Genomic DNA, 67048 nt, shown 5'->3' with positions numbered 1-67048 from the left:
GGGTCGGCCGCGTGCAAGGCAAACGCCCTACCCGCTGTGCTATCTCTCCAGCCCCAGCAAATTTAATTTTTATATTTATAATTTTTTTCAAATGGAGGTAATGTTAGTTTCATCATCATCAGCATCATCATCATCCTGTTGATCATCGATTTTCTCAAGCGGTCTCAGTAACGTCTCCATTTGCCCTAGCCCTGAGATTTTAGAAGCCTCTCTTTACTCATCCTTCCATCCATCAGTGCCGCATTGGAGACTCTTTCAGGGTCAGGATCAGGGTCAGGGTCAGGGCCAGGGTCAGGAGAATAGGAACAAAGGCCTCATCCAGTGTGCACAGGGCTTCCTCCTGGATCTGTGCTCAGGGATCATTCCTGGAGGCTTGGACCTTGTGGGGTACCAGGGGTTGAACCCAGATTGGCTGCATGCAGGCCCTCACCCTCTTTACTCTCTCTTCAGCCCAGGGATTTAGTTTCCCATATACTGGAATCAGGGGGGAGCCTGGCAAGCTCCCCATGGCATATTCATATGCCCAAACCAGTAACAATGATGGGTCTCATTTCCCTGACCCTGAATGTTAGTTTATGGGACTTTTTTTCTCTCTTGACAAATACTGTATTTTGTGTGTGTGTGTGTGTGTGTGTGTGTGTGTGTGTGTGTGTGTGTGTGTCAGTGTGTCAGGGGCAGGGGGGGTGGATATCTGTTGGGGACAGGCCTGGACACCCCCCCCCCGCCTCTATCCCTGTAAATGGGGGCTGGATTTGGGGGAGGCTTAGGCACCCCCTACCTTAGTTCCTGTAAATGGGAATGAATATGGAGAAACTTGGCCTGAGGGTGAGTCATCCCCTGACAGCCGACCTTGACAGATGGCCAAAGGGCCACCATGCTCTGGCGGCCAGCCTGGAAAGGGGGTCGAAGGGCCACCATGCTCTGGCGACCTGCCTCGTGAGAAAAGTTGAAGGGCCACCATGCTCTGACAGCTGGACTCGAGAGGAGGCTGAAGGGAGGATTGGCTCGTGTCTGCCATGGCCATGCTCAAGGCCACATCTGCTTTCCCATGTTTCTCAAGGCTGAGAGAAGGAACCGAAAAACAAGTAATATTGGCAAAAACAAAGTTGCCTGCACTGCTTGACTAATAATGTTTATGCCACTTATGTAACCTGCTGATCATTGCTAAAATAAGACTATATAAATCCGCTTGGATTTCAATAAACTTGCTGTATGCCGCATATTGCATGCAGTCCTCCCTAGCCCACTCAACTCTCATTTCCTCTCTCCAGCTGAGGTTCAAATTGGCCGTGCGGGCTGCGGCAGATATCAGGCATCAAACCTCAGACCTCAAACCTGGAAGGCATGGATGCTATTGTGTTTGACCACACCATACACTCACCCCTCACGCCCTGTCCTTCTCCCTCTCTATTCTGCTTAGCTCAGTTCTGCGTTCCAGAGTCCAAGGGTTTGTTTTCGAGCAACATAATGTTACAGGTCTTGTTTTTGTTTTTCATTGCAGTGCTGATGGTCAAACCCAAGGTCCCACGTAGGCTAGGCTAGCACTTGACTCCTGAGCTATAGCCCCCACACCTCAAGCAAACAAGTTTCTTGTTGCTGTTTTTGGGCCACATCCGGCTGTGCTCAGGGATCATGTGCAGTGCTGGGAATTGAACCTGGTCGGCCACATGAAAAGCAAACATCTGTACTATCTCTCCAGTCCCACTACTATCTCTCTGGCCCCGAGCAAAAATAGATTTTCTTTGTTTTGTTTTGGAGACACACCCTGTGGTGCTCAGGGCTTACTCCTGACTTACTCCTTACTTCTGGTGGAGTTGGGGGACCAAATGTGATGCCAGGGATCGAACCCAGGTCAGCTGTGTGCAAGGCAAGCATCCTACTCATTGTACTATCTCTTTAGGCTTCTCAAGCAAACTGATTTTAAGGGGACATCTGATCTCTCTCCTAAACTGCAACTAGGAAATAAACGTCCTGGCCAGAGAGAGTACAGAGGTTAAGACACTTGCCTTGCATGTGAACGACCCCAATTCACCTCCCATCATCATATGGTTCCCCAAGCACCAATGGGAAAATCCTCAGTTGTGGCCCCAAAACCACACACCCCCCAAAAAAAGAGAAAAATAAGTATCACATTTCTGTCAGGGACTCTAAAAATGGAGTGACTGGGGCCAGAGTGATGGTGCTCCTTGAGTGCATTCCCTATACAAAAAAGAAACAGTGAGGGGGCTGAAGCGACAGCACAGCGGGGAGGGCATTTGCCTTGCACGCGGCGGACCCAGGTTCGAATCTGAGCATTCCATATGGTACTCCGAGCACTGCCAGGAGTAATTCCTGATGTAGATCCAGGAGTAAACCCTGTGCATCGCTGGGTGTGGCCCAAAAAGAAAAAAAAATAGTGACTATAAAACAATTCAATGTATTTATTTTTGTTTGGGGGCTGCCCCCAGTGGTGCTCAGGGCTAACTTCTGGCTCTGCAGCAAGGACTTTTCCTGGAGAAGCTCGGAGAACCATATGGGATGCTGGGAATCAAACCTGGGTTGGCTGCCTGCAAGGCAAGCGCCCTCCCCACTGTACTCTCGCTCTGGCCCCCCAAAATACTACTTATTTTGGTTGGATTCTATCTGTGCTGAAAAGGGCAGCTGTTGGGGCTGGCTCAATGGCACAAGGGCGTTTGCCTTGTACGCGGCCCACCCAGGTTCGATTCCCAGCATCCCATATGGTCCCCCGAGCACCGCCAAGGGTAATTCCTGAGTGCAGAGCCAGGAGTAACTCCTGTGCATCACCGGGTGTGACCCAAAAAGCAAAAAAAAAAAAAAAAAAAGAAGAAAAGGGCAGCTGTTATTGTTGAGGTGTTCTGACTGGACTTTCACCCCACACACTCTTGAAAGCAAAAGTAGTGGTTCACCCGGCAGCAGAAAGTTCATCATTAATACTGTGTTCACACACCCCCTTGGGGTTCCAGCTCCAGCATGGGGGGAGGGGAAATTGAGGCTCCAAGAGGCAGATGGAGTTTCTCACAAGGAGCTGGCCTAGAACCCAGCCGTTTCCAATCCCGGCCCTCTCCACTTCCTGTGGCCCCTAATTGGCCCCTGTATACAGTCTGCTTAACGGAAAACACATCCTAACAAAAGGCAGGCCGCTGGCCCTCTGTGGTTTCCGTATCAGCAAGTCAATCAGCAATTAACCTTCACCCACAAGACCACAAAGCCTGCAGTAATGAGTCCACACAGCCAAATAAAGCATGTTAAGCCAGATTAATGGGACGCAAATGTGCCCCTCCCATCTATCCCCAGGCCTCTCCGTTAATTGGCTTCACCTGGAGGTAGCTGGTGGCTTATTATTATTTGGGTGGGGGGGGGGGATGTGTGTGTGTGGGGGAAGGCCACATCCCACTTACTCAAGGCTCACTCCTGGGGAGGTTCGGGGGGACCCATCCATGTGCCTGGGGGCCCAGGCCCAGGCCAGCGCCCTCCACGCTGCAGTCTCCAGCCTCGCCTCCAGTCTGGGTTTTTAAATTGAACTTTCCAGGGCTGGAGCAACAGCACCGTGGGGACGGCGTTTGCCTTGCGTACGGCCAACCTGGGTTCGATCCCCAGCATCTCATGTGGTCCCCCAAACGCTATCAGCAGTCATTCCTGAATGCAGAGCCAGGAGCAACCCCTGAACATCGCCGGTGTGACCCAGAAGTAAAATGAACTCTCCGTGAGACCCCCAAGAGCAGGACAGAACATTAAAAGCAAACGTGTGTGTGTGTGTGTGTGTGTGTGTGTGTGTGTGCGTGTGTGTGCGTGTCTCCAGGCATTCCACATGAGTAAGTGCTCAGAGCCCACATATAACTTAGGTTCTATTATTATTCCCCTGCAAAAAATCCCCTTTTTAACACCCAGGGGAAGTGAGTCAGGATTTGAACACGGGAAGCCTGGGTTAGGCTCCTGTGCATCTAGGTGTGCCCTGTTCTCAAACCCCGGGCATCGGAGTCACCCAGGGCTGCTTGAAACGTCCATTCCTAGGTGCCCCCAGGTTAGGGTCGGGTGTCGACAATTTCCTCCTCCGAATCTGCACAAAGAGCTCAGCCATTAATGTAACACACAGCGGAGTGTCTTAGCCAGCTAGCTGGGGTCAAGCTTCTAGACACGCGGGCCCAAGCAAGACCTCGAACAAGGGAAAAGCCTAACCCGCACACGTATGAATTTTAACAAAAACGTAAGTGAAAATGCAAGTTTCATGATTCATTCATGATTCAGAAGAAAACATAATTCCAAGTAGTACCAACAAGCAGTTACAGAGAGGTGATCTAGACATGTTTTCTGAACATCCTGGCAGCTACCCACCCTGCTCGTGTCTGGGTGGCTTGTATAGATAGTGACGACGGTTATGAAACTATTTGCCAAGGCTGGGTTTCCAGCCCAAAAGACCTTCCCTCACAGATGGCCGGGGGGAGAAGTGGGGGTTTTAAGAAAAACAAAAAGGTTTAAGTCAAACAGGACATGAAGCAGGAACCGGGCATGATGGACTCGCTCCTGCCCCGCTCCGTGTCCCACACCCTCTCCTCTGTCCCCCAAACGTTTCCAGAAGGTTCTAGGTCTGGGATTGGGGATTTGCATCTATTTTCCAGGTGAGGCAGACCCTGGGCAGGGTAAACTGTGGGAACCACCGGCCTGCAGGACCATCTTCCCCACCCCCGTTGGGGATGATGGAATTCAGTGTATTCTCTTCCCTTCCTGTCCCCTCCCCGCCCCCCCCTTCCCAGTGAAATGGTCCCACTTCCACCTAAACTAGCAAATGGCCAACCCCACCTTCTTCCCTACTGTCCTGGTGGTGTTCAGCAACAACCCACACATGTATCAAATGAACCAGGCCCTCCCTCTCGGGTTCCCACGCAGGGGAGACCTCGGGTTCTGATGTGAGCGTGGAAGTGACGCTTGGTCCAGCTCAGACCTCCTTGTGGAGGCTGGAGCGACCGGCCTTGTGCGTGGCCGACCTGGGTTTGATCCCCGGCATTTCATGTTTCCCTGGGCCTGCCAGGAGTGATTCCTGAGTGCAAAGCCCGGAGGAATCCCTGGGCTCCACCAGGGGCTTCCCTCCCACCCCAACCAAAAAGGTAAACTTAGGCCCAGACAGGTTGGAGAGCTTGTGCACGTCACACAGCCGGAAAGTGGCAGAGCTGGGATTTGAACTTGTGCCTTTGGGCTCCAGAATCACACTGCTTCCCTCCTCGGGGTTCATCTTGCTTTGTCATCCACAGCCTTTACGGTTTACCCTGTGTGGTCGGCCTTAAGGAGAGAACAAAATGAGGGGCTGGAGCGGTAGCACAGCCTGTAGGGCGTTTGCCTTGCACACAGCCGACCAGGGTTCAATTCCCAGCATCCCATATGGTCCCCCGAACACCGCCAGGGGTAGTTCTTGAGTGCAGAGCCAGGAGTAACCCCTAAGCATTGCCGGGTGTGACCCAAAAAGAAAAAGAAAAAAACAAACATGAGCTGTTTCTGCCCTTCCAAACCCAGTATCTGAAGAGGGGGCTTTTCACTCTCCTTAAACCTGTGGATTTGGTGCTGGAGGGATAGTATAGCAGGTAGGGTGTTTGCCTTGCATGCTGCCGACCTGGGTTCAATCGCTGGCATTCATATGGTCCCCCAAGTGCTGCCAGGAGTAATTCCTGAGTGCAGAGCCAGGACACATTGCTGAGCATTGGTGGGTGTGACCCCCCCCCAAAAAAAAGCAAACCTGTGGATTGGGCAAAAATGGGAGAAATACATTGCAGACCGCTAGGACACAAATTAAGAACATTATTTATCATAGTATTTGCTGTATTCATCTTTAAACCTAGAGCAGCACAATTTGCGGGGGGGGGGACTCAGGGGGGCTGAGTGCTTGCTTTTATCTGCCGCGGGGTTCGAGTCTCAGCTCCGCATGGTCCCGTGCACAGTTAAGGGTGGCTCAACCATCCTTCGGTAAATACATCTCACGTTAGAAAATGGAAATTTGGCCCGGTTGAACCATATATGAACTGGCAGTAACTTTTTCATGGGCTAGCAGGAAAAGTTTGTGGACTGTTAGAAGCTGGGCTCTGGGAACGGAGATCCCGCTACGGAAGCAGAACTCAGGGTACCCAGAACTTGGACGCTTTGGGATGCTTTTCCTCCCGCCTCCTCCCCCCTCAGCCCTACCCTCTGTACTGCCTTTCTAGCCCCAGGTTACTGGTTTTTTCAAAGCAACGTAGAATCATCTGGATGAGCAGCTGACTCATCCCCAGCCAACCCTGGGCTGGGCTTGCTGGGTGGAGCTGCTCTCAGCTGGGGATACCTTTGGACTAGCCTTGGCTCCTGCCACAGACACGCAGCCTCTGCAGTCACTGGCATTTGGGTCTACATGTAAGGAAGGGGGCGGGGGAGGAAGCTCTTCTTGCAGATTGTGAAGCCGCCTGCCGTGCCAGTCTGTTTCCAGATGTGACTTGTTCAGGGCTGCAGGCCTCTCCCAGAATGAAACCTGGGTTCTGGGAACTGGAGGAATCTTCTGCCTTGGGCAACTGCTGTTGCACAAGATGCGCATCGCGGCCGGGCCTGTGGGTTTACCTGCTCCGGGCGCGGGGGAAGCAACGTGCCCGCAGCCAGTTTGGGGAGGAAGGATGAAGAGCAAATCCTTGGTGTGATCTGTGACAGGTGCGGTCTGGGATAATCTCTTTTCCACCTGTATGGCAGCAGGAGCCATTGTAACCTTTCCCGTCTCAGGTGCAGAAACTGAGGTCATTTATTCTGTCAGCAGGCACTGAGGCCACTCGTGGGGATGTGAACCCAGGTCTCTGAAATTCAGGGATGTTAGAGTTCACTGTGCCACATATCTAGGGCTAGAGCGATAGTACAGCAGTAGGGCGTTCACCTTGCACGCTGCTGACCTGGGTTCGATTCCTCTGTCCCTCTCTGCAAGTTACCGAGAGTATCTTGCCCGCACGGCAGAGCCTTGCAAGGTACCTGTGATGTATTCGATATGCCCAAAACAGTAACAAGTCTCAAAATGGAGATGTTATTGGCGCCCGCTCGAGCAAATCGATGAGCAATGGGATGACAGTGACAGTGACATATCTAGGGACTTTTTGTTTTGCTTGGGATCACACCAGGCATTGCTTGGGGATTACTCCCAGCTTTGCACCCCAAAATCACTCCTGGCGGTGCTCAGGAACCATATGGGATGTTGGAGATCAAACCCGGGTCAGCCACATGCAAGACAAGTGCACTCCCTGCCGCACCATCTCTTCAGCCCCTCAAATCCAGATACTTGAGGTCCTGGGCTTATCTTGCATGACTGCAACATGTTACTCCCCCTTGGCCACTCATGTCCGCAGGCAGCTGAACTGAATTCTCATTCCTGCTTAGTGTAGGGGTCAGATCTGGTACCTAGAGCCACAGAGAGCCTCTGACACATTTCCTCAGGCAAAACCCTTCCCTCCCCAACCCTAACCTTTGTTGCAGTGACGGGTGCCCTGCACGCTAATGGGGCGGGGGGGGGGGGGGTCGTGGCACCAGATCACAACCAGCAGTGCCGCAGGGCTCATGCTGAGCTATGAGCTGGGCATCCAACTGGTGGCCCGGTGCCCGCAAGGATCCATCACCGAAGCACCTGCCTGTGCCCCAGAGATGGTATCTTGTGTTTTGTATCAATATGGCATCATGATTTTTCCACCCACCCTCACTCAAGTCTTAAGAGTCTGTTATGGGGGCTGGAGCGAGAGCACAGCGGGGAGGGCGTTTGCCTTGCACGCGGCTGACCCGGGTTCGAATCCCAGAATCCCATATGGTCCTCCAAGCACAGCCAGGAGTAATTCCTGAAGCCAGGAGTAACCCCTGAGCATCGCTGGGTGTGACCCAAAAAGAAAAAAAAAAAAAAGAGTCTGTTACTTAAGTTTGATGCTCAAATTGTCTGGCTTGGGCCGGTCTGAGAATCCCCTAACCTAGTTTTTGCATTTATCCTGACTCCTGCTATCACCCTTTGGTACTCCCTTAAGACTCAGTAAGATCGTTCAGGGCCAGGCTGTACCTCCCTTGTCCCTGTTCTCACTGACAAATATATTGAGCGCCAGCTGTGAGTCAGTCATTTGAGATTAAGTTCCGTTGCTGTCCTGGGGTTTCTGGGCTAGTGCTGTGGTCCTCCAGCAACCCAGAGGCCCTGCCTTTGACTTCTGCAGGAAGTTGAATTTCAGCTTTCAGTCCTGGCCTTGATGAGCCTTCTCCTAGTGCAGCTGGAAAAAAGGCTAGGTGTTGTTTTATTTTCTTTTGGTTTGGGAGCCACACCTGGTAGTGCTCAGGACTTTCCCGTGGCTCGGTGCTCAGGGGTCCTTATGCTGGGGATGAAGCTGGGTTGTCCGTGTGCAAAGCAAACTTGTTCCTGTCACTCTCAGACTCCTAGACATCCTCGCCTGTTGATCTTTCCTCCTCCTGAGCAATGTTGGGGAATCGTCCCTGGTTTGTCCTATCCACTGCTCTTTTTTTGCTTTTTGGGTCACACCCGGCAATGCTCAGGGGGTCACTCCTGGCTCATGCACTCAAGAACCACTCCTGGCGGTGCTCAGGGGACCATATGGGATGCTGGGAATCAAACCTGGATCGGCTCATGCAAGGCAAACGCCCTCCGCGCTGTGCTATTGCTCCAGCCCCTCCACTGCTCTACTCTTGAAGTTCTAACGCCCTCCCATAACACTGCCTTGAAATCTGTACTGCTCCTATTTAATTCGTGCTTCCGCTTTTGTCAGGGGATGGGAGTCTTTGAGGGCAGGGCCGTCACAGCTGGCACACTGTAAGCAACAAACACTTCCACCAGAAACAGTTCGGGGAAATCCTCACTGGCTGGCCCCAGGAGAGGGAGAAGTGATGTAACCCGGGCAAACAGTCCGTCTTCATGGAGCTTAGTGACCTCTGGAGGAGAAAGACAGTAATAGAAGTCACATAATGTATGAGGATGGCTTGAAGAGATGCTCTGGAACTATTGTCTCCTGCCAACTCTCTCTCACGCATGCTTAGGCAATAGACAGCACTGGTTGATTTGTTTGGGGGGAAGGGCTATCCCCAGCAGTGCTGGTGGGTCCTGTGTTGCCGAAGATCAAAGCAGGGGCTCCCATACACCCAGTAAACATTGCAGTCATCTCCCCAGCTAATTCTTTTTTTCAGTTTCGACATTATTTAAAAAAACTTTTTAGTTTTCAGTTTCTGGTCCACACTCAGCAGTGCTTAGGTCTTACTCCTGATTCCGGTGGGGCTCAGGAGACCGTATGTAGTGCCCAAATTGAACCCAGGTCAGCTGTGTGCAAAGCAAGCTACCTTACCTACCGTACTATTGCTCCAGTTTCTGAAGGAAGTTCTCTGTTTTCCTGTTTTTATTTGGGGGTGGGGGGTGGGGGGTGGGGGGGGGGAGGGAACACACCCAGAGGAGCTCCTGGCTCTGTGCTCTGGAGTGGAGTGATCCCCGACATTGCTCAGGGACCATAAAAGGTGATGAGGATTGAACAGGACGGGAATCAGCCCTATTGAAGGGCTCTGCCTGATATGTCACTTTTGTGATTAAAACTCTAAAAAATACAAAGAAGTAGGTAGATTGTTCTTCCTGTTGGATGTTAGGAAGTACAGGCACCAAAACAGTCACAGGACTGTTACAATATCCGTAAATCATGATGTAATACAATTTGAAATGGATGCTCCTGGATTCCATCACCAAGCAGAGAAATATTTTACGTGGGTCAAAGATGAGAATGACACTCCCCTTGAAGCTTTTTTTTTTAACTGTCATTTCAAATCTTTAATCAAATTCCATCAAAGATTTTCCGCCATGTTACACATCATGATTAGCGTTCTATAAACAAGTTTGCTTTCAGTGTACAAATCAGTGACAATGAAATAAAAAATCAAACTGGAAAAGCACCTTATTAAGCTTTGTTTCAAACTTTATTCCCAGGCTTCTTCAGCTTAATTAGCTGCAAAGAACAAATACTGAGTAAGTTAAAAAAAAAAAAAGTGAAAAGGGTTGCAACTTAAAAATTTTATTTATTTATTTATTTTTTTTGGGGGGGGTCACATCTGGCTGTGCACTCAGGAATTACTCCTGGCGGTGCTCAGGGGACCATATGGCTGGGATTTGAACCCGGGTCGACCCCTTGCAAGGCAAACACCCTACCCGCTGTGCTATCACTCCAGCCCCCTACAACTTAAAAAATTTAGACGTAGATCCTATTAGATCCTTGAGCGAAACTTTAAAAAGCAGTCCAAATATACAAGAGCAGCTCCTAGGAACTTCTTCAAGTTCTATCTTCTTCAGAAGTTGACTCAGCTCCGTTTGCTTCGTTCTCGGAAGCCTCATCAGAATTCCCCACGAGACCTGGAACTGCATCATCCTCTCCAGCAGCGAGCAGTGCTTCTCCACCCAGCCAGGGACGGTGTGGGGCGAGCTCCAGTCCTGCCTTTTTGCCCCGAACTGGCTTGGGATGCGGGGACGCGCTTCTGCCAACTGCTTCGTCTCTGCGTGGCCTGCCAAGGGTCTGCTGCCGCGGATGCCTGGACTCCAGGGATGCCGAAGCGGGTCACAGTTCCTCGCTTTCCGAGTACTCCAGAGATAACTGTTTACCCCGAACTTCAAGGATAACTTAAGGTTCCCCCGCCCCCCCAACATTTGCTGTAGCCTTTTGTGTGTTTGTGTGTTATGAGCGGCCACTCAGCGGTGCTCAGGGGTCTCCCCGCGGAAAAACCGCCCGGGGTGCCGGGGACCGAACCTGGGCAGGCTGCGTGCAAGAAAAGCGCCCTCCCCGCTGTCCCACTGTTCCGGCCCGGGTTCTTTCCTCAGCTTCCCCAAAACGCTCAAGTCGGGCCCAGCACACGACACTCACTCAGCCTAGAGGTCAGCAGAGCTCGGGGCCAACGAGGGTCGCGCTAGCGGCCGGGCCGGGCGCGGCGCCTGTGGCGGGGACGCAGCACCCGGGCGCGCAGAGCCCGACTCCCGCCCCGCGCCGCGGCCCGCGGCTTTTATAGGCTGGCGCCGGGGCGGGCGCGTCCAAGCGCCGCGGCCGTTCACTCGCGTTCCTGATTGGCTGCGCCTGGAGCGGCGGCGGGCCGCGCCTCGTCGCCGTCCTCTGATTGGCCAGTCCCCCAGGGGCTCCTGACACCCCGGCGGGTACGCGCCAAGGGGCCCTACCTCACGAATTAACTTGACTTCTTCCCTCCGGTTTCACTTCTGGTCCCTGTTCCCCTCACTCGCTCCGGGCCGGCCTCCCGCGGTTCCCATGGCAACCCGGCGAGCCGCCAGCCGGCCACGGCGTGCGTCACTTCCGGCGCGCGCACTTCCGGCCCCCTGGTCCGTCGCGACGGCGGCCCTTCCGGCGGCGAAGCGGCTTTCCCCGGCCTTCCCCGCCGGCCACTCGGCCTCTGGCGTCCCCCTCCGCCGCCCCCGGCATTCCGGAATTCGGCCTCTCCGCCGCCCAACCAAGCTCGCCGCGGGGGCCCGGCCTCCCTTAGGCCCGCCCCCGGACGTCACTTCCGGACCGAGTGTTTCCGGGTCGCAGCTGACCCCCGGTTACTGGTCTGGGTCCCCCGCAGCCGGCCGGAGCGGCGAGAGCCCAGCCGGGCCCGGCTCCGGCGGCGGCCGCGGCTCGTGCTTGTGCGCTCTGCCGGGCGCGCTCGGCGGCCGCGCCGGGGTGAGTGCGGGCGGCCGCGGGCGGAAGCGGCCTCCGGGGCCCCCGGGGCGGAGGGCGGGGCGGGAGCGGGACCCCCGAGCGGGCCGCCGACACCCCGCGCGGTGCCCTGCGCCCCGCCCGCCGGCACCTGCGCCGCGGGCTCCTGGGCCCGGCCCGCCGTGGGCCCGGGCCCCTCCCCGGCCGGCCGAGGGTGCCCGCGACCCCGCGCCGGGGGTCCCCGGGCCGAGCGTGACCTTGGCCGGGTCGCTCCGGCCCCCGGGCCACCGTGGCCCGCCGTGTGCGGTGGGCGTTGCACCCGCCGGACCGACCGCCGCCGTCCCGCCCTTCCCCCTCCCGTCCCGTCCCTTCCCGGGGGCCGGGGTGGGTTTTTCACGACCGATGCGCCCGCCCCTCCTCCTTGCTCACGTTCTTTCCCGGGGTCCCGACGGCGCCCTGGATGCCTCCGCGGCCTGTTGGGGGCGTGGGGACCCGCAGGTGGGCCTGCAGCCTTGCACGGTGCTCGCGAGCCTGCACCTTGCAAGCGGGGGGTGGGGGGGGTCTGCAGCCCTGCACGGTGCTCGCGAGCCTGCACCTTGCCGGGAGCGGGGGCCGGGGCCCGGAGCGACCCGCCCCGCCCCGCCCCGCCCCCCTGCTCTCGGCGGAGCTGGGGCCCAGGTGAAGCTGGAACCTTCGGACCCGGGCAGTGCCGGGACCGAACTACCTAGCGCCGTCCTGTGCAGGGAGGGGGCCCTTCCCAGGCAGGCGTCGCGGGGCGCATTTTCTGCCTGAATGGGCCAGCTGAGCCCTAGCCGAGCTGCCGCTTCGCTTGCTACCTAGAACCATTTCATTTCCACTCGGGGATTTTAAATAGACCTTGCTTTCCTTTCTTTGCCGTGTTTAAAAATAATCAGTAAAAAGTCCCCGCCTGCCGGATATCTGGGGGACACTGAATTGCTTTACAACACCCCCCGCCCAGCCCCCCTGCTATTGTGGGTGAGGGAAGTGCCGACAAGGAGCCCTGGCACTGGGCGTTGACATGACTCTGGGGGATGTTCATTCACAGCGCCCTCCCCACCCCCCACTGGCACGTCTCCGAGTCCCCACCCTTGGTTTGCTTGGAGGCATGAGCGTGTCACCGCGCTGTCTGGGTCCCCTGCAGCCGCGCTGTTTCTGGTTTTTCCCTGCAAGCCCAGAGAGCCTGTTTGTGTTTGGTTGTTCTTGCGGAGCGCCGGGAATGCACCGTCGGCTCGGTTCGGAAGAGACCCCAGCTGCGACCAGCGACAAAGCTCCCAGTATCCCCAGAAAATGTATTCAGCATGGATGATGTCAGCTGCCCGCCACTGGCCAGCCTGGGCCGGGCTCTCCCCGGGCCCTGGGGCTGACATCATTCCCAGATCTGTGGGTGTGCGGGAGACGGGACTCTTGCCACCGTAGGAATTTGGGGGCCTCTATCGCCTGCCCGCCCTGGAGCCCGGACCGGCCGCGGCCGCGGGCTCACCTGGCTTCCGAGCAGCGTGGCTCGGAGCTAGGGTCGGGGTTTTTGCATAAGCTCTCGGTTCCAGTCAGCCCGACTTTTTCTTAGCCTTGTGATTTGAGGGCGGGGGACTGGGGCTTACTGAGCCTGGGTTTCGTGTCCGGCTTTATTTCCTGGGTTTGGAGGCCAGTGCTCAGTGGCTGGCAGACCATGTCCCCCTGGGGTGAACCCAGCTGCCCGGCAGGCAGCCCCGTGGCCTTCGCTTCCTCCCCGGGGCTCCGGGCGGGCGGCCCTCCCAGCACCCAGCCCTGCTGTCTCACTGCCCAGAGTGTTCTGGTTGTGGCGCTAAGGGGGGAGTCCGTGTGGAGAAGCGCCTGCCAGCTGGGCGTCAGGTGCCAGCTCTGACCCTGGCAAGCCTGGCCGGGCAGGTGGTGTCCTGGCCGGACCGTGATTTCTGGAGGCCGTGGGGGAGAGGAAGCAGGATGGTGGCCGTCTTGGGGAGGCCTGGCCCAGGAGCCCCGAGTGTTCGTCTCCTTCACTCCTGCCCCGTTTGGTCCGGGCTCCCTTGCAGGAACCCCCAACCCTGGCCTCGAGGCTCCGGAGCCTTCTGGGCTGTTGTCCCTGGTTCTGGTTGGTCCTGGTTGGTCGTGAGTCGCAGTCAGGAGTGGCCCGAGGGGCTGAGAGACCCCGCAGGGCGGGCGCTTACCTTGCACTTAGCTCATGGGTTTGATTTCTGGCGCCCACGTGGTCCCCTAGCGCTGACACCTGGTGCCCCATCTGGTCCCAGGTGCCCTGCCAGGAATGATCCCCAAGCACTGCCGGGTGTGGCCGCGGAACAGAACCCACACGGTGGGCTGCGGTGTGGTTGCAGAACTGTGGATGCGCGGAGCTGGAGGGGCCCACGGGAGGCACCAGGCCGTCTCCTCGGGAACAGTGCAGTTCTTCCTGGCTCGGGTCAGGAGCGACCCCGGGCGGTGCTGGGCCCTGGCCCCAGCTGTCTTTCACCTGTGCCCCCTCACCCCACGTGGGAGATGGGGTCAGGCTGCCTCCCTCTGGTCCTGTCACCACTGTCCCCAGCCCTGCCTCCCAGGTCCTGGGCACCGTGGTGCTGTGGCTCCGCCCCCATTCCCTGGCCTAAGCCCGCGAACTCTGACTTGCCCCCCGCCCCGTGGTTCGAGTGCCTCACTGCTGTGCTGGGTGCGTTAGGCGGGGCTGGGGCCGAGGCCCGGGGCTGTCAGTGGTCCTGTGGACCGTGTGATACCAGGGGTCAGCTGTGGGGCCTCCTGCGGCCGCGCATGTGCATTCTCCCCAGAACGGTCCCCGTAAGTGGCAGATACGGTCCCGTCACTCCCCGCGGGCTCCCGGCTCTCGTTGGCGGCTGTCTGGGAGCCCCTGTAGCTCCGCGCCGCTGGCCCCGTGTCAGGCTCCTTCCTGCCCCGGGAAAGCAGGAACCAGCTCAGCTCTGCCGCAAGGTCCTTGTCTTGTAACTTGGGTCCCTTTTGTAATGGCGTTGGTATATCCTGGGGCCCCTGTCCCCGACTGTAAGGGGAGGTGGGACCCCTGCCCACCTCTGCTCTGGGACCTTTGACTCCATGTTTGCCTGCAAATATAACTGCGGCTGCTGGGGTGGGGGTGGGCACGCTTTCCTTGTTTCTTAGACTTTTTCCCTGGGGGCCGCAGCAGGCAGTGATTGAACTGGGGTCCTCTCTTTTTTCCTTTTTGGGTCACACCCGGCGATGCTCAGGGGTTCCTCCTGGCTCTGAACTCAGGAATTACTCCTGGTGGTGCTTGGGGGACCCTATGGGATGCTGGGAATCGAACCTGGGTCAGCTGTGTGCAAGGCAAACGCCCTCCCCTCTGTGCTGTCGCTCCAGCCCCCTGGGGTCCTCTCTTGTACGAGACGCTCCCAGTGCTTGACTGCGGCCGGCCCTTCGGACTTTCTGGAATGGCCTGAATCCGACTCATTAGCTCAGTGCTCATTGGGTCTCTGTTTTTGGAGGGGGGGGAGTGTCACACCCAGTGGTGCTCAGGGGTCACTCCTGGCGGGGACTGAACCCGCTGTCCTCCTGTCTGTCCTTTTAAAGTCTGTCTGGCCCCTGCACTCTTGCACGACGGCCCGCAGTGAGTGATGGGCTGAGCCGGGAGGGCGCCGGCCCGTGGTGCCCGGGTCGCTTGGGCCAGGTCCAGTGTCTGCCTTGCCTCCGCAGGACTGAGGATGCCGGCGACGCGCGTCCCGCTCCCCCTCCAGGACCGCCCCGCCCTGCAGGCCGCCGGCATGGCCGCGCCGCTCCCCCTGTTCCCGCCCGGTGCCCGGCAGCCCTGGAGGAGATGAGGTAGCCGCCGCGCCGGCCACGGGGACGCCCAGTTCAATGGATGCGAAGCACCGGGATGACCTGTTCCGGAAGTACGTGCAGTTCCATGAGGGCCGCGTGGAGCCCAGCCCCGGCAGGCAGCGGCCGGGCAGCGAGGAGCAGCTGGGGGCCGCCGCCTCGGCCCTGCTCAGCCTGCCCAAGGGGGACCCGGCAGACCGGTTCCGGCTGCTGCCGTTCTACGAGGTGGTGGAGGGCTCCCTGCGCGCCCTCGGCACGTCCAGCCTGCGGGCGCTGCACCGCGCCTTCGGCCTGCTGGAGACGGTGGGCACCAACCTCTTCCTGCACCCCTGGAAGAAGGAGTTCCGCAGCATCAAGGTGAGCCCGGCGCGGGCAGTGGGGCCGGGGGGCCTTGGGGCCGGGGGGCGTGGCTGGGGCGGGGGCGTGGCTGGGGCGGGGGATGGGTGGGGCCGTGTCCTCATGGGGAGGCAGGAGCAGGTGTGCGGGAGAATTCCCGCTGAGTCAGGCTCCTGTGGCGTGCCTGGGCTGGGGCCCGGGGCCTCGTGTGGTCAGGCTGTCAGCTGCGTGGGGCTCTCGGGCCCTCGAAGCAGGGGCGGGCAGGCAGGGCCCGTTCCGGTTCTGGGGCTCAGGCCAGGGCAGCAGAGACAGCGAGTGTGTCCCGGCGGTGCCGCGGGGCCTGTTGCGGGTGCAGAGGGGGCAGGTCGGCAGGGTGGGCTGCAGCCGGGGGCATCCCCGGAGCTGCCTTTGGCACTGAGCGCTCGGCCGCCCCACGCCCCGCCAGCTTTGTTTTGTTTCTTTCTTTTTTTTTTTTTTTGTCTTTGGGTCCGGCCGGTGGGACTGGGGCCTCACTCTTGGCCCCACTAGCTCGAGCACCACTCACCCCTACTGGGCTGAGCACTGGGCACTGAGCACTGCCAGAGGCGGCCGTTGAGTGTGAAGAGGAGCTGGGTCTGCGTTCCTGGGGCACAGGGCCGGGGGCTGGCGGCTGGCCCCCTCCCCGCGTGCGCGGCTCAGGCTGGGGGAGCCGGCGGGGCCGAGGAAAGCCGCGCCTCTGCCTGCCCCTCCCTTCCAGACCTACACAGGCCCCTTCGTCTACGGCGTCCGCGCGGCGCTGCGGGAGGACGACGTCCGCGCCATCCTGGGCCGCCTGGGCTACGTGCCTGAGCCGGGCGCCGCCTACCGGCTGCAGGAGCCGGTGGGCGCGCTGCAGCTGAAGATGGTCTCCTTCGAGCTCTTCCTGGCCCGGGTGGAGTGCGAGCAGCTGCTGGAGATCCACGCGCAGGTCCAGGACAAGGGCTACTCGGAGCTGGACGTGGTCGGCGAGCGCCGGAGCAGCGCCGAGGACGTGCGCGGCTGCGCCGACGCGCTGAGGCGCCGGGCCGAGGGCCGGGAGCACCTCTCGGCGTCCACGGCCCGCGTGGCGCTGCAGAAGTCGGCCAGCGAGCGGGCGGCCAAGGACTACTACAAGCCGCGGGTGACCAAGGCCTCGCGCTCGGTGGACGCCTCCGACGGGCGCTGGGAGGGCCGGAAGCCGCCGCTGCGGGCCTCGCTGAGCTTGCGGAAGGAGCCGGGGGCCGCCGAGCCGGGGGACGCGCTCAGGGACGAGATCCTGCGGCCGCCCCCCTCGCTCCTGGCCATGCCCGGCTCCCTGCACCGCGGCCCCAGCGACCCCCGAGCCGCCGCCCCCGCCCCCGGCGGCCTGGGCCTGCTGCGCGCGTCCTACCTGGCGCAGGACGACGTGGACCTCTACACGGACGCGGAGCCGCGGGCCGCGGGCCGGCGCCAGGACAGCCTGCGGCCCGCCGTGTGGCTGGTGCGCAGCGAGGCCCACCCCCTGTGCCACAAGCGCGTGCCCCTCGCCGCCGAGCCGGCCCTGGCCAAGTGCCCGCACTGCGGCGTGCCCGCCTGCCCCTGCTGCGACGGCCCCGGGCCCTGCGCCCCGCCCAAGCCCGGCGCCTTCCCCGGCAAGGCCGCTGCCGCCGCGCAGGACGGCCCGGCCCCGGGCCCCGCCCCGCGGGACAAGTACGCGGGCGCCGAGCGGCTGCTGCCGGCCCACGCCAAGGCCAAGGCTGCTGCCGTGGCCGCCCGCTGCGGCTTCTGCAACCGGCCGGGCGCCACCCACACCTGCACGCAGTGCTCCAAGGTCTCCTGCGCCTCCTGCCTCAGCGCCTACCACTACGACCCCTGCTGCAAGAGCGGCCTGCACGCCTTCCTGCCCCACCACCAGCTCGACTACAAGGCCCCGGCCTGCGCCCACCTCGTGTACAGATAGACGCGCCGCCGCCTCCCGCGCCAAGGGCTACCACCCCCTCCCGCTCCCCGCCGCACTGGGGCGCCGCTGCACTGGGGAGGGGACTCCCCGTCCTTCCTGGTCTCTCCGCCCCCCTCGGGGCTTCTTGGTTCTGGCTTTGGGAGGGGCGCTCGGGGTGGGTGGGGGTGCTCCCTCACGTCACTCCCCCGGCCACACAGCCCCCGTGTCGCCTCCCGCCGTGCACCTGCAGTGGGAGCGGAGGCCTGCGGGCGTGTGAACTGAGCCCTCCTGCCCCCCAGCTCCCTCCAGCGCCCCCCAGGTTTGCAGGTGACCCCGCCGGTGTATGCTGCGTCCCGTCGCAGCTCGCCTGGCCGGGGCCCGCCGGGCCCAGCCGGCCCGGCCCTCTTGTTGTTTGCACACGCCCTCTTACTGTACTGTAAATAGATATTTTTGAGATTTATTTTTAAATAAATATTCAACTTGCCATGCGTGTCCAGGTGGTGGAAGGTGGTTCCGGAGCTGGCGCAGACCGCGCCTGCTGCTTCAGTCTTCCGGGGGCCTCCGGCCCCGCCCCTCCCCGCGGCGGGCGGAGGACAGAGACCCGGCTCCTCCTTCCCTACGGTCCATCTCGACACCTACCTCCAGCTGCACACGGGGGTCGGCGTGGGCCGAGGGTCGCGGGACCCTCTCCCCGCACCCCTACCCCCCAGAGGGGCCGAGGCTCCCGCTTCTCGGGGTCTCCCGGCCGGCGGGAAAGCACGTGGGCTCCCTGGCTGCCCTGGTAGCCCCCTCGCCCCCACCCCAGGACCCCGCTGCAGCCTCCGTGCTTTATTTGCACTAGCGCGGGCAGGAACCCAGCTGCAGCCTCCCCTGGGGTCCGCAGCCACGCCTGAGCCGCTTCGCGCCCCGCGGGAAAGACCGGCTCCTGGGTCACCCTCTGGAGCGTAGAGCCAGGAGCGGGGCAAGACGACGAAAGTGAAACCGCTTCCTTGTGAATAAATAATATATTCCAGCCATACCAGGTGTCGTGGGCAGGCCGGCAGGGGGCTCGCCAGCCGGGGGGTTTCTGCGAGAGGGAAGCGGGTTTCCTGCGCAGGTGGAAATCGGGCTGAATCCTGAGGCCACTGTGAATTTGCCGATGTTCTTCCAACTCCATCGAGTGACTTTTAATTAAGAGTTTTCAACCTTCTCTGGCTCTTTACCCGCCAGGCACAGCACAGAGACACTCCCTGGATAGACTGAGCTGAGTTTCCACGGCTCCCTCGGGCCGTCCGTGTCCACGTTCCTCCCGTGTGTCCAGGCCCGCCCCCGAGGGCGAGCTCTAGTTTCCTAGCTTTCCATTTCCAGGCCACTCCAGCACTACAGTAACAAACCCGCCAGCCAACCCTGATGCCACGTAAACAGACTGCAGACCCAGCAGGACGGCCGGCTGGGCCGCTCGGGAGCCTCTCCCTGCACTGGATCCGGAAATGCGCCCCCTGTACCAGGTGTCTGTGATAGAGTGTTAAATAGATGCTAATTTAAAAATGCAGCTGTTTTGCATTAACTTTATACCGAGAGTTGAAATGTTGAAAGTCGATTTCAAAATAATAAAGCGTCTTCCATTATTAAACCAAGCATTTGGGTTGTATGTCCGGGGCCTCCCTCACCGTCGGACTCGGATTCAGGCAGCGGTCAGTGCCCCGTCTGCACAGCTGGCCCCGAGGGAACGTGGAGGGGGCCCAGGGCAGGGCTCGAGGAGTGACCCCCCAACACCACGGCAGTTTCTGGCAGGAGGCTCAGCCCAGCTCCGGGAACGTCCAGCCGTGGCCAGCCGGTGTCTCTCCCTGCTCCCCGCACCTGCCGCCATGCTCCCAGCCCTCTGCGAGGGTCTCAAGCTGCACTGAGAGGCCCCGTGGGAGTCCACTTAGAGCTGCAGGTGGGCCCAGCCTTCCCGGGGCCCCGCGTCCCCCCGAGATGTAGCCATTGAGGAAGCCATCGTGGCCCTCCGCCTGCCAGCACCTGCGTCTGGGCCTCTGCCCGCGTTGAGCCGGGCACCAGCTCCTCCAGCGACGCTTCTGCTTCCGGCATGTTAGAGACACGCTCGGGGTGGTCGGGGGCAGCAGCAGAGGAGACGCAGACGCAGGGGAAGAGCCAGTCCCCCCACCCCCACCCGGGCCTCAGACACGCGGGGCCCAGGCCTCGGCCGCACCCTGGAGGGCGGGGAGCCTGGCAGGGCCAGGTTGGTTCCTGGGCCTCCAGCCTGTGGCCGGGGACAGCCCCGCCCAGGGGCAGGGGGCCTTGGGAGGGAGGGCAGTGGCCAGCCCCCACCCTGCCTCGGCTTCAGTGTTTGGGCTTTGGGGTCACACCCGGCGTGCTTCTGCTTGGGCCGACCCCGACTTCGGGGGCAGGGCCGGCTCCCGCCGGGGTGGCCCTCGGGCCTTGGTGCTCTCTCAGGCCCCCCGGAGGACACTGCAGCGGCTGAGCGTCCATGTTCGGTCGTGGTCGCTGTTGTTTACCGCTCGGGCTGTTACCCGGGCCGGCTGTGACGCGTGTGTGTCTCGGATTTCCCTTTGTCGCCTTGACACGGGGGCGGGTGCGGCCCAGCCGGTGCCCAGGGCCCGGGAGCCGCCCTGGGTTGTGCCAGGATGACCGAGGCCAGGCCGAGGCCCTGCCAGGCACCTCCGCCCTGTCCGCCCCCCTCAACTGAAGGCCGAGAGCGGGGAGTGCCGTGTTCTCCCCTGTCTCCAGGGAGGTGCCCGGGGTGCTGGCCCCGCTGCGGGAGGTGAGTCAAGGTGGCTCCCCCCACCCCACCAGAGGTGAGCTGAGCTCAGGGCAGGCAGGTCCAGCGCGTCAGCCCCAGCAGCAGGGGGGATGGGGCAGGAGTAGGCAGGAAGCCCACTGTCCTACCCCGGGGAGCTGGGGAGGGGGACGCAGGCCCGCACCCCAGGCCTCAGCAGAGCCCCCAAAGCACACTCGGACCGCCAGAGTCAGCAGCATTTTTATTTCCAGTCACATCTCAGCCTTTCCGGAGCTGTGGCGTGCAGTGGGTGAGGCAGGTCCCCAGCAGTGACTGCCCCCCCCCCCCCCGTCACCCGGAGGAACGGCCAGTTAGCGCCCAGGAGCCAGCGGGAGGATTGCAGTGTGGGCGAGACCCTCCCAGGGTCCCGAGAGTGAGCAGTAAGGGGGGCTAAGAGCCAGGCCAGGCCGGAACTCAGGCCGGGCACCGCCGTGAACAGGTGCGGCAGGGCCCATCTGCAGGAATAGGCGAGCCCTGAAGCCCGCCTGGGTCCTCGAGGCCAGTGCTGGCCACCCATGTGCCCGTCCACTCAGGGCAAGTGGGCCTTCTGGGGAGCTCCACCCCTGGGGCGCTCGGGCTACCCCCGGCCAGGAAGTCTGGTGCCAGGGATGGAAGGGGCACCTGGGCGCACACAGCCTCGCCTCGGCCCTCTGGGTGCCCTCCAGCCGGGCCCGGGATCTTGGGGGGGGTCTGCTCTCTGGGATGGGCAAGAGAGTGGCACAGCCCTCACCAGGGCGGGCAGGGGCACCGCCTGACCGCCTCACCCAGCTGCAGGCCTGACGCTTCGCTCGGACACCCTCTCCCCGGGGACATGTCCTGGGCTCTGGGGCCGGGCCCCTGGTCAGGACGCCTGGGGGACGGGGAACGTGCACATGCGGGAGAGACCCCGGCCCTCGGGCAAGGCTGGGCCTGGTGGCAGGGGCTCTCCCGCCCGCAGCTCCCCTGCGTCTGAAGGCGGAACTCGCCCCCGGTGGGCCGGCTCCCAGGAGGGGGTCACACCCACAAGGTGGCGGCCCAGCTCCTGATGGACTCGGGAGAGTCTGGCCAGCCCCTGGCTCCCGGGCTGCCCGGCCTCACATCACGCTGGGAGTGGCGGTGGCGGGGGAGGGGTGGGGGCTCGGAAAGGTCAGCTCCTGGCCTGCTGTTCTCGGGGGCCCACAACGGCAGGGCTGCAGAAGGCACGTGGCAGGTCCCAGGGCCTGCTGGGGAAGGGCTTCTCCCCTTCCCCCGGCCCCAGCCTCCCGGCTCATGCTCTCCTGCTCGGCTCTGGGGCCCCACACCGGGGACGCGGCTCTCTTCCCGATGCCCACGACTCCCGACGTGAGAGTCATCCCCAAGTCCAGCTACAGTCAGGCAGGGCTCTCCAGTTCCACGGGGGGACAGACGGGGGCGCTGCAGAGCGCTGCGCTCCTGCTCCGCCAGTGGTCAGCGCCTCACTAGGCCAGCAGGGGGCAGCAGTGCTGCAGAGCGCTGCGCTCCAGCTGGGCCGGCGGTCAGCGCCTCACTCGGCCAGCAGGGGGCAGCAGAGGCCCACGGCAAGGCAGGAAGGGCAGCGCCAGGGCAGGCTGCTTTCATCACTTCTCTGACCATGCGGGAAGAAAAGAGGCGTTCTCGGGCGCCAGGCCTCCCTCTCGCTGCAGGGCTGCAGGTCCCGACGGCTCAGACTGCAGGGCGGGGCGGGGGCGCGGAGCGGGGCTCGCGGGGGCCGGGTCCACCTCCAGCGCCGCCAGCTGGCCCCAGAGCGGGAAGTACCAGTTTCCTCCCGCCCGCGGGGACCCTCAGCTGCACGCGGACGGGACGGTCTGGGCTGGCAGCTGGTGCCCCATCCGGGCCGTGTTTGCAGGGCTGGAGGCTGCCAACGGCTGTGCAGGGGTGCACGGGACCCACTAGGGGCCGCAGAAGCCAGCGACTGTTTCCTGTGGACAGGATTCCTGAGGGGGCCTGAGGCTGGGGCCCGGGAGTGCATGCGTGCGTGTGTGTGTGTGTGTGTGCGTGTGTGTGTGTGTGTGTGTGTGGAGCCATGGGTGAAGGAGTGTGCCGTGTGGTGTGCAGCTGGCCCTGGGGTAGACAGTGTGTGAGGCCCAGGCCAGCACAGCCGGGTCCCTGCCCAAGGCTCTGTGGGGACCTCAGCGGTGAGCGGGGCCCGTTTGCAGTGACGGGGGGCGCCCTCAGGGGCCCCCAGGAACAGGGCGCCAGGGCCAGACCCCCGTGGGGCCAGCCAGGCGAGGGCGATCGTCAAAGTGCACGGATTTCAAGAGGGTTCAGACAGCAGCGAGGGTCGCATGCACCCTGGGCCTTGGGGCCGCCCACAGCCGCACTCACACCTCGCACCTGGGAGGCAGTTTCGGCAGCTGGAGGGCAGGGCGGACCCTCGTGTAAACATTCAGCCTCCCAGGAGGGCGGGGCAGGGCAGTGGGGGCGCCCCCGCGGGGCGGGCAGGTGCACGTGGGGGGCAGGGGTGCGGCTCCCGGGTGCCCCGAGCGGGCAGCGTCCACGTCACAGCAGCTCCTGCTCCTCGTCCTCGGAGCCCGAGGGGCCCTGGCGCACCTCCTCGTACCACTTGTTGGTGAGGGTCTTCATTTGGATGCGCCCGTGGTGCAGGTCCTGGGCGGGGACAGCGCGACACGTCAGGGGGCCCGGCAGGGGACAGGGCTAGACGGGGCTTGGGGTCAGGGGCACGGGCAGGGCTGGGGTTCGGGCCAGGCTCAGGCCGGGTCAGGGTCGGGGCTGGGATCACTGCTAGGGTCCAGGACTGTCCCTGGAGCCAGCAGGGCTAGAGAGGAAAGGGCCCCCCTTCCTGTCTTGAAGCCCCCCAGCCCCGTGGAGGCCGAGTCTCATCCCAGGAGCCGCGGTGTGACCCCCCCGTCACGGCTGGGTCCCACTGCAGCTGTGCAAAAAGCTGCCGCCCCGCGCCTGCGCAGCGCCCTCCCAGCTCCCCGCGCATGCCCGGTCCCCTCCCAGCCCCCGCCTGCGCCTGCCCAGTGCCCTCCCGGCTCCCCCCGCGCCTGCCCGGTCCCCTCCCGGCCCCCCCTGCGCCTGCCCAGTGCCCTCCCAGCCCCCGCCTGCGTCTGCCCAGTGCCCTCCCGGCCCCCCGCGCCTGCCCGGTCCCCTCCCGGCCCCCCCCGCGCCTGCCCAGTGCCCTCCCGGCCCCCTGCGCCTGCCCGGTCCCCTCCCGGCCCCCCCCTGCGCCTGCCCAGTGCCCTCCCGGCCCCCCGCGCCTGCCCGGTGCCCTCCCGGCCGCCCCGCGCACCTCCTGGGTGAGGCGCCGTGTGAAGAAGGGGTTCAGGTACTTGGCGTCCAGCCACACGAAGCCCTTGAGGTCCTGCCGCCGCACGTAGTGGGCCTCGTACTCCTCCTCCGTGAGCTCCGACAGGTGCTCCGACTCCACCGTGTTGCCCTGCCGAGGGGCAGAGGCCGTCAGTCCTTCTGGGACCTCCCCCAGCCAACGGACCGACGAGTGGCTCTGCGCTGTGCCACCGCGTACCCCCCCCTCCCGTGAACGGCCTCTGCAGGAGGCGGGGAGGCCCCGGTCTCAGGAGTCAGGGCTTGCGGTGCGGGAGTTGAACCCGGGTCCTTGGCCGCTGAGCTCGGCTCTGGTTCTGGGCTCCAACATCCGTGACCCCCAGGGTGGGCTGGGGGCTGACCCCGCGTCCTGACATGCTCCCGGCACCTATGTGGGCGCCCCTGCACCCCGGTGCGGTACCTGCCAAGGGGCTCAGGACAGCTTCACCCCTGCAGGCCTGGGGCGCTGCGGGAAAGGTCCCCACAGCTGCGCGGCCACACTCGGGCCCCGCCCAGTACCAGGTGCAGCCGCCCCAGGGCACGGGAGGTGGCCGGGCCGCGGGGAGACCGTGTCCCTCTTCCCTTCTGCTGGGGCTGCCCAGTGAGGGCCGCGACAGGCCGGTGGAGGCCGGGGCGGGGGGGGGGGTGGGGGCCGTGACCACTGACCGGGGCCAGGGCCGGGGCCCTCGGCGGGAAGCGCCGGACACGCAGGGGCCCGCGGCTGGGCGGAGCTCACCATCTTCTCCGTCTTGCTGAGGTTCACGTCCTTCCGGCTGCGGCGCCGTGCCCGGGCGTCCTCGATGTCCACCAGGCGGATGAGCGGCATGGTGCCCCCGCCCAGCAGCAGGATGGTGAAGAGCACGATGACGATGGTCGTGGTGCCGACCAGCTGCCGCTTCTCCATGGGCTCCAGGTCCAGGTGCAGGCTCAGCGCGTAGGGGATGGCGCCCCGCAGGCCTGGGGGGGCAGGCGAGAGATGCGCCTGGGCGGGGGGCCGCTGCCCTGGGACCGCCCCAGGGACCCGCTGGCCATAGGGCAAAGGCACCAAGAACCCAGCGGAGCCTGCTGGGGAGTGCCACCCGTGTGCTCGGAGTGACTCCGCTCACCTGCAGCTTCTCTGGCCAGCCTCGAGCGCTGTGTGTGTGTGTGTGTGTGTGTGTGTGTGTGTGTGTGTGTGTGTGTGTGTGTGTGTGTGTGTGTGTGTGTGTGTGTGTGTGTGTGTGTGTGTGTGTGTGTGTGTGTGTGTGTGTGTGTGTGTGTGTGTGTTTCTCTGGCCAGAGCCTCGTGATGCACAGGGGTTACTCCTAACTCTGCATTCAGGAATTACTCCTGGCGGTCCTGGGGGACCATGTGGGATGCTGGGAATCGAACCCGGGTTGGCTACATGCAAGGCGAACGCCCTCCCTGCTACGCTATCGCTCCAGCCCCTCAAGCCCCAGTACTGCTTCAGTTTAGAAAATAAACGAGCGAGGGCCTGGGGCAGCCTTTGACTCGTGCACGGAGAGTCCTGGGTCCGAGCCCCTGAAACGTGAGGACAAAGCCCAGCGCGTGCTGTGGGCCACGCAGAAAGCGGACAGGAGGGGGGTCCTGGCTCTGCTGCGGGCCCCAGCTCTCCTCTGCCCTGCAGCCTCCGAGAGCCCTGGGCCCCAGCAAGCAGCCAGCGTGCCCCGCACCAGCTGCCACTGCTCAGGGCCCGGCCCCAGCTGCCACGGTCGCCAGGTGCCCGTCACTGACCACCAGTTGCCAGATGCCCGTTCCGGCCCGGCCCGGCCCCCAGGTGCCATCACCGCTGTCACCGCTGCACTCACCGCTGAACCACATGATGAACATCATCTTGGGCGTGATCTTGTGGTCACGGAAGAAGTTCAGCAGGTAGGAGAGAGGGAAGATGTTCACTGCTCGGCCGAACAGCACCAGCACCTGGAAGGCAACGCGCTGCGTCTCAGGACCCTCGGGCTGCTCAGCACGGAGGCGCTGGCCTTGCGTGCGCCCCGCCCGCCCCCGTTCTATCCCCTGCACCACCCTGGGGTCCCCCCGCCGCACTGCCAGGACCACCCCGACTGCCGAGCCAGGAGTAGGCCCTGAGCATCGCTGGGTGTGGCCCCAAAAGACCAAAACCAAAAGGCGAGAGAAAGAACCCTGGGGCTGCGCGGCTGAGGCAGGGGTGGGTGGGGGGGGGCCGGCCGGGGGACCAACGCGGGACACGCAGGCCTGGTCACGACAGCGGAGCGGAAAGGGGTGCCAGGGGCCTCACCAGGGCCCCGGGGACTCATTTAGGTCGACCGTGTCCTCCAGGCAGCCCTCGGGGACCAGGCGCTAATCATCCCCCTGGACTAGCCTCGGGGGAGGCACAGGCTCCCCTTCTCGGGTGCGGGGGGGGGGGCACCTGTGCTCCTACCTGCTCTCGCCTCAGTCGGGGGGGGTGCAGGTACTTGCTCGGCATGCAGGAGCCCAAGGTTTGGCCCCCAGCACCACACAGCCCCCGGAGCACTGTGCCAGGAGTGGCCCGAAGCACTCTGGCTCTGCCCCTGCTCTCTGCCCCTCCAATCATCCACGGGCTGGCTCCAGAACGCCGTCCGGACCACGTGCCCGGCCTCTAGCCGGTGTCGCGCTGTGGCCTGGGGCCGCCCGTCTCAGGAGCCGCCTGCGTCACCGTCAGCCTCACCGCAGACAGCACCGGGCGGGTGCACGCGCGACCCGGACGCTGACCTCACTCCCTCTGACCAGCAGCCACCTCTGACCTCGGCCAGGTCCCCATTCAGGCCTGGGGGGCACCGCCTGCCCCCGCCGCCTCCGCCCTGGCCCTGGCACAGGCTGCCCGGCCCCGTCACATGGCAGGCGAGGTGCCGCTGACCGAGCTCCCTGCGATGGCCCTGGGGACAGGTGCCACCATGTCCGTTTTAGAGACAAAACTGTGACAAAGAGTGGACTGAGTGTCCCGTCCAGGGGAGCCCACGCAGGCCGGCCGGCACCCACTGACCCATCTGCTGCACTCTGATGGGGGGGGAACCAAGTGGCCCGTCAGGCTCTCGCGGGCTTCTTCCCCGATTGCCCTGAAACCCAACCCTGCACCCCTGCACTGTGCCTCAGGCCGACCCCATGGGTGGGTCACTGAGGTGACGTCAGCGGCGCCTGTCCCAGAGCCTGGGGCCAGTGGGTGGGCAGTGGGGTGGGAGAAGCGCCTTTCCTTCCCCGGAATGATAATCAGGCGTGTGTCCCAGCGGCGGGGGCTCTGGGGGCGACACCGGAAGGGGGGCGGGAGGAGGAAGCAGGGACCCCAATGGCTGCGAGTGCTCAGGGGTCCTGCACTTCTTCCGACCCCTCCCCCACACTCCTCCAGTCCCGCCAAGGGCCGGTTCTACCATCCTGCAAACGGTGAAACGCCACCTGCGCTTTGATGGCAGGAGGTCTGTTTGGTTCGGGGGCCACACCTGTGGTGCTCGGGGCTGACTCCTGGCTCTGTGCTCAGGGACCGCCCCTGGCGAGGTGCCGGGGATGGAACCTGGTTGGTGCCCGCAAGGCAAACGCCCTCCCGCTGTGCTCTGGCTCCGCCCCAGCCTCCCAGACCAAGGGCAATGCTGATTCCCAGGTCCCTTGCCGAGGCAACCGCCGTGCTGAGTCCTCTGAATGGATCTGGGGGTGGGGGAGAGGGTCTGGTGACCTTTAAACAGCTGCCCAAGGTCATGGGCATCAGTGGACATTAGAAGGGCCACAGCAAGAGGCCCCGGGAGCATCAGACATTATCCAGGAAAAGAGGAAGAACACGGCCTGGCTCCTAGTGGCACAGGCTGCACGGCCCGTTCCTGTCTCTCTCTCCGCATCATATTTTCACCCGCCGTTACCAACTGCACAGGTGAGACCCGCCCCCCCCCCCATTTTCTTTGCCACCAGATGTAAAATTACACCCACATGCACTTTGTCAAAGGAGACTGACGTTCAGGTCACTGAACGTGAGGGATTCAGCACAGACCCCTCTCCAGGGACCCCGCCCGCAGCCCCGCCCTGCCTCCATCCACTGTGTGTTCGTGACAAAAGAAACTTTCAACAGAAGAACGTCTATGTAGCTGTTGACTCAAACAGTTAACAGTTACATACATGAATCTGAAACATGTGGTCACTGATCTACAAAGGAGTGATTAAATTAAAACAAAGAAACAAACAAGGAAAATACTTACTATGCACCAGATGACAAAGGAAATTTCAAACTTGTGAGGGAAACTAAAAATGGACAGGCCAAGAAATGCAAACACACATGTTTCTGAAACAGACCAGAGAGCGCGTTATTCACCCGGCAGCCTCGACCGCGAAGCAGGCGACACGGGGCGGGCGCGGCGGCAGGGCGCTCGGCTCGCTCCCCGCTCCCGGCACTGCCCCGCCCAGCGCTGGCCCTCACCCCCCACTGGGGCCCTCTCCCTCTCTCCGCGCCCACAGGGGCAGGACGCGCTACGCGACTCTCCCGGGGGACCAGGGCTGGGGGCAAAGGCATGAGTCTGTCCTTCTGCCGGAGACTGTACCCAGCGAGGGTCCGGACAGAGACCCCTGCTGGCGAGAAAGGGCCCTTTGTTGCCTTCCCAGCGGGGCTGCTGTCGGACCCCTGGCTTCCACTGCCGGCTCGAACCCTCGGGATGGGCAGGAAGACGCGTTTCCGACTTTTGGCTCCATCCCCTGAGACAAAAAAGGGTCTGGCCTCCACTCTGGACAAGTGGTCACTTGTGTCTCCAGAAAAAAGAAAAACGAAACAAAAAGCAACCTTGTAAGTGAACGTCACTCCCTGGCACACAGGTGGCCGGTACGAGACTGCGCTGGGCTGCCGGCCGGGCCCTCCTGGCCGCCCCTGAGAGCCGCTGCCTCCTGTGACGCTTGAGTCCCCACCCCTTTCCTCCGCTTCCGACCCGGTCAATGTCTTGGCGCAGCTCCAGGCCTGGGTCAGGCCCGGCCCAGGGTCCCCCCTGCACCCTCACCTCGATGGCCGGGCCGGGTGCGGGCACTCGAGTTCTTGCTGGTGTTGCCCTGCCACGCTGCCCCTGCGGGGTCCTCCCAGGGACACCAGAGACTGTGCCCTTTCCTCTGCCCTGCCCAGCCCCATGCCAAGGCGACAGGCGCAGGAAGGGGCCGGGGCGCGTGGGGAGCCCTTCTGGGCCGGGGGTAGGCTCAGGCCCGCGTGGAAGGCTGTGCGGGCCCTAACGAGCTCGGGGCTCTGGGGGACGAGGACTTTAAAATGGGGTTGACGCGGCTGGGATGCCGGAAGACGCTGAGGACACAAAGGGGCGGGCACGGCCGGGGGCGGCTGTCCAGGTGCCAACATGCCTGTCCCTGCCAGGTCTGAGCCAGGGCGGGGGTCTGGGCACCGGGGGGGCGCATGTTGGGGGAGGCCCGGGCACAGCACATGGGCTCTTGCACGCGGCCAGGCCGGGTTCCACTCTGGCACCCCTCACACTCCCGGAGCACCGCCAGGAGTAAACCCCGAGTGCAGAGCCAGGTCCGACCCCTGGCCCCGGACCACTGCTGGGGGTGGCCCCCAAACAACAAGAAAAAACACCAGTGGCTGGAGCACAGCGGGGAGGGCGTTTGCCTTGCACACGGCCGACCCGGGTTCGGTTCCCAGCATCCCATAGGGTCCCCCAAGCACTGCCAGGAGTAATTCCTGAGTGCAGAGTCAGGAACTCCTGAGCATCGCCAGGTGTGGCCCAAAAAGAAAAGAAAAAAAAAAGAAAAAGAAAAAACACCAAGAGAGGAAATTGAAGGACACGCCCCCAGCAGGGCCTCCCTCCCGGCCATCCCCGTGACGCAGGGGCGAGCGCACTGTTCGGGGGACGGTCCACTGCCCCACGCCGAGGCCCGGGGTGGGCGAGCTGGAAAGCGCCCAGTTTCCAACCTCTGTGACTCGAGAGTTCCCCACTCTGCCCCGAGTCTGCCCTGGGCTGCCTGTGGGGGAAGCGCCCCTCTGAGACCCCTCCAGGTCAGGGCCCCGAATGTTCGCCAGGAGGAGCTGCCCGTCACGCTGGGTCCTCCCCGAGTGGGTGTCCCCCGGCCCCCTGTGGAGCACGAGACCGGGGGCTACTCACCGCACAGGAAGGCCACGGTGCGAAGCGTCTGCTGCATGAGGATCTGGGTGACGGGGGACAGGTTGTGGTGCGTGTAGTGGGACATCACGATGCCAGAGAACAGGATGGCCATGATGCCTGGGGGGGCAGCGCAGGCCGAGTCAGGCCGGGCCCGACCCCCGGCAGCCCCACCCCACCAGCCCACCCCAAAAACCTCTTCCAGGAAGCCAATGCGCGTCTCCCAGGTGTCCCGACACCCCTAGCGGGGGCGGGCAGAGAGGAAGCAAGGCCGCGGGCTGGGGGCGCACTCGGACACGGGTTTCTGGGGAGCAGGGTCTCCCCTGGACAGGACGGGCACTCGGGAGGCAGAGGGAAAGGGAGGGGTGAGGAGCCTCGGGGAGACCACACCCCAGGCTACAGCGGGGTGCAGAGGCCGCGTCCAACCAGAGCCAGTGACGGGGTCAGTCGCTCCCTGCAGAGGCAGCAGACAGACCCCGCGGCTCCGGGAGAGACGCTGGTCGCAACCAACCGCCCGGAAGTGGCAGGTTCCCCGTGAGCTCTGTGGATTGCCAGTTCTTTCGCAACCCGGCTATGAATGTTTATTTCATCTGGGGGGGTGACACCCAGTGATGTTCCGGGCCTATTCCTGGCTCTGTGCTCAGGCATCACACCCTCGGGCCTGGGGGGGCCTCTGGGGTGTCGGGATGGAACCCTGGTGGGCCGTGTGCAAGGCAAGTGCCCTACCCGCTGTCCTATCGCTCCAGCCCCTGCAGTATGGAAGTTTATCTTCAAAATGTAATAGCAGAGGCCTGGTTCAACGGGCGACAGGGCAAGGCCTGGCTTCCATCCTCAGGACCAGAGGGAACCCAGACCGAAAACAAACACACCCCACTGGGGCCAGAGAGATGGCCCAGTGGGCAGGGCAGGAGCGAGCGGGTGTGCACACGCCCCAACCGAGCCAAAGGAACAAGAAAAGAAAAACAGCTCAACACAGCGAGGCTAGAGCCAAATGATGCTTCTCCAGGCCGGGGTGGGGGAGGATCCGAAGGCAGACCCAGGAGGGGAGGAAGTGATGCGGAAATGATCTGATCTAAGATTAAAAGTCTGCAGAAGGGCCCGGCAGGCGGAGAGCCCCAGGGGAAGTGACCCGAGTCCTCCCCGAGTCCACCAAGTCCCAGTGTGAGGCGACAGCGTCACTGGTGGGAAGAACTCGGCTCAGGGGGTCATTAAAGGGCCCGGGGGACGCCTACTCTGCCCTGGAGACGCAATTGCCCGGAAGAAGCTGTGGTGCCAGGAAGAAGCATCTGTTCCCCGGGACGGCGTCAACCTGAGCTCAACTACTGGCTCAGGGGAAAGCCTGGCCCGGCAGGGGGCCTGGTCATCAGCCGTAGGGGAGGTGCGGGTGTGTGCACGGGTGCGGGTGCGGAGTCTGTGTTCCCAGCAGGGCCCAGGCGACATCCTCTGCTCCTGGTGCCTCTGCGCCCGCCCATCCCGTCAGGCGGGCCAGCAACCTCAGAAAGCTCCAGCAGCCCCCGGCACCCTCTCTGCAGGGCCGGGGAAGCCCCCCGACAGGCGGGCAGCACAGCCGTGGCCTGCGGTTCAAACAGGAACCCGCCGGCAAGGCAAGAGCCAGAAAAGATGATGCAGACAAAGAGACAAGGGAACGTCACCGGCAGAAGCAGCTGTGACGGCGGGGCCATGGTTACAGGCTGGCGATGCGGCAGGCAGGCTCGGGACCGAGTGTGAGCGGGAGGGAAACGGAAGGGAGAGACGGCTGAGGGGACTGTGCGGACACAGGTCAGGAGTGGAACCACACTGAGGCCACGGAGACAGGACAGTGGGGAGGGGCTTGCCCAGCCAGGGATGGCCTCAAACAACACCCCCCAACACACACACACCCTGCTTTGCACAAGGCAACCTGGGCTCAACCCCTGAGACCCCGGGAATAGCCTCAAACAACACCGCCCCAACACACACACACACACACACACACACACACACACACACACACACACACACCTGCTTTGCACAAGGCAACCTAGGCTCAACCCCTGAGACCCCATCTGGCCCCCGGAGCCCCGCCAGAGGGCTGAGTCAGCCCTGAGCACAGGTGGGGATAGCCCAAGTCTCCTTCCCAAATAAAATATTTTTAAAGTGTAAGAATTTAAAGAATTTACCAAATTTGATGAAAGTTACGGACTCATAAGCCATGAGTTCAAAACGCAACAGACACGCCAGCAGGGCCCCGAGAGAGCCACGTTAGGTACCTGGGACGCCGACGGCGGCACTGCGGGTCGGGCCGCGCGAGGGCCGAGCCAACTCAAGAAGGTGCAGTGGGGCGTGCACCCTGGCCTGGCCTCCTGGAGACACGCAGCCATTTCTGACGGTCCAACACACCCTCGAACCCAGCACCACACCCCTGCACACTTGTCCACAGTAAAGAGAGAGACTGGCTGCAATGACAGTCCAGCGGGGAGGGCACTTGCTCTGCACGTGGCCGGCCCGGGCTTAATCTCCGGCATCCCAGAGGGTTCCCCGAGCCCCACCGGGGCGACTCCTGAGTGCAGAGCAGAGCCAGGAGTCGGCCCTGAGCATCACCAGGTGTGACCCAAAAAACAAAGCGGAAGTGGGAGGCGGGTCCCCAGAGCCGCACCGCAGCTTCAGTCTCAGAGGCCGAAGCCTGCCACTGTGGTCGCGGAAGGCCCCGGCGATCCGGGATGGCCCCGGTGACCCAGGATGGCCCCGTCCCTGAGGCCTGCACTGGGGGAGGGCGGGGCTAGAGGCGGGGGTTTGGGACGGCGAGGCGAGAGTCAAGGGCAGGGCGTCCCTCCACAGCGACACTCCACGAGTGCTGGCCCCACTCACCGGAGAGCGAGATGCCCTCGGCCAGCCCGTAGGGGAGGTAGGCGAAGATGATCATCATGCCGAACTCCAGCGAGGGCGTCTTCCGGAGGTCGATGTGCTTCAGGACCTGAGCGGCTGTCGTCAAGGACACAAACCCACAGGCTGTGACACGCGACCTCGGGAGGCTTCCGGTGACAACCCAGAGTGTCCCGAGGCAACCGCGGAAAAGGCTTCAATTCTTTTTGGGTCCCACCCAGCGATGCTCAGGGGTCACTCCTGGCTCTGCACTCAGGAATCACTCCTGGCGGTGCTGGGGGACCCTCTGGGATGCAGGGATTGAACCCGGGTCGGCCGCGTGCAAGGCAAACGCCCTACCCGCTGTGCTGTCGCTCTGGCCTGCGACTGAGTTCTGTCCAGAGAAAAGGTGGGTCCGGAGGAGGGGGCAGGCTGACCTCGGCTCAGTCCCTCACAGCACAGAAAGTTACTCTCCCACCCTGTTTCCACGCACAGATCTGGGAGTGGCCCCCAAGGACCTCCCTTTGTTGGCCGACAAAGGGAGATCGGACAGAGCACTGAGCTCCGGGGGCCAAACCTGTAGGCACAGAGAATCAGCCGGAGCTGCCAGAAGGGCAGAACCCGGGCGGCTCCAAGGCGGCAGCGCAGCCCCCACGCCTGGCCACAGCCACAGCCTCAGCCTCCGCAGGGACCCTGAGTGGTACCGCCAGGCTCCGTGTCCTGGGAAACCTCTCTCTCCTGGCCTGGAGGCCTAGGGTCTGAGGTGGGGGTCCCCAAGATTCACCTCGTGCCTCCGAGGGGCCCCTGAACTCTAGCTGACCCGGCTTCACCCCGTGGGTGCTCTCTCTGTATTTTTTTTTTTTTTGCTTTTTGGGTCACACCCGGCGATGCACAGGGGTTACTCCTGGCTCTGCACTCATGAATTACTCCTGGCGGTGCTCGGGGGACCACATGGGATGCTGGGAATCGAACCCGGATCAGCTGCGTGCAAGGCAAATGCCCTCCCCACTGTGCTATCGCTCCAGCCCCCCGTCTTTGTATCTTTATGGCAAAGCTGGGTAGGTCGGGCAGAGCCGACCTTCCCGGCTCAGAGGTGCCCCGAGAAGCTGTCAGACGCCCCCCGGCTTTCAGCTTCGGGGGCGGGATTGGAGGGAAACCCCGGACAGGGTGGTGGTGGACACGCAGGGCCCGGCCGAGATGCATCCGTCTGGGGGCCGGCGGCTGAGGCCGGCTGGCCAGCTCACGGCCTGTGTGAAGCGGACAGGCCTTTCGAGAGCAGCGAGGTGCCACCAGCCCCGCCAACACGCCCCCCTCCTCCCTGGCTGCCAAGCCACAAAGAGCGCGCCAGGAAGTTATCTGGAGCCAAGTCTGGAAGTTTCTTTCCAGCCCTTCTGGAAAAACCCTTTCAGCAGGCAAAGACGGGCTCAGTTTGGGCCTTCCAGAGAAAATGCAGTTTCCGGACCGTGTAAAGCCAGGCAGGCAGCGAGGAGAGAAGACATCGTGCCCGGCGTTCTGCCTCGGGCAGCCCGAGCCCAGAGCAGAGTGCCGGTGACACCGCTGCCATTGGTGGTGGGGGGGGGGACCCGGCCAGCAGGTCTCGGGGCGCTTCCCAGGCTGGGGCCCGGGAGACCATGAGGGTCAGGAATCAGATCCAGCAGGCCTCAGCCCTCCCGGCCGCCTTCCTGACTGTTGGGGGAGGGGGGACAGAGGTGGTCAGGGCCCTGGGGCCGCTCCCAGGGATGCTTAGAGAGCTGGGCCAGACGTCAGTGCCTGACGCAGGGGAGGGGACAGGTGTGCCCGCACTCCCTCTGCTGAAATGTCTCTCCAGCCCCCTATGCGGGGGACAGCCTTGGTTTGGGGGTGCACCCAGCAATGCTCAGGGGGGCCCGTATCAGGTGCCAGGGGTCGAACCCGGGTGGGCTGCATGCGAGGGCCAGAGCCGTCCCCGCTGTGCTGTCGCTCTGGCCTCCCACACGTGATCTTTATGCTCAGAAAAGATGAGACCCTGAGTTTTACATGTTCAAGTTAACCCTCTGCCAGGACGGACGGCGCAGCCATCAGGGCACCTGCCTCGCTCGCGGCCGAGCCTGGCTCCGCCCCCGCACTGCAGGGGGCCCGCCGAGCACTGCCAAGAGGGACCCCTGAGCACCGCCAGGTCCACAGTTCCTCAAACCAAAAGAAACAAAACAAAAATCAATGGGGGGGGAGTTTAAATTCCCGAAAAAGTATCCCTCAAAGTAAACTCGGCGTCAGAATCTCCCAGTGAAACCCTCGGTGGCGAGCAGCCCGGGGGGAGGGGGGGAGCGGGCGTGCAGGCTGGCGCGGGCCGGCGGGCGGGGAAGGATATCAGCGCCGAGATGAGGCCTGTGAAGGTGCCCAGTGCAGCGGAGCCGAAGAACATCTTGAGGAAGTAGCCGAGGGCCTGCAGGAACGTCTGCCACCCGCTGACGTCGGACGTGTTCTTCCTCGTCAGGCCTTCGGCCGTGCTGGGAGGGGAAAGCCACCCCGAGGGGCGTTCAGGGGGTCACGGCGTTCGCTCAGAACTCGGGCCGTGTTTCCTGCTGGACATTGCCCCGCCTCTCGCTCCGGGCCCTGTTCTCATCTGGGGGGCAGAGCACGCGCCCGGTGCTCAGGGGCCCCCCGGCCCTCACAGCATCAGGGAACGGCGAGGGCGGCTGGGCGCGGGGTGCGAGGACACGCGGGCTGGGTGTCCACGCAGGGGAAGAGCCAATCCGTGGGGGAGCGAGGGGAGGCTCCGAGGGCAGCAGGAGGGCGGGAGGGGCAGGCAGCAGGCCCCGAGAGCCTTGGGGGGCTTGGGTGCTAATAAGGGCCAGCAGGGGGGCCCTGGGGTGGGCTTGTGCCTCAACCCCTGTCCTGCCCTACGGCCAGCCTGGGGATGGGCATTTCATGGTGTGTGCGTGTGGTGTGTTTGTGCACGGATGTGCCGTGTGTACGTGTGTGTGTGTTTGTGCGCGTGTGTGGCATGCATGTGTGTTGTGTGTATCCGGGGGAGTGTGGTTTGCATGTGTATGTGCTACTGGCGTGGCGTAGGAGCAGAATGCACTGAGGGAAGTGTCCCCGGCAGCAGCTGAGGGGTGGGTCTGGGGGCGTCACTGAGGAAACAGGGGGAGGCTGCTCCTTTCACAGAGAAGTATGTCAGGATGACACACTTCGCTAGTCGCCACGCAGGAGTGGTGGGGACTGAATTCTGCCACTGAGCCCCCACCTGGGCTGGGGCAGGGCTACTCCTTGCTCTGTGCTCAGGGGCTGCTCCTAGTGGTTCTTGGGGGGCAAAGGGGGGATCAGCCTGCTGATCTTCCTCTCCGCTCCCTACGGTATTTTGTTTGGGGGCCACACCCAGTGATGCTCAGGGCCGACTCGTGGCTCTGCACTCAGGGATCACTCCCAGTGGGCTCGGGGGGATATAGGGGGTGACGGGGCTGGCTGCATGCAAGGAGCACCTGACCCGCCGTACTTGCTCCAGACTGATCCCTACAGCCTTTGATCGCTCAGCGCCTGTCAATCTGAACTAAAGTGGCAAGACCACGAACACGTGCAAAGGTCCTGCGGGGTCCTGCGGGTCCTTCCCCAAAGTGCTTCAGGGAGGGAAGTCACTGGGAACAGAGCGCTACCCTCAGCTGCTGTCTGGACGAGAAACCGGGAAGAGTCTGTCCTGAAAGGCCGGTTCCCGCCTCCTCGGCGCCCCGAACCCCGACAGGCTTACTTGGTCAGGACAATGGAGACGGCGTCGTTGAGGATGCTCTCCCCGAAGACCAGCATGTTGAGCACGGGGTCCACGTGCAGGGCGTTGAAGATGGCGATGGTGGCCACTGGGTCCACGGCGGAGATGAGGGACCCGAAGGCAAAGCTGCGGGGAGGGAGGGGGCTCTGGAGCACGCCCGGCCCGGCCCCTCTGGAGTTGCCGCACGGGTGAGGCTGCTGCGGGGAGCCGGCACCTGCTGGGGGCCACGTTTGGGGTGGGGGCTGGGACAGGCCCCCTTTAAAGGGGCCCCGGGGACGGGCTGGTTCCTGCAATGAGAACCAGCTGGGACGTGGCGTGGGCCCGCGGCGGGGGAAGATCTTTCCTCAGACCCTCGGAGACCTCTCGGCCCTCAGACCTGTGGTGCCCGAGGGGCTCCCTGACGGCCCAGGAGCCCCGGGCTCTGGCCTCTGCTCCGCCCTGTCACCTGTCACCACGCGGCCCTCCCCAAACGCCACTCGGGTCTGCTCGGAAAGTGCCCGAGCCGACCCAACTCAGGTGCTTGGGGGATGGTGGGGGGGCGGCAGAGCCCCCCAGGGCTGCCCCCCCCCCCGACCCCCGGGCACGGCCCTCACCCCCGTGCCTGTGCGGGCTCACCCGGCTACAGTGAGAGCAGCTGCCACTCCCAGGCACACGCTGACGAGCACAACGGCGCGGAGCAGCCAGGCCGTGACCTGACGGTGACTCACGCCGGAGAGTGCCGGGGGCAGGGGCTCGGCCCGGCTCAGACAGCGACACCCGGACTAACTGCCCACCGCCGGCTGGGCAGGGAGAAGGAGCGCCTTGGGCCGAGGGCTGCATGCCAGGGCTCAGGCAGCTCGGCCCGGACGCGGGGGCAGCGGCAACATGGGGCAGAGGTGAGGGGGGGCCGGCGGGGCTGCCCGAGCCCCAGGGCAGCGGGGCAGGGCGCAGGGTGAGAGCACTGGCCGGAGGCAGGACTGGTCAGCATGGCCTGGAGCTGGCCCGCTGGGTTCCGAGAACGTGAGGCCCCCGAGGCTGGCCTGGCTCCACAGGGAGGGGTCTCCGGCCCCCCCAGACCACACGGGCCCTGAGGGCTGCCTGAAACACGAGCCGGACACCCCGGGTCCCCGAGGCGCATGCGTGGCTAGCAGGCGGGAGGAGGCTGCCAGGTGGGGGCAGTGCCCAGCCTGCTGGGCATCGGGGCGCGGGCAGCCTGGCCCCTCGCCACCTGCATCTCTGTTTGATCATGGTTTGGGGAGCACGGCCGGCGGGGCTCAGGGACGCTGGCAGGGCCGGCCTGGACCTGTCACGGGAGTGGCTCTCCGGGGAAGCCGGAAACCTGGCAACAGCGTGGCCCTGGGGGAGCGTCAGGGCTGGAATGTGGGGCCGCCCTGTCGTGGGCAGGGGGCCTCTCTTTGCACCCACAGGCGCTCGCTTCCGCCTCCTGCCCAGCTGTGGACGGCGCAGGACGGCGACCACTGGTTTGCACTGCCCAACTAGCCAGCAGCAGAAGCCTCAGGGCTTATGTGGGGTGAGGCGGGTGGGGCAGGGCCGACGGGAGTCGGTCACCATGACAAAGGCCCCTGGAAAAACTCCAGTTCCAGGGAGGGAGGGGAGGCGGGCACACATGCTGTCCGTCTGTCCGTCCATCTGTCCATCCGAGCAAACAGCAAGGCCGCAGCGGGGCTGGGCTTCCCGGCCTGCACCCGCTCTCGGGAGACACCCCTGCCTTCCGAGCCGGCCAGGCCGAGGACGGGCCTTCCTGCAGGTGCGCTGGACTCGGCAGGTGGAGGAGGGGCGGCCTGCCTTGTCCCCACGCCCCCTCGCACCCGACCCCGAACCGTTCCCTGATCAGGAAGCGCTTTTCAAGGTGGCCAGGGAGAATGAGCCCGAGGGGGGGGTCTCAAGAGTGAAAAGGACAGTGGCGCAGGGAGGGGCTGGGGGCAGCGAGGGGCCGAGCACTGACTGACGACCACACGCTCCCAGAAACCGATCATTTCAATCAGCCAGGCGCCCGCACAAGATGCTCCGAGTCCCGCCCCATGACTCAGACTCATTCACACGAGTGGACGGAGCGGGTCTGTGGCAGAGAGCGAGTGGGAGCGCGGAGAGGGGCACCCCAGCGGGAACCGCCCCCCCCCCCAGGCGTTGCGGCAGGGAAGATTACCTGTCTGTCATGTTGAGCTTAGAGATGACATCAGCCTGCAAAGTAAGACACAGACACACAAAGCCCTAGAGGACCCGGCACCTCGAGGCGCCCACCAGCAGGCAGCTCCTGACCGGCACGGACACGCCTCTCAGCCCACCCCACAGGGAAGCGGAGGAAGCTCTTTTGTCCTTTTTTGGCTTTTTGGGGGCCACACCCAGCGATGCTCAGGGCTTACTCCCGACTGCACTAGGGAATCACCCCTGGTGGTGCTCAGGGGACCCTATGGGATGCTGGGAATCGAACCCGGGTCAGCTGCGTGCCAGGCAAACGCCCTCCCTGCTGCGCTACCGCTCCAGCCCCGTGAAGAAAACTCTTAATTGAGACCGCAGAGAATGGGAAAGAAAAGCCACATTGACTGAGCCAGAGTCTTCCTCTCTCAGATTTCTCGCCGTCTCAAAACTGCAAGAGCAGAGCCCAGGCGGCCTGAGGGGTTTACCTGGGGGGTCACTGAGGCAGAGTGAGAAGCACTGACATAGGCTTTTGCTATCAAAAGTCGTGAACTCACAGAGGGGTGCCTCCTGTCAGTCCCTGAGATGCCCGAACCCCAAACTCCGCCTCTGGAAGAGGGAGGGGAAAAGGCGGAGGGACACTGGGGGCAGACAAGGTCAAGGTCACGGGCATGACACCACTGGGGACACCGGGACTGGCCAACCATGGTGGAAAATCAAAATCCCAAGGATGACATTTTCTTGGAACCGACTCAACTCATTCAAAAGCACCTTCGGGGCTGGAGCGATAGCACAGCGGGGAGGGCGTTTGCCCAGTACGTGACAAACGTGTGACCCAAAAAGAAAAAAAAAAAGCCAATACTTTTGGTGCCAGGAGAGGCTCCCTTAGTTCCAGGGGCTCCAGAGGACAGTGGACAGTGGGGGCCCGGCCAGCCCCTTCCAGGGGACCCACATCCCCCTCTGTGTACCCACTCTAGGAGGGTAAGATTTTTGAAATTTTTTCCCCCAATAATGTTTATCTTACCTGACCCAGAAAATAAATTCCTCCACCTACTACAAAAGCAGAAATTGCTGTCCCGAAAACGGCAAACAGGGTGATAGACCCAATATTCTGGAAGAAGTTACCCTGCGTGAAAGAGAGAGAGAGATGAGAAAAGCCAGTCCCAGAGGGCAGAGTGGCCGCCTGGGTCTCCATCGCCGGTGCCCCAAATGGTCCCCAGGAGACACTTCTTTTAAATTTTTTTTTTTTTTTTTTTTTTTTTTGCTTTTGGGTCACACCTGACGATGCTCAGGGGTTCCTCCTGGCTCTGCACTCAGGAATTACCCCTGGTGGTGCTTGGGGGACCATGTGGGATGCTGGGAATCGAACCCAGGTCGGCCGTGTGCAAGGCAAACACCCTCCCCACTGTGCTGTCGCTCCAGCCCCAAGGAGTCACTCTCGAGTGCGGAGAAGCAAGTGCTGGCAGTGGGACACGAAGCCCAGCCCTGGCCCTCCCGTGCCCGAGTCTCTCCCGCCCCGCTCGCCCCAGCCCTGGCCCCGCACCTAACACGGGCAACGCTCCCGGCTTCTCTGACTCCACGGCTAAAGACAATCAGACGCTGCCTCAGCCGACCCTGACGCCCGCTTGGAATGCAGCTGGCAGGATGAGAGAGGGAGAGAGGGGGAGAAACAGAGGGAAAAGAGAGAGGGAGAGAAACAGGAGAGAGAGAGAGAGAGAGAGACAGACAGACAGAGGAAAGAGAAAAAGGGAGAGAGGGAGAGAGGGAAAGAGCATGAGGGAGAGAGGAAGAGGGAGAGACAGAGGAGAGAGGGGGAGGGAGGGAAAGGGGAGGGGAGAGAGCTCGACAGGCCCGGTGTGAGGGGGCTGGGGTCACCATCCCCCCACACTGTCGGTGGCCCCGGCACTCTGGCTCTGGCCCCTCTCACATTTTTCTATCAAGTTTCATTCAATAGAAACTACCGTGCTTCAGCGAAACACTACTCCTAGTATGAATGATGACGGTAATAGAAAGTGTGAATAAGCAGCACCCCCACTTATTTAACGCGGGCGGTGGTCTCTGCACACACCCCTCCACCTGGTGTGAACCCTGAAGCCGCCTGGGAGACAGGTTTCTGGGGTGTCCAGGGTGCAGGCCTGCTCGGTTCTCGTCTCCCGGGAAAGGCTGCCTAGGAGGCTGAATCTCAGTCCTTCACATTTTCATCATTTTCACGTCAGTCACGGAAGAACTGTGTGCCGCTGACATTTTAGGACACGTTCATCTGTGCTTCTGAAGTTTATCCTATGACCTTTGCTGGGACTCGCGCGGAAGCACACAGGAAGCTGGTGTGACGTGAAAAGCTCCGTCCAGAGAGGCCAGGAATGCGAGGGCCCAGTGAAGAATGGGGCCAGGGCCGGGGTCCTGCTCCCCAGGCCTGGGAAGACTGGGGCAGGACGGGCCCCCCCGGCCCGCAGCAGAAGCAGGGAGGGCAGGGAGGGCCTGGCAGCGGAGCTGGGCGGGCCCGGAAGAGAGCTGTGTGGGCCAGAGGCTGGGGCGTGTGCCCCATATCCAACACCTACACTTGCCCCGTGGTCAGCAGGACCGGTCAGTGTGCCGCCCGGGCTTGCAGTCACTCTGGCATATTCCTGGGCAAAGCCCCACGGAAGAGCCAGTTCAGGATACGCAACCACGGGTCACACGTCCGTTCCCCTCCCCAAGGCGGGATGCACAGACCAGCTCCCCGGCCCCCAGGAATTCCCACCAGCACTTCCCCCTCGGCTGCAGGCACCGCCCAGCGGTCAAGGGCCCCCTCACAGAGGTGGGCACCAGCCAGCAGCGGGGCGGCCGCGGGGGCCAAGAGCGCCGTCTCACCTTGTGCAATGAGTAGCCGGACTCAAATATGATAGGCGGAAGCAACAGGAGGAAAAACATGTTCGGACGAAACATTTCTTCTTCCTGGAAACGGAGAACAGATGTTTTCAGAGACAAGGGGCGCGGGCAGGTCAGCAGCGAAGAGCCCCTGCGACCCAGGGCCCTGGGCCGGCCCTGTGGGAACACGGCGGCACTGAAGTGACTGGCTTTGGCTGATAAGGGAGCCACGCGCACGGAGAGGCAAACAACACCCCCGGCTCCCCCCATAACACCTGAGTTGGAAAATGTAGCGTACAGTCTGATTCCTTGTCAGAATGTCGATCCAAATGAATGACTAAACGTTTCCTAACGAACGCCCACCTGTTACCATGAAGTCTAAGGCTGCATTCTAAACAGGCCCATGTAACGTTACCAGGCCTGGCCTAACCGAAGGGAACAGAGGAGCAAGACGGTGGACACTGCAGGGGCAGCTGGGAGCAGTCAGGAGCGGAGCCCCTGTGCCTCAAGGCCACAGGAGGGCACTGCCCCACCGACAGCAGGGGCTGGAGGGACGCACTGTCCAGGGGCACGGAGACTGTGCCAGGCACTCAGCCGTGAGAGCAGAGCCAGCGACGTCCCCAAAGTTAAGAATAATCGGAGCTAGAGCGATAGACCGTAGGGCGTTTGCCTGGCACGTGGCCGACCTGGGTTCGATTCCCAGCATCCCATACGGTCCCCTGAGCGCAGCTAGGAGTAATTCCTGAGTGCATGAGCCAGGAGTAACCCCCTGAGCATCGCCAGGTGTGACCCAAAAAACAAAGTTAAGAATAATAAATATAATGGGGGCCAGAGAGACAGTATTTGGGGCGCTCATGTGGCCACAACCTGGGTTAGATCCCTGGCATCCCATAGGGTCCCCTGAGCCCAGCCAGGGGTGATTCCTGAGTGCAGAGCCAGGAGCAACTTCAAGCACTGCTGGTGTGACCCCAAACACCAAAACACAAAAAAATTATTTTAAAGAAAAAAACCGATAGAAGGGCCAGTGAGATCATACAGAGGGGTCAGCACTTCCTGCCTCACCTGAGCCCGACCCCAGCTCACATAGTCCTGTGAGCACTTGCCAGGAGTGCTCCCTGAACACAGTAAGTCCTGAGCACCGCCGGTGACTCAAGAACAAAAAACAAACAGAAAAGAACCAATAAGGCCTGTGGTTATGGAAAGAGAGAAGCAGGAAACGCACTCGTCCCACACAGGGTCCCCTGGGCGCCACCAGGAGTGACCCTGAGGACAGGACCCCGAGTAAGCCCTGAGCACCACCGGGTATAGCCTGGAAACCAAGACATACACACAACCCCCAAGAAACTCAAACCTCCAATTAAGCTCACAAGGAACAGGTGAGCAAACCTACCTTCCAATTTGCCAGTTTTTTAAATTCTATGAATTTTATAACTGCCCCCATGAGAATACCTGAAAGAGAAAATACAAAGTTTCACAGAAACGTGAGATGTTAAAAAGATCAGATTTATTATTCTAGAGAAACAATGTTACTATGTCTCTCAATGGCCGTCACGGGGTTTCCCTGGGCGTCCCCCGAGGGGCTCACTGGCCTCTCTGGCAAACACAGCCTCCACGTCACCCCAAATCCGGGGAGACAGGGCTCTACAGGGCCACAGGTGAGTGTGGCAGAAGGGTCAGGAGTCAGGCAGAAGCTCCCAGGCGACACCCGCCCAGCTGCGCCTCCCCCGGTCTCCAGGGGGAGCCCGCGCTCACCTTCTGGGACACAGGCAAAGCCCCTGGGAGAGACGAGAGCAAAGGCTGGGCGGCGGGGAGGGTTCCCAGGTCTGCACCCAGGCCTGCCTGCGAGGGCGCCACTGCTTTGGGGCGTGGCCCCGCAGCAGCACACAAAACCCAAACTAAATATGGGGCGGGAGCCACAGGAAGGTAAGGAGCTGGCCTGGCACACGGCTTGATCCCCAGAATGCCATATGGTCCCCCAATCCCGCCATGAGTGATCCCTGAGGCTGCCCGGGTTCGATTCCCAGCATCCCATATGGTCCCCTGAGGACCTCCAGGAGAAATTCCTGAGTGCAGAGCCTGGAGTAACCCCTGTGCATCACCAGGTGTGACCCGAAAAAAAGGGCGTGATCCCTGGGTGCAAAGTCAGGTGCAAACCCTGAACACCATCAAGGGTGACTCAAAACCAAACCAAACCAGAAACTAACCACTTTAGAGATTCAGGAAGCAGAAACGGGGAGTGACTTCTGGGGTGGAGAAAGTGTCCTGGGAGAGAGTGACAATGGTTGTATAACCACACACTTAAAATTCTGAAGCTTGGGGCTGGAGTGATAGTACAGCGGGTAGGGCGTTTGCCTTGCACACGGCCGACCCGGGTTCGATTTCCAGCATCCCATATGGTCCCCTGAGCACCGCCAGGAGTGATTCCTGAGTGCATGAGCCAGGAGTGACCCCTGAGCATCGCTGGGTGTGACCCCAAAATAAAAATTCTGAAGCTCATGACATAGAAATTATATTTTAATCTTTTTAATTGTTTTTGTTTTGTTCCGGGGGTGGGGGGAGCGGTGTTGGTAGTGGTGGCCACCCAGAGGTGCTCAGGGCTTACTCTTGGCTCTGTGCTCAGGGATCACTGCTGGCAGTGTTCGGGGGACTTTATGAGGTGCTAGGGATCAGTCTGGGGTCGCCCACATATACCTTAACCTTTGCACACTCCCTCCAGCCAGTTTTAATCTTTTAAACTTTGGGGCCACCCCAGTGGTGTGGGAGGCTGCCCCTGGCTCAGAGCCTGGGCCCTGCTCCCCACAGTTCTGGAAAGGAAGACTGGACAGTGCAGGCCAGTGCAGAGACCAGCACGCACCCTGAGGCCAGCAGCGGGCTCACAACACCCCGAGTCTGTCCACACACCAGGGGACACGATCCATCGGACTCTGCCGCCTCCGTGTCATGCACCATCAGCCCAAGACCACCCAGTGCCTGATTTCCCCCACCCCCCTCAAAGACTCTTGCTTTATGAACAAAGCAGTGTCTGTGGCTGGGGACCCCCTCCTGGCCAGCACTGGGCAGTACAGATCAGCTGCCCGGCGTGGTGAGACTCGGGAGTGACCACACTCGGCCTTACTCCAGGGGCCCGTCTCCGCTTAAGGAAGTTCTGTTTCCTTGGCCTGAAATGAGGCCCAGTGGGTTGAGAAACTTCAGGCCCTGTCTCCTCCACGGGAGCACTGTGAGGGCCCGAGAGAGCTTGGGGGGGGGGGCTGGAGTGCGGACTTGGCCTGGTGGAGGCCAGGGTTCGATCCGAGGGCCAGCGGGGGTGACGCCTACGCAGTTCTCCTTCCTCTCTCAAAATTTAGATCATATCAGCAAAACCCAAAATAAACGCATGAAATTACAACTGAAAAGTGTTTGCATGGCCAAAGAAACTTGGGATAGATTCTGAAAAGATGCCTTGCTGGCCCCCAGTGAGAGGCCAGCGGGGAGGGCGCTTGCCTTGCATGCGGCTGACCCGAGTTCAATCCCCGGCAACCCATTCGCTCCCCTGAGCACCATCAAGAGTGATTCCTGAGTGCAGAGACAGGAATAACCTCTGAGCATCTCAGGTGTGGCCTCCAAATGAAAGCAGAAAAAGAAAAAGCAAAGATACTTTGCTGAAGGGGGAAAATTTTACACACAGTATCAGATAAGGGGCCTGAGCGATAGTACAGTGGGGAGGGCATTTGCCTTGCATGCAGCTGACCTGGGTTTGATCCCGGCACCCTATATGGTTCCCCGAGCACCGCCAGGAGTGATTCCTGAGTACAGAGCCAGGAGTGATGCCTGAGTATGCCAGGTGTGACCCAAAATGCCACTGTCACTGTCACTGTCATCCCATTGCTCATTGATTTGCTGGAGTGGGCACCAGTAACGTCTCCATTGTGAAACTTGTTATTACTGTTTTTGGCACATTGAATATGCCACAGTGAGCTTGCCAGGCTCTGCCTACTCTTGGTAGCTTGCCGGGCTCTCCGAGAGGGGCGGAGGAATCAAACCCGGGTGGGCCGAGTGCAAGGCAAACGCCCTACCCGCTGCGCTATCGCTCCAGTCCCAAAATGAAAAAACAAAACAACAACAACAACAACAAAAAACCCAAGAACCCAACAACAACAACAACAAAAAAAACCCCAAAAGACCAGATAAAAGGCTAACACCCAAGATATATAAAGCACAAGCAAAACTAAACAACAAAATAGTCAATAACTCCATCAAAAAAACAGGGAAAGGAGATGAACACTTTCCCGAAGAATTCCTACCTGGGTGGCCAGCAGGCAGATGGGCAAGTCCTTGTCAGCCCTGGCAATTACGGAAACGCAAATCAAAACAACCACCAAGTCTCGTCTCAGGCCAAACGTCTGAAAACGGGACAGATCCAAAGGCCAAAGCGACCAGTACTGGCAGAGATACACTGAACAAGGAGCCCTCGGCCCCCTGAGGGGGACCCGCATGACCCCAGGCTCCCTGGGCACAGAACAACGGGAACAACCGCCTCGGAAGACTCCCAGCACAGGACGCTCACACAGCGCTTGGCACAGCGGCAAGGCCGTAGGGACAGCCCCGAGGTCCAAGGACACACGCATGGAGAAGGAAGCCCCGGGGGTCTGTCTACACGATGGGCAGTGGTGTCACTCCAGGGAGAGACGAGGGCTTGCAGCTGGCGGACGGGGTGGGAGCGGGACGCTCCGTGCGTGCGAGTGAAGGAAGCCGGAGGAAGAGGGTCGCACCCGAGGACGGTGCTCAGCGAGCAGGCCGGGGGCACGTCCCCTCTGAGCCATGTCTCCAAACAGAGGCCGCAGGCCCTCCCGTGCCTGGACGCAGGAGTCTGGAAGGATCATTAGTCTGACGGACCTTTTGGCTGATCTGACAACTAGCTTTGGCCTCTGCCTCTAACTATCAGGAAACAGCTATTTCTGCTTTTCTAATGAAAAGGATTAAGGCATCTAAGACTTGAGGGTAATTACCCACTGGGCATCTGAAGCTGTATCAGCATGAAGTCAGTCAGACTGGAAGCAGCGGCAGTTGCAATCGGGAGTTTCTCTCCCTGTTAAAGAACTGCCCTTACGAGCCAGACTGGAGAGATAATACAGTGGGGAGGGGGCGCGAGCCTTGCACGTGGCTGACGGGGGTTCGATCCTGGCACCCCATGTGGTTTCCTGAGCCTTGTCAGGAGTGGTCCCAGAGCACAGAGCCAGCAAGCCCTGAACACTGCCAAAGGGGAGGTCCAAACCCCAACCCCAACCGTAGGGCCTGGAGTGCCCGCTTGGGTCTGGGATGCTGGGGCACCAGGGGTACCGGAAGCAGCCTGAGGAGCGCCAGCCAGATTCCCTGACACTGGGAAGTCAGATTCGCAGCCCCAGCCTGGACCCTGCCTCCCGCCAACGTGACTCTGCTCCGGACCAGCAGAGTGGGCAGGAAAGGGATCTCACTCCCACTGTTCCTAGGTTTTTTTGTTTTTTTTTTTTTTCTTTTTGGGTCACACCTGGCAATGCACAGGAGTCATTCCTGGCTCATGCACTCAGGAATTATCCCTGGCGGTGCTCAAGGGACCATATGGGATGCTGGGATTCGAACCCGGGTCGGCCACATGCAAAGCAAATGCCCGACCCGCTGTGCTATCGCTCCAGGCCCCTGTTCCTAGGTTTTAACCCAAACACAAGCGGTGAATCAGCACTCAGGACCAGTGAAAATAAACATGGATGTAACTCATGCCATGGAAAGAATAACAAAAAGAAAAATTTTAACATGATATAAAAACAGTGAAATTGTTAAGGATTTTTTTCCTATGCAGCTGTTTATACAAAAAACAAGGTTAATGTTTTCAAAAAGGCTCAAATTCCATAAAGTTTAGAAAGTATCTGAAAGCTCTTAACAGGGACCAGAGAAATATCTGGAGAACTTCAGGGCACGGGCTGGGGTGAGGCTCCAGCGGCAGAGCCTGGGCACAGCAGGGGCCTGGTACCCGCGAGTGTGGATGTGCCGCAGGGCCCAGGAAGGCAGAGAGCGGTTCATTCAAAGACCCCCACACTCAAGAACCTCCTTACTAAAGGATCACAAGGACCCCTGCACTCAAGGATCACTCAAGGACCCCCACACTCAAGGATTCCCACACTGAAGGATCACAAGGATCCCTGCACTAAAGGATCACAAGGATCCCCACACTCAAGGATCACAAGGATCCCTGCACTCAAGGATCACAAGGATCCCCGCACTCAAGGATCACAAGGATCCCCGCACTCAAGGATCACAAGGATCCCTGCACTCAAGGATCACAAGGATCCCTGCACTAAAGGATCACAAGGATCCCTGCACTAAAGGATCATCACAAGGATCCCCGCATTCAAGGATCACAAGGATCCCCGCACTCAAGGATCACAAGGATCCCTTCACTCAAGGATCACAAGGATCCCTGCACTAAACGATCATCACAAGGATCCCCGCACTCAAGGATCACAAGGATCCCCACACTCAAGGATCACAAGGATCCCTGCACTTAAGGATCACAAGGATCCCTGCAGTCAAGGATCACTCGAGGATTCCCTGCACTCAAGGATCACTCGAGGATTCCCAGCACTCAAGGATCCGGCACTCAAGGATCAAGCACAGTGAGCACAGCCCCAGGGCCCGGAAAGCTCTGTGGAACAGAGGCGATAATAAGGAAACCTTAATCTCATCAGCAGGCAAGTGCAAACTGGTAAAGCAATTTCCATAGTATGAGCTGAGGGAGGCTCTGGCTGGCGTGGTTACTTATCTTGCCGGGAGCGTCCCACCCACAGCGTCATCTTGGTTTTAATAGGGCAGTGAAGTAAGCGGCCCGCTTCTTCCTTCCCTAACCACTTCAATGAACTGCTGTGAGCTCAGACCTGCTCTAAGTAGAGGCTAATTGTTTTCCCAGTTAACGGCCGGGAAACAAAGGAGGTGGAAGGGGTCCGAGGTCGGCCGGGGCCTCTGGCCAGGGTGTGGGGAGAGGGGCCTCGGAGCTGAAGCAGGGGCTGCCTCTTCGGCCCGGCACGCCAGCACCTCGTGGACTGGGCCATGGCCGGAAGCAAAGCACACACCGATGGTTTCCACCTTGCTACCCCTGCAGACGCGCCGCAGCCTGGGCCCGGGGAGGACCACTGCTCAGAGAGGTCACTCTCAGCCGCCGGAGCTGCCCCAGGCCCAGAGACGGCTGCACCCGCGGGCCCCTCAGAAGGAACAAAGGCGGCACCGCCGGGCTCACCCAGAGCAGGAGCCAGTGGCTGGAGGAAAACCCTGTAAACCAACTTCGCCGAAGCCAAAGGCACCTTCTCCACTTAGGAATCACGGGCGCTCCCACACTCCAGAATGCGACTCTGTGACTCTCTCCACATCCCTTCTCCTCCCGCCCCCCTCCTCCCTCTCCCTTTCTGCTTCCCTCCCTCCTTCCCTTTCAACTGATTTCACAAATAAATAAAACTACCTTCCTTCGCTTCTTGTCCCCTGAAACTAAGAAAACTTGGGGGGTGGGGACCAGCCCCTGAGGCACAGGCGAGAGAGACCTCAGGTGCAGGGTGAGGGCTGCGGGATGGGGTGAGGGTCCCCCACACCCACAAGGCCCTGCAGTGTGGCCTCCACCTGGCACTGGCTCAACCTCAGGCATCTGCCATCCTGACCGACCCCCCCAGGTATGCCCCGAGGCCGCTCAGCAGGAGGGCACTGGCGTTCTCGCTACGCACGCTCTCTGCGCAGGCGCCGACACTGCCCCCTCCCCACGCAGGCGGCTGCCGGACGGATGGCCGTTAGGGTGAGTCACTTCCCCGGGCTGGCGGCTCTGCGGTTCTTCTTTCATTGTAGAGCAGGGCAGGCTCCCGACTCGGTGGCCAACACACCGTCCTCCCCACACTCAAGGGCCACCCGAGGATCAGTGGGGACAGAGGCAGTGAGGCACGTGCCCAGGGACGGCGACAGGGCCCCCACCACCACCCCAGGGCCCCACGGGGGTTCGGTGCCAGTGCACTTACCGAGAGAAACCACGGCCACGCTCTCTGGCAGGAAATGTAGCCGGTACCGGATCAGGAGATGCACCAATATGATGCAGATTGCTGTGGGGGAAACGAGACACCGTTACACCGCCCAGCTTCGCACGGCAGACTCCGAGTTCCAGGCGATGGGCCACGGGAGCAGCGGGCGGCGAGCACGGACAGAAGCGTCATCTGTGCTCCCAGCCTTTGCTTTGGGGCCCACGGAGCTGTGCTCAGGGCTGACGCCTGGCTCTGAGCTCCGGGATCACTCCTGGAAGGTCTTCTGGGAGCACAGGGGATGCCGGGATCAAATCCGGGCCGGCCGGGTGCCAGGCAAGTGTCCCACCCGCTGTGCTCAGGGCCCGAACCTTCCCCGCTTACCCTTAACAGTCTTCCTCACACCTTCTCTAGCCCCCGGACGCCTGGGCGTTGTTTTAGGGTTGGGAAGGGTCACCAGGACCTCAAAGTGCAACCCAGCCCCGCCCCCCGCTCCCAGGCTCTTGAGCTTTCTCAAGCGTCCCTGGTGGTGCCGAGAGGTGGTGCTCATCATAAACAGGAAAGACTTTGAGGGGGCAGGGGAGGGCAGGTCCATCCAGGTGAAGGGGGCAGCGGGGCTCTGGCCGCCGCGGCCACTCCCCGCCCCTCACAGCAGCGAGACGTGCAGGGCAGAGACAGCGCCCAGCCGGCACGGTGTGACTCCCGCACTGCACTGAGCTCCCTGAGCCCCGACGAGAGGATCCCAGAGCAGCACCGGGCAGGAGCCCAGACAGAGCCCCAACCCCTGTCTGACACTGCAGAAAGGGCTGAGAGATGACCACAGCGCGTGAGGCGCTGCCTTGAACACTCGAGACCCGGGGACGACCCCCGCACCTCATACGGTCCCCTGAGCCCACCGCGGGTGAGCCCTGAGCACAGAGCCGGGAGTCAGCCCTGAGCACAGAGCCAGGAGTCAGCCCTGAGCACTGCCGGGCATGGCCCCCAAACCCAAACCCAGAAAACCTAATGATGGGGCTCCCGCCCCCCGCTGAGTCTGGGGGCTCCCGGGAGCCCAGCAGCACCCGAGCACTCACCTAATGCTCCGGCAGGCAGACCCCGACAGTCACAGACCTTGCGGACTGTCTCAGGGCTGAGCAGCCCTGAGACCCGAACCCCGGGCGCCCGGTTCCCCTCCCCCCGTGCTGCCTTTGCGCCCCACACAGGATGCGGGTCCCATTTCCCTGGCGGGGCACTGTCTCAGGAAACGCCGCCGACCAGCGGAGGAAGGAAGCAGCATCTGGGGACCCCTCCCGAGTGGAGCCGCTCAGTCACGGCCCCCCCGCACAGGGCCGGATTAGGGTCCATCCTTCAGGAGGGGTCGGAGACCGCTGGAAATCAGGGCCGCCTTCTCTCGCAGGGACATGTTTAAGCAGCCCTGCCCCCACCAAGCTGGCACCCTCGGGGCCCACGTGGACCAGTCAGACGGCCTCACGCCACCAGAACAGCAGCTGGCTGGAGGAAGGAGCGGCGTGTACACACAGGCACTCTGTCCCCCCGGCCGGCTCCAGAGTATCGGTCTGTGGCACTGTTGGGTGACGAACACGCAGCCTCGTCAGAAACCCCTGCGGAACGGGGGCGCGAGGAACGCTCCGGCTCCACGAGCCCCGGCAAACAGGCGGGGAGCGGAGCGGGCGGCTGCTCTCCCGCTGGGTAAAGACGACACAGCTGTGACATACACAACACACAGGACCAAGCCTTAACAACGCGTCAGTGATCTCCTATAGAAGGGCTGAGTGGGCCCTGGGTGAAACACAACAACCTTCCCTCACTCTCCTCCAAGGGAAGTTTTTTGGCGCGTTTTCAGCAGCTTGTTCATAACAAACAATACAAAATAAATTATTTCAGTTCTGCTTGGGGCAGGGGCTGGGGATGGGGATGGAAACATCCAAAAAATGGTGCTGAGGGGCTGGAGCGATAGCACAGCGGGGAGGGCATTTGCCTTGCGCACGGCCGACTCGGGTTCGATCCCCAGCATCCCAAATGATTCCCTGAGCACCACCAGGAGTAACTCCTGAGTGCATGAGCCAGGGGTAACCCCTATGCATCGCCGCGTGTGACCCAAAAAGCAGAAAAATAAAAAAACCCAAAAAAACAAAATATGGTGGTGGGAAGGTGTAATGGTGGTGGGATTGGTGTTTGAAGATTAAATATAATCAAATATTGTGAACTACTTTATAAAAATAAAATAAAACTAAAAAAAAAAAAACAAAACAATGCGTCAAGTTCATCCCCAGCCAGGAAAACGCTCAGGGGGCGCGAGCGTAGGCCTGACGAGCAGGAGCCCTGGGTTTGACCCCCGGTTCCATCTGGCCCCGGAGCACTGCCTGGAGAGGCCCTGCCCCCATCACGGCAGGCGTGGGCCAAAGGTGGGTCTCAGAAGCCCAGCACCTGCTCGGCCCTGTAAGAGCCCAGGAGCGTGGACCGGACAGGGGTGCCGCTGTGGGCAGGCAGGGGATGACGGGCCCTAGCCCGGGGCGGCGGAGAAACCACGCCGGAATCACGACTCCAACTCTGCTACCCGGGATGGACACAGGGACAACCCGACAGCGAACAGCGAACCGTGCAGAAGCGAGCTACCAGCGAGGGGAAGGAGGCCCTGCACAGTCACCAGAGAAATGCGGCTCACGGGCAAGGGAGACGGCCCAGAGGGCTGAGAGCACACGGGGTGCTGAGGATACACACACACACACACACACACACACACACACAGAGTCCCCTGAAGGCTCCAGGGGGACCCACACCACACACACACACACACACACACATACACACACACACACACACACACAGAGTCCCCTGAAGGCCTCCAGGGGGGACCCACCACACACACACACACACACACACACACACACACACACAGAGTCCCCTGAAGGCTCCAGGGGGACCCACACCACACACACACACACACACACACATACACATACACACACACACACACACAGAGTCCCCTGAAGGCCTCCAGGGGGGACCCACCACACACACACATACACACACACACACACACACACACACACAGAGTCCCCTGAACGCCTCCAGGGGGGACCCGCCCCCCCCCCAAAACATACACACCACACACACACACACACACACACACACACACACACTGTCTCCTGAAGGCCTCCAGGGGGGACCCACCATGCATGCAGTCAGGAGAAGCTCCTGAGCATCACCAGGTGTGACCCGCAAAGCCGAGAAGAGAGTGACATGCAAATCCAAGGCGGGAGACAGAAACAGGGCCCCGGGGAAGCTCCGGCCCGGCCTGGGCCTGGACGGGGGTGAGCGGGCCCCAGGGGACCAGGGATCAGGACAGGCTGGTGACCGTGCAATTATGGCGGCTGGGGCTTGAACCGCGGGGAGGCGACACCGGTGGTGCCTGTGCACTCCAGGACAGTGGGAGAGTCAGAGGACGAGCGAGGGCCGGCAGGCCGGGAGGCAGCAATACTAAAGCCCTTCACACGGACAGGGCCCGCATGCAGGGACAGGCCCGGGGACACACCGGGAGTGCCTGGACGTTAAACACAGAACAGCTTTAATCCAGCCACGCTGAGCCGGGTGCGTCTCCAAGAGAAACAAAGGCTGCGGCCACACAAATCACCACCTGTGCACAGCGGCGCGACTGGGTCGCCAAAAGGTGGTGGTGACCCACGTGGTGGCCGCAGAGGAACGCCCGGAGATGGGACCCAAAGGATTCAGCCATGGAAAGAAGCGCGATGCGGCCGAGAGAGCCGCCGGGCTCCTCCCGGCACAGCCTCCCACACGCCTAGGCTGCAGGGCCCCCGGCCTGGGCGGGGGTGAGCGGGCCCCAGGGGACCAGGGATCAGGACAGGCTGGTGACCGTGCAATTATGGCGGCCGGGGCTTGAACCGTGGGGAGGCGACACGGGTGGTGCCTGTCAGCTCTGCCTCTGCTTCATATCCCAAGGACGCCACACCTGCAGTGCCGGGAAGCCCCCGGCGCCCCCGGGGCCACCGGTCGGACCTTCCTCTGCCCCCACCGCCTGCCCCCTCGCCCGTCACGCTTCGCAGGCGCCGCATTCCCTCTGCCCCACGGGACTGACCACGTCTCCCCGGTAAGCGCTGCCATGGCCCGTCGGCCTGACTCACACAGGCCTCTCCGGCCAGCTCCTCGAGTACGAGTCTCTGAGCGTCCAGCCTCGGGCCCGTAAACAGTCCCCGCGCTCCAGGATCCCGGCAGCTGCGTGACAGCGACCAGCCACCACACGGATGAACCTCGGAAATGTGACACGAGGGGCAAGACAAAGAAGACCACATAGGGGCTGGAGCGAGTGCACAGCGGGGAGGGTGTTTGCCTTGCACGCAGCCAACCCGGGTTCGATTCCCAGCATCCCAGAGGGTCCCTGAGCACCGCCAGGAGTAAATCCTGAGTGCAGAGCCAGGAGTGACCCCTGAGCATCACTGGGTGTGACCCAAAAAGCAAAAAATTTTTAAAAAATGACCACAGGGGCCGGAGCGATAGCACAGAGGGTAGGGTGTTTGCCTTGCACGCAGCCGACCTGAGTTTGATCCCCGGCATCCCATATGGTCCCCCAAGCACTGCCAGGGGTAATTCCTGAGTGCAAAGCCAGGAGTAACCCCTGAGCATTGCTGGGTGTGACCCAGAAAGCAAAAAAAAAAAAAAAAAAAAGACCACAGTTTGGAAATTGCATTTCTATGAAACATCGGGGTGGTGAGGGGGTGCCAGCTGCACGCCTCACACAGCACAGTGCGTGCCCACCTGCTGAGACGCAGTCCCCGCCCGGAAGGGTCGGGACAGGCAGGACTGCGCCTACCTGCTGCTGGGCTGAGGGGCTAAGTACCCGGTGTCCTCTTTTTCAGGGGCTGGGCAACACCCAGCAGTGCTCAGGGAATGCCCCTGGCTCTGCCTTCGGGGGTCACTACTGGCTAAGTGTGGGACGCTTCCTGGCTCCATGCTCAGAGTGACCCCTTGGTGATGCTCACGGCCATATGTCATGTATGTGTCATGTATGTGGGGGGGAGGAGGGCAAGTGCCTCACCCCCTGGATATCTCTCTGGCCCTCCTGGGTTGGCTTGCTCTTGGAGCGGTAAGAAGGTTCTGGAATTAGCTAGGGACGATGGTTGCCCACTGAAAACACTCAATGAATCCTACACTGTGGAGGCGGTGTCTGGGGTCACACCCAGCTGTGCTCGGGGGCTACTCCGGGCTCTGTGCTCAGGACTGAGCCCTGGTGTGCCCAGGGCACCGTACGTGGTCCCGGGGATTCAAACTAGGGGAGCTGCCACTGCAAATGGGTCCTTCCCTCCTGTACTACCTCTCCAGCCAGGAACTGCAAACTTTAAAATGGTTCAAATGGTAACACCTGTTATGGTTATTTTACCATTATTTTTCTTTGAGGTAGATTAAAAAAAAAAAAAAGATGTCTCAGATACTCTGAGATAAAAAGGGCAGACTATGAGGGCTGGAGAGTATAGTGGGTAAGGCGCTTGTGATCCCTGAGTGCAGAGCCAGGAGAAAACCTGGAGTACAACTGGGTGTGGCCCCCGAACCAACCTGCCCCACAGGGGGCAGATGACAGGACTCCATTAATAGAAAAGCAAATACCTCTATGTATGTGTTAGGATTTTTCAGATGTGCAGCCGACCCGGGTTCGATTCCTTCACCCCTCTCGGAGAACCCGGCAAGCTACAGAGAGTATCCTGCCCACACGGCAGAGCCTGGCAAGCTACCCGTGGCCTATTGGATATGCCAAAAACAGTAACAACAAGTCTCACAATGGAGAAGTCACTGGTGCCCACTCGAGCAAATCGATGAACAACGGAACGACAGTGCTACAGTGCAGTTCATGTATGTGTATATATGTGTGTGTGTGTGTGTGTGTGTGTGTGTGTGTGTACATACCTACAAGTACAGGTATTTCTCCAGTACCCATAGAAACAGCAAGAAGGGACAAGAAAACTTCTATGTGGCATGCCACAAGACAATATACGTCTAGTTTTTCATGTTTGAAGTAATCATTATGGAAAACTCTTGTTAAAGCACACATGTATCCCTTTTAATAACTCCATTTAATTAACGACTCATAAACGCCCATGTTCAAATAATGCTGACTGGTCACTGGAGTGCAAGTCACCTGCAGTGATGCCCAGTGGGCCCTGAGGGGGCAAAGGTCACCCGGGACCAGGGACATAGTGGCTTCAAGTTTCTCCAAGGCAAAGCAACTAGGCTTTGGGTGTCCATTCTCAACAAAAGGGTAGGCTTGTGACACGGCAGGGGATGCCCGAGTCACTGTTTTATTTGTCGTGACTAAAATAGCGAACAAAAGCATAAAGGGCTGGAGCCCGGGCTCAGGCCCTGCCAGGCGCTCTGGGCACGGGGCCAGGAGTGGCCTCCACGTACCGCTGTGTGTGGCCCCCATGCCAAAAAAATGGGGGAAAATCATTGTTTTCCATGTTAGAAGTTTCTGAAGTCCAGACTAAATTATGAATTAGATTCCCTCAATTTACTACCACTTATTTAATGAATTAGCAAGTTGCCAATGAGCAGTATTTTTTATTTTATTCTCCGACTTCATTGTATGGACAGTTTAATCAGGAATAAATGGACGAGATACACAGCCTTGGCATGGCACTATAAAACAGAGGGGGAAAAGAACTTCAGGACTGATCCTGGAGAGGCGCCAGCAGCTGAGTCAGCCCAGGGGGCCTGGATCGGAAGGCAGGCGTGAAGGGGGCCCACCAAGGCCCACCCCAAGGGGCCCAGGGCTCCTCCCACCCACACAGGCTGCCCGAGAAAGCACCCAGATTGGGGCTGGAGCGATAGCAGAGTGGGGAGGGCGTTTGCTTTGCATGCGGCTGACCCGGGTTCGATTCCCAGCATCCCATATGGTCCCCTGAGCCCGGCCAGGAGTAATTCCTGAGCACAAAGCCAGGAATAACCTCTGAGCATCTTTTTGGTGTGACCCAAAAAGAAAAAAAAAAAAAAAAAGCTACCGTCCAGATTCAAGGCTGGTCTCACGGCTACTGAGTGAGCCTGGCAGGGGGTCATCCCAGCTCCAAAGCCCCCAAAGGGGGCAGCCGCCCATGTGACTGCGCGACACCCCCCCAAACGTCACAGAGCCACAGCCCAGGAGGCACCAGAACATTAAACGGGAACGTAGAGTCGGAGGCCACCAGGCTCCGCGAGTGACAACTGGGACACAGAGACCCCATGCGCACCTCACAGCTCAGGAACCCCCAGGCCGTGGCTTGGCCACGCCGTTATGAGATCTATGCTGTGACGAGTGGTGTAAAGTAAGTGAATTAATTAGAGCGGGCTCAGGGACACGGGGGGGGGGCGGGGGGGGGGCTGGTGCTGGGATACCGAATTCCTGAAACAGCTGCATTGTGAGCAACCTTGTAAATCACGGAGCACAAATAAAGTTTCATGGAAAAAACCCCAACAGCCAAACCACATACCCACAGAGAACAAGACCCCGAAAACAGGGTAAGGAAGCCTCGGCTCTGTGAGATGCGGGGCACCACCGGCGGCCCAGCCCGGAGCAACGCTGCAGCCGTGCGCCCCCATGGCGGGGGGACACCGTTGCCCCCGGCGTGCTGGACTAAGGTGGGGGGCAGCTGCAGGCTCGGGGGTCCTGTGGGACGCACAGCAGGACCCTCCTTGCTCTGTTCACGGGAAGATTTCCCAAGGGTGCTGGGGGATTACTTTTTTTCCCCACTGAGCGGGGGAGGGGGGGTGCGCAGGAGACCAAACACGGCGGCGTGTAGCCTGGAGTCTAGACGTCTGGCCTGTGTGAGGTGGAGACAATGAAGAGAAAAATACGGGCTCTCGACTGGGCACAGCCCGTCCTGGCCAGAGATGTATTAACAGGGGGCGGGACGGGCTTAGATGAAAGGGCACAGCATGGAAACCTGCTTTATGGCCTCCCGAGAGCTAATCTTCAACACTCCACACCCTGAAAGTTGCCCTGAAAGTCTTACTATTCTTCTCACTCTCCCATGAAAAAAAAGGCGACCAAAATAAAAAAAATTCCCAACCACAGCTGAGAACAATGTAAACTGGCCGATCAGGCTGCGTGGGGCAATCATTTCCCACCTGAGGGAAGCAAAGCATAGCATGCCTCCGTGTGCAGCTCTCAGAACAGAGAAACAGAGGGTCCCCCACTGTGGCATAACCTGAGCAAGAGAACGCAGCCTCATCCAGACTGGCACGGTGGAAGGCCGGGCCGGGCCGGGCCGGGAAGAAGGCCATGGGCCCAGAGTAAGCTTTGCGGCCAGGAGCCCTGGGTTGGCTGCCTGGTACGGCACAGTTGCCCAAACATGTCAGGAGCACAGAACAGGGAGCGTCAGAACAGAACCAGGGGTAAAAGCACCACCATGTGTGGCCCCCCCACAAACAAACAGTCACGAGGAACACAGCACAGCGGTGGTCTGTGCGATCTTCAGCATTTAAGTATTTTTTAAACTACGAGAGGGGGCCGGAGGGACGGTTTGATGGGCTGAGCAGGCGCTCTGCATGCAGGAGGCCTGGGTTCGATCCCCATCCCGCATGGTCCCCCGACCAAGGTCAGGGCTGACCTCCAACGTCCCAGCCAGGAGAAGCCCCTGAGCACTGTCGTCAGGAGCACCGCCAGGCCCTGGGTTCAGTCCTGGGCATCCCAACCCCCACCACCCCCACAGCTGGCACACACAAACACACACACATACACACACACGCGCGCGCGCGCGTACTGCTACGTCAAAGGTGTGAGGCCCCCCACCCCCCGCGGCAATAAATCAACAAGCAAACAGCAAATAATTCTGCAAGAATGAGTATTAAGAATTTAAATGAGGGCTGGAGCGATAGCACAGCAGGTAGGGCGTTTGCCTTGCATGCGGCCAACCCGGGTTCGAATCCCAGCATCCCATATGGTCCCCTGAGCACCGCCAAGGGTAATTCCTGAGTGCAGAGCCAGGAGTAACCCCTGTGCATTGCCAGGTGTGACCCAAAAAGCAAAAAAAAAAAGAATTTAAATGAGGGAGCTGGAGTAATAGCACAGCAGGGAGGGCGTTTGCCTTGCACGCGGCCGACCCGGGTTCAATTCCCAGCATCCCATATGGTCCCCTGAGCACCGCCAGGAGTAATTCCTGAGTGCAAAAGCCAGAAGTAACCCCTGTGCATTGCTGGGTATGACAAAAAAAAAAAAATTTAAATGAAAGAATTTCAAGAAGACTCGAACTGTAATTCTGTGGGCACTTGCTTTGCATGCAGCTGACCAGGGCTCAATTCCTGGCATCCCATCTGGTCCCCAGAGCCCCACAAGTGACCTGTGAGCCAGGAATAAGCCCTGAGCACTGCCAAGTGTGGCCCCAAGATAACATAAATATCAAATATTTCCAGGGGCCCAGGGGAATGGGGAGACAGCTTGGGAGCCCCGGGGCGGCCAGCTCTCGGGGGCAAGATGTCCAGGCCTGCTGGTGTGGCCTTAGTCGCCCCGAGCTGCAGGGCCCGAGCAAAGCTGCATGAGGCCCTGGGCAGTGGCCGGCTGGCCACACAGCACCAAGAGTGACCCCCGCATGTAGGAAACTAATGATCTAGAGCGTTTATCACACACACATGCGATCACACACAAGTCTTTCAACCTATCAGGTGATAATTTTGACCGTTTCAATGTAAATGTAAAGTAAATTCTTTTCTTTCAATGCACAAAAACCATTCTAGCCGTCAGAGAATGACTCTGCCCGGGGCTGGAGCAGGCAGCAGGCAGGGTGCGCTCCTTGCACGCCTGCCCGCCCAGGTCTGCTCCGAGGCATCCCGTCCTGAGCCTGCCAGGAGACGCCTGAGCACAGCTGGGTGTGGACCAAGACCAGTAAGATCACTCGACAGCTTTCAACCCAGTTGCACTTTTTACTCCTTTGAAGAAAAAAAAAAAGAGAGAGAGACTGAATCTAACTAGAATTATGACTCAGGCGCATCAGAGGAGAAAGACAACCATGCTAAATTCACATTTCAACAGCAGTTTGGACTTGGGTCCAATTCAAAGCTATTTCCTTGTTGGAAAGCTGACTCAAGGGGGTTCGACAGGTTCAAAGCGTGAGGGTGAGGTGTGTGTGTCCCCTCAAATGGCTGTTGCTGTTTGCTACCTACAGGTTCTGGAAGCATCTCTATCACTGTTACTGAGGTGCTGGGTTTACAATGTTATCAAGCATATATATATATATATATATATATATATATATATATATTGCACAGGGGTTGCTCCTGGCTCTGCACTCAGGAATAACCCCTGGTGGTGCTCGGGGGACCCTATGGGATGCTGGGAATGGGAACCCAGGTTGGCCCCATGCAAACGCCCTCCCCTCTGCGCTATGGCTCCAGTCCCTCAAGCATATTTTTCACGCGCATTTTATCACCTTTAATCTACATCTTGGACAACCTGGCATCAGACTCCAGCCTTCCTGGTAAACACAGTGCCAACTGCTGCCGCCTCTGGCATCCACGTCCTTGCCCATCAGAGTTGGCTCAGGAGACCCTGCGGTAAGGACTCCCCTTAAAGGAAGGACACTTGGTACCCGGCCTCGAGACTGGACACTGATGAGGTGAGAGCCAAAGCCCAGCGTTACGGAGATGACAGAGGCCCAGGAGGACCATGAGCCAGAGCTCGGCAAAAGGGCAACTCAGCCTTTTTTTTTTTTTTTGCTTTTTGGGTCACACCTGGCGATGCACAGGGGTTACTCCTGGCTCTGCACTCAGGAATTACCCCTGGCCATGTTCAGGGGACCATATGGGATGCTGGGATTTGAACCCGGGTCGGCCGCGTGCAAGGCAAACGCCCTACCCACTGTGCTATCTCTCCAGCCCCGCCTCTTTTTTTTTTTTTTAACCGGGGTTAACTACTGGCTCAGTGCTCACGGCCCACTCCTGGCAGGACAGGGAGCACCATTTGTGGTGATGGGGATCAAACCCAGGCTTGTCGTGTGCAAGGCAAGCAAGCGCCCTACCCGCTGTACTAATCTTGCCCGTTGGGGTGACGGATCTTTCACTCAGCAGCAAAATTTTTCCACACAATGGAACACAGAAGTAGAATAGAGACAGACAAAATACTGGCCTGGTCAGTCAGAAGCCCTCCCCCGGGGCTCTGTCCTCCTGTCCACCTCCTGCCACCCACCAGTCACACACATAGTCCTGAACGGCCGCGCTGGAGGACGTTTTGAGATTCTTTCTGGATAAAAGTCAGGAGGGGGCTGGAGCGATAGCACAGCGGGGAGGGTGTTTGCCTTGCATGCGGCCAACCTGGGTTCGATTCCCAGTATCCCATAGGGTTCCCTGAGCACCGCCAGGGGTAATTCCTGAGTGCAGAGCCAGGAGTGAGCCCTGTGCATCGCCGGGATTGACCCCCCCAAAAAAAAAAGTCAGGAGGGCCCGTTCCCCGTGGTCAGGGTCACTGCCTCGTGCTTGGTACTGGGGCCCGATCCCGGGACTCCGGTACGCAACGACCACTCCTGTCACCCCAGCCCTCCCAGGCCCTGTGTTCTCTGGCCACACGTGGGTCTGCCCACGCGGCCGGCGTGCCGGCACTCACCCAGCACCAGGAGGGTGAAGAAGATGGTCATGCCGCTGGACTGCTCCTCCTGCTGGGCCTGCTCCCCCGTCCGCACAGGGAGGATGGGCTTGGCAGGCGTCGGGAGCACCAGCCGCGTGGTGGCGATCAGGGTGGTGTGGAGGGTGACATTGGGAAGCTCGTGGGTCGTGTTGAGGGGCCTGTCGGACACAAGGAAGCAGGGAGGTCAGACGAAGGGGGAGAGTCCCCCGAGGACTGATGACACCCACAAACCAGCAAGGAAACCCCAGGGGCAAGAGCCGACCGGCCGGCCGGCAGGGCGTGGCTGTCGCAGGCGGCTACGGGGCCCAGAGCACAGTTCTGAGGGGAAGGAACGGCTGCATCTTTGGGGCACTCACGGAGACGGAGGGACACACAGCAAGGCCTCCTCACGGTCCGAGACCCAGTACCGCTTCCTTTTTTTTTTTCTTTCCTTTTTGGGTCACACCCGGTGTTGCTCAGGGGTTCCTCCTGGCTCTGCACTCAGGAATTACTCCTGGCAGTGCTCAGGGGACCCTATGGGATGCTGGGGATCGAACCCGGGTCGGCCGTGTGCAAGGCAGACGCCCTCCCCGCTGTGCTCTCGCTCCAGCCCCAGGACTGCTGCCTTTTCTTTCTCTAGTTTGCCCCATTTCCCAGGGAGGATTTGCACACGGCGAAGAAGTCAGGCACCCGGGTTTGCCTCTCCGCGGGTCCGCTGCCAACTCCCTAGCCCGCGTCACATACTCTTGACAGGCTGCCAGAGGGAGCCCGTCCCCTCTGCGACCCCCGCTGCACCCTCCACTCAGCTGCTCCCGGTGCTGGGATTAAAATGGGTGCTGGGATTAAAATGCGGTGTGAGGGCTGGAGAGATAGCACAGTGGGTAGGGCATTTGCCTTGCATGCGGCTGACCCGGGTTCGATTCCCAGCATCCCATAGGGTTCCCCGAGCACCGCCAGGGGTGATTCCTGAGTGTAGAGCCAGGAGTAAGCCCTGTGCACCGCCAGGTGTGACCCAAGAAGGAAAAATAAATAAATAAAACACACAAAAAAATAAAACACGGTGTGATGTTGGCACGATGCTCAATGCCACACATACACACGGCTTGCCACAGTGATGGGACGTGCAACTCCCACTGAGATGCCCGAGGCGGCGTGATCACTTTCCTCTCCGTCCCTGAGTCACTGCGGTCGGGTAGCCTGATGAGTCTCTCAGCAGCGGCAAGTCAAACCTGGCCAGCAGGACTGGAGGGTGTTCAGGGGATCTGCCTTGCCGGGGCTGGGTCCCCCCACCCCATACGGTCCCCCGAGCCCAGCCAGGTGTGGCCCAGAGAACAAAGGCCCAGAAGGAGCGACGCCAGCTCTTCAGCTCTGGGCCACGGCGGCCCAGGCTGGTGTCTGGGGCACAGCAGGGGGTCGAGAAAGAAGCCGAGCGCGAGCAACGGCCCGGGGGCCCAAGTGGGGACCTGGAAGGGTGTCAGCGTGGAGGGGGTGCTGGGCAGGGGTCCTGGGGACTCTGACATGGTACAGACTCAGACCCGGCCTCCGTGAGAGCCACGGGCTGTTCCGTGCCCGGGGGCCACCGCGGCCCCCTCGCTGTCTACACCCGCAATCCCGCCTTCCTGTCGCTCCGAGGCGCCCCCTGCTCCCTAAGGACACGCCCCCGTGCCGAACAGGCCCGGCCCCCTCGCCGCCCGCAGACCCTCGGGTCCCCTCCCCGGGGTGCAAGCTCGCAGGGCTGCCGGACGTCAGCGCCCCCACCAACTCGTGCCCGGGGCTTTAGAGAGTCTCTGGCCAACACGGGACAGGTGAATGAATGAATGAATGAATGAATGAATGAATGAATGGGTGAATGAACGGAGGGACGGACGGACGGACGGATGGATGACACTCCGTGGCGAAAGACGCGAGAACTGATCTTTACGGTGGGGGAGGAGACGGGCTAGGCAGGGGCTGGGGGGGCTTCCTGGAGGCGGCGGCGGCGGCAGGAACACCCGCCAATGAGCGTGAGCCTGGCCGTTGCCCCCGCGGCCGACTGGGCCCCCAGGCCGGCTCCCCCGCCCCCCGCAGGCCAGAGGGCGCCGGGAGCTCCGCCTTCCGAGGGCGAAGGGCGGCCGAGGCGCCCTCCGAACCCGCCAGGCGCGGCCCCGCGGCCTCCGCACCCGGGAAAAGCCCACTCACTCCTCTTCCGCCATCTTCTCCCCCATCCTGCGCGGCCTCCGAGACCACCGAGTTCAGGGCCGCGGGGCTAGCGGGGCCCGCCCTGGCTTCCGGCTTCCGCTGCAGGTGCGGGCTGGCCGGCGGGAGGTGGGCGGGGCCTCGGCGCGGGCCGGCGGCCCCTCCGGCCCGCCCTCTCTATGGCACGAGGGTGCGCGGAGGTCCCGGGAACTGAGCTCAGGTTCCACGAGGTGCCGATGTTTCCCCTCGCCGAGGCCGCGGCACCTGGAGGCCTGGGGGATGCTGTGACGTCACGCAGCCTCTCCCGCAGGTGTCCAGGCCCTCGCGGGGCCCCCGACCCCCGTGCAGAGGGGCCGCGGCCCCGGGCTCTGCAGAGCCGCGCGGGGCCGTGGGGCGCCCGGGCCGGCCCGTGGCGGCGGCCGCGGTGGTCAGGGGCGGGGGGAGCGGCCCGTGGGCGGACGTGGAGCTGCCGGACCCGGGCCGCGGCGCTGACCGCTGCCCCCCGCTCAGCCGCAGGGCCCCGTGGACGGCCCAGGACCTCGGTCCCCGGGAACCTGCACGGCCGGCGCCCGCCCCCGCCCCCTTCTGCTGCTGCCGCCCTTTCCCACGGGGCTGGGGGCCGCGCCCTGCGTTCCACTTCATGCTCCGTCTCCCCGGAGCCCCTTTCTCGCCCCTTCCCTCCTCCCGGGCCTCCCTGATCGCTTTTCTTGTCCCTTACGCTGCCACCTGCCTCCGGACTTAAAACTCATGAGTTACTTTTTTTCTTTCCTGAGTTACTTATTCGTTGTTTAGGACAGCAACTGAATTACTATATTTCACTTAAAAATAAAATTGGTGGGGCTGGAGAAATAGCACAGCGGGTAGGGCGTTTGACTTGCGTTTGCCTTGCACTCGGCCGACCCGGATTTGAATCCCAGCATCCCATATGGTCCCCTGAGCACTGCCAGGGGTGGTTCCTGAGTGCACAGCCAGGAGTAATCCCTGTGCATCGCCAGGTGAGACCCAAAAAGCAAAATAATAATATTAATAATAATAAATAAATAAATAGGTATTGCCCATCCCCCTTCTCTAGGGTGTAAACTTATGAGCTGGGGGCGGGGGAGAATCTGTTTTTAATTTTTATTTTTTGAATCACGGTAAGAACAGTTACAAAGTATTCCAATTTTTTAAAAGCTTGAGTCTCTGTCATACAATGATCAAACACCCATCCCTTCACCAGTGCACATTTTCCACCACCAAGAACTCCAGTATACCCCCATCCCACCCCTCCCCCTGCCTATGTGGAAGATGATTTCCACTTTCATCACATTCAGTATTTCGACAAGAGATTCACCATTATCATTTTGAATTTTCTCCCAAAATCAGACCTGCCGAAAAGGCATCATTAGATAATTTATTTTCTGTTGCCGACTATGAAGAGTATATGATGTCATGCGGCCGCAAAACAGTCATGTGATTTTGGATTTCTGATATTTTGGTAATAAGTCTGGAGGGATTTCTGTCAAAAGCCTCCAGGTTCCGAGATTGGTTTGTGTGCCTCTGGGATCATGGCCATTCAGGAGCCAGGAGCCGTTTTTGGGCAGCCACTTGGGACCTCGTCAGGGCGAGGAGAGGGGCCAGTTCCACCCCCCATCCCATGAGGCCCTGCGTGTCACATCACTGCAGTCTCATACCTGGCTGTCCAACAGGCTCTGAAAAGGTGGCGACCACTGTGCCGCCAGGGAGAAAAGGCGGAAGGGCCAAGCACCTTTCCCCACCTGGGGTGGCATGATACCGTAGTTTAATGCTCAGTCCAGATGCATTTCTGCCGGAAGCCCCTTGGTTCCGAAATTGGTCTGTGTGCCTCTGGGATCACGGCCACTCAGGAGCCAGGAGCCATTGGTGGGCGGCAACTCAGGGCCTCCTCTGGGCAAGGAGAGGGTTTTGTTTTGTTTTTTCTATTTTTTTGTTTGGTTTGTTTGGGAACCAGACCCTTTGGTGCTCAGGGCTTACACATAGGTCTGGGCTCAGGGATCAGCTGTAGGATGCTGGGCTCAAACCCAGGCCTTTCTTGTGCACGCAAGCGCCATCCCCGCGGTCCCCTCTCTCCGTCCCGTATTGTTTTTGTTGTTTGCATTTGGGGCAACTTTCGAGGTGCTCAGGGCTTGCTCCCGGCTCTGTGCTCAGGGGTCAGCAGTAGCTGCGCACAGGGGACCCACGTGAGGGGCTGGGAACACTGCGAGGCAGGCGCCTTACCTTCGTACTTGCTGTCACCCAGTGTCATCTCCAGTGCCTAGGGCAAATATCGGGTACTCTGAGCAAAAGGAGAAAGAACATGGAATACAGAAGTTAGTTTGCGCTGAAGGAATTCATTCGTTCAGGAAATAGGCCGGGGTCCTTGGGACCACTTGTGGCCGGGCCTTGGGTGTTGGGAGCCCGAAGGCCACCGCAGGAACTGGGCGGGAGTTATGCCGCTATGGATTCATCGGGTACTGGGTGGAGGCTGGAGCCGAGCATCTGAGCCGGACTGAAAGGAAATCCAGCCTGACATCAGGCTGGGGCCCGGGGAGCTGGGCGGGGAGGAGTCTGGCGGGCGCGGGGCCCTGTTCCTCTCCAGGATCGCCCAGGGCTGTTGGCAGAGCCCATTGAAAGAATGTACTGAGCATCCGACAGAATTTATGGAGTCCTTCCTGGAGGTGTGGTGCGAGGCCGTTGCTTCCTTCATTCCTGAGGGTTCTTTTGAGGTAGAGACGCCCCTCATTCATGAACCGCGGCGTGGAAACCTCAAGTACCTTGACCGCACCAGCAGCCTCTGCAGGCGGGCTCCACCGGGGCGTTGGCGGTCCCACAATGGGCTTGTTTTCTCACCCCTTCTGTTTCTCTGGCACCGAAACAGGGCTGCCGGGGCACACCCTCCCTGAGCCCTGAGCTGGACTGGAACGCGCCGGTCTGTCTGTAAGGACAGAGCTGGTTCTCGCTGACCCTCCCGATTCTCTTTGTTTGGTTCCCCGGTGATGCTCAGGGGGACAATCTGGGGTGTCGGGGATCAAGCCCAGGTCAACTGCATGCGAGGGCAAGTGCCTTCCCAGCTGCTCTATTCTCTCTGGTTCCTGAATTCCTCTTCTTACATACAAGCAGAAAAACAAGAAAGAATGAATCCCCTGAGGATACCTGCGCCCCTATAGGAGAGGAGAGCGGGACAAATAGAGAAAATTAATCACAGGAAAGACAACGCAAGAGAGAAGTAAAGAAACGAAAACAACTTTTCAGAGAGTTGAAAGAGCATGATCTGTTTTTTTTTTTTTAAGCATGTTTTAAGAACAAAAAGGGGCATGTGCCCATTTAAAACGTGACTATAGATGGACTGAAAATGCAATGAAAGGGTGGGAGATAAATTTGAGTTTGTCTCGGGACCTGGGATAAGACAAAGGCAGAAAATAGAAGATAAAAGACAGGACATTTAGATGTTAGTAAAGACAAAAACACATCTGAAAAAATAGGTATTTTACACAGAGAAGCTGGGGACAGTCATCAGTGAACTCTGAAACATCTCCAGGATTAAAGAACAAGTGTTTCCAGATCAGCAAACTTTACCAAATGGGGACTGGAGCGTAGCACAGCAGGGAGGGCGTTTGCCTTGCATGCGACCGACCCGGGTTCAATTCCCAGCATCCCATAAGGTTCCCCGAGTAACTCCTGAGTGCAGAGCCAAGAGTAGCCCCTGAGCATTGCAGGGTGTGACCCAAAAAGAAAAAAAAATTTTTACCAAGTGACTAACATGTATAAAAGCCGACCCGAGGCTGGGCCGAACTGATGGGCAGAGGGCTGAGTGTACCCTTTTTCCTGCAGAAGGCTTGGGTTCAGTCCCAGCCATCAGCTCCTCATGGTTCCCTGAGCACCAAGGCAGGAGTAATCTCTGAGCCCTAC

At 60.8% G+C, this 67048-nt stretch overlaps 2 protein-coding genes across 2 annotated transcripts; one reads left to right on the top strand and one right to left on the bottom strand.

Annotated features, from left to right (window-relative positions):
* Positions 1–9821: 9821 nt before the first annotated feature.
* Positions 9822–19315, top strand: SPATA2 (spermatogenesis associated 2). Its single transcript, XM_055139082.1, has 3 exons — positions 9822–11669; positions 15330–15809; positions 16525–19315. The coding sequence occupies exons 2-3, from the start codon at positions 15492–15494 to the stop codon at positions 17722–17724; spliced, it is 1518 nt and encodes a 505-aa protein (XP_054995057.1). The 5' UTR covers positions 9822–11669; positions 15330–15491; the 3' UTR covers positions 17725–19315.
* Positions 19316–20671: 1356 nt separating this feature from the next.
* On the bottom strand, positions 20672–63291 carry SLC9A8 (solute carrier family 9 member A8). Its single transcript, XM_055139177.1, has 16 exons — positions 63146–63291; positions 60968–61146; positions 49396–49476; positions 42783–42841; positions 41396–41479; positions 39570–39671; positions 38556–38590; positions 36392–36535; positions 35016–35153; positions 32674–32780; positions 29830–29946; positions 27940–28022; positions 25573–25684; positions 24501–24721; positions 23733–23879; positions 20672–23086 (listed from the first exon to the last, which is right to left on the bottom strand). Exons 1-16 carry the CDS (start codon positions 63169–63171, stop codon positions 22979–22981), a joined length of 1743 nt encoding a protein of 580 aa, XP_054995152.1. The 5' UTR covers positions 63172–63291; the 3' UTR covers positions 20672–22978.
* Positions 63292–67048: the final 3757 nt, after the last annotated feature.

The sequence above is a fragment of the Sorex araneus genome, chromosome 5, assembly GCF_027595985.1.
Source record: "Sorex araneus isolate mSorAra2 chromosome 5, mSorAra2.pri, whole genome shotgun sequence".
Lineage (NCBI taxonomy): Eukaryota > Metazoa > Chordata > Mammalia > Eulipotyphla > Soricidae > Sorex > Sorex araneus.
This window is presented reverse-complemented; position numbering and strand designations above follow the sequence as displayed.

Coding starts and splice junctions, on each gene's coding strand:
- SPATA2 (XM_055139082.1), top strand. CDS start 15,492: ATGGATGCGAAGCACCGGGATGACCTGTTCCGGAAGTACGTGCAGTTC. Junction 15,810..16,524: donor AGGAGTTCCGCAGCATCAAG/GTGAGCCCGGCG, acceptor CCTCCCTTCCAG/ACCTACACAGGCCCCTTCGT.
- SLC9A8 (XM_055139177.1), bottom strand. CDS start 63,171: ATGGGGGAGAAGATGGCGGAAGAGGA. Junction 61,147..63,145: donor GAGAAGATGGCGGAAGAGGA/GTGAGTGGGCTT, acceptor TGTGTCCGACAG/GCCCCTCAACACGACCCACG. Junction 23,087..23,732: donor CACGGCGCCTCACCCAGGAG/GTGCGCGGGGCG, acceptor GTCCCCGCCCAG/GACCTGCACCACGGGCGCAT.